The sequence below is a fragment of the Myotis nattereri genome, assembly GCF_964212035.1.
Source record: "Myotis nattereri genome assembly, chromosome: X".
NCBI classification, from domain to species: domain Eukaryota; kingdom Metazoa; phylum Chordata; class Mammalia; order Chiroptera; family Vespertilionidae; genus Myotis; species Myotis nattereri.
In genome coordinates, this window is record NC_138078.1 from 8233050 (window position 1) to 8305138 (window position 72089).

The window sequence follows — 72089 nt, forward strand, 5'->3', positions numbered from 1 at the left end:
ACATATGTAATACCCTTTGTAATACTTTAAGCAATAAAAAAATAAATAAATAAATAAATAAATAATAAAAGTAAAAAAAAAAAACCAGTCCTTTTACCATTCCATGCCTTTTTAGAACTCTAACATCTCTTGTCATCATATCATGAATTACAACAAAATGTCTCCCACTCAAAATTTACTTCTCCCAGTAAAATTTATACCAGCTTCCTTATCAAATAAATTTGTCCAAATATATAAGTATATTGATTATGACATATAACTTTATTTTATGTTCTATATGGTATTATATAGTCACATAAGGCAGTGTGCTTATAAAAAAAATCAAGTCTTTCATCAAAAGGTGGAAATTCACTAATTTTATACAAATACTAGGGGCTCAGTGCACGAATTTGTACACCTTGAAAGGAACTGTGGGCCACGGGGCTGTGGTGGGCACAGGTGCGGGTCTCAGCCCATCCTCCGCGCCCCCGTCTGGCCCCTCCTGCCACAACCCCCAGTCCCCTCTCTGCCAGAAACCCCGCTCTCGCTGCCACTGCTCCCATGCACTGATGGCACTGGCCCCGCTAGCACCCATATCAGCATGGAGCGATTGGGGCCAGCGCCAGCAGTGGGTGCAAGCAGGGCTGGTGCTGTCAGCAGGTGTGAGCAGCAGCTGCTGCCCCAATCATCCCTCAGGAGCAGGGGGAGATGGAGAAGCCCTCAGGGGCCATCAGGCCTGGCAACTGCCACTCACACCCGCTGATGGCGCCAAGCAGCAGGGGGAGGTGGAGAAGCCGTGAGGGGCAATCGGGGCTGGCAGCCACCACTCGCACCTGCTGATGGTGCTGAGTGATCAGGGCTGGTGCTGGGCGCTGGCAGCAGGTACAAGCAGTGGCTCCAGTGCCGGCAGCAGGTGTGAGCGGGGCTGGTACTGGCAGCAGGTGAAAGCGCCGAGTGGGACAGTGGTGCATGAGAGCAAAGAATGTTCAGTAACCACCAGAGGCTGGCCCTAATGACAGTGACTGGTGGCCCCATCTTGGTCTGGCGTTACCTGCTCCACCATCCCACTGCAGCCAACGCCTGCCATGTTCCATGCACACCCGTTGGTGGTCAGTGCACGTTAAAGCAACTGGTTGTTCGGTTGTTCCACTGTTCAGTCTATTTGCATATTAGGGTTTTATATACATAGATGGTACAAGAGGCTATAATGGAGCTGACTGTGAATATCAAGCACAAAATTTGACTATGATCTTGGGAATGGGAACCACTATTTATTGAGCATCATTTAATTCTCACAACTACCTTGTGAGTTAGAGATTATTCCTATTTTATAAATGCTAAGATAGAAATACATAGAGGCTGTGAATCTTGCCCTAGATTTGCATGTCTCACATATGGGGGAGACAGTATTGACAGTTGCACTGTTTTGATCCATTTACCAATGTTTTTACACTACTCAGACCCATGCTCTTTGCTCCTTGCCATGTTGGGATGCATACATGGACACCAAGCAATGAAAACTAGAAAGAAATCATATTCCTATACCACTGGGCAAAAACGACCCTAATGTTCCCACCATGCTGAGTCTTTGGCTGGGGACTGCTGAGGAAGAGTATGGCCTCGGCTAGAAAGTTAAGGTAGATCTTGAAGGCACTTAACAACTGCAGGTTTTCAACTAAACATACTCCTTGTAGCTGAACAACAAAGGCAGATCTGAAAAGTGCATCTCCATGTTGCCATGGTTCCTCTGATGAAATATCTCCTAAAAGAGTGCCATTGATGAAAGATGGAAGAAGAGAATAGGTAAGCTCACAGGAGACTGGTTTCTGACCCCCATGCAACATTAGTTTACTGTGACAGTCTCAACCTCTCTGGGTCTCAGCTTTCTCAGCTAAGAAGGTATGTGTGGTCATGGGGGTGTGGGTCTAATGAAATCTGAGAACTATTTGAATCTAGATAGCAAGAATTCTTATTTAGAAATCCCATGGAACTACAGTGGTATTAAGAGCACGGGCTCTGGGCCAGATTGCCTGAGTTTGCAATCTGAGTTTGCTTCAGTACTAATTGTGTAATCTTGTGAGAATTACAAAATCTCTCTGGACCACGGTTTCCTTATCTTTAAAATGAGATGGCTACTAGTACTTACCTAATAGGGTTAAAAATGGAAAGAGAAGCCTTTTGGCTTTCTGAGCAGCACCATGGCAGTTGGCAAGAACAAGCTCTTACAAAAGGTGGCAAAAAGGGAGCCAAGAAGAAAGTGGTTGATCCATTTTCTAAGAAAGATTGGTATGATGTGAAAGCACCAGCTATGTCCAATATAAGAAATATTGGAAAAACACTGGTTACGAGAACTCAAAGAACCAAAATTGCATCTGATGATCTCAAGGGTAGTGTTTTTGAAGTGAGCCTAGCTGATCTGCAGAATGATGAAGTTGCATTTAGAAAATTCAAGCTAATTACTGAGGATGTTCAGGGCAAAAACTGCCTGACTAATTTCCATAGCATGGATCTTATCCATGACAAAATGTGCTCTATGGTTAAGAAGTGGCAGACCATGATTGAAGCTCATGTTTATGTCAAGACTACCAATGGTTATTTGCTTCGTCTCTTCTGTGTTGATTTTACTAAAAAGCGCAACAATCAGATTCGGAAGACCTCTTATGCTCAGCATCAGCAAGTTTGTCAAATCCGGAAGAAGATGATGGAAATCATGACCCGAGAGGTGCAGACAAATGGCTTGAAAGAAATGGTCAATAAATTGATTCCAGACAGCATTGGAAAGGACATAGAAAAGACTTGCCAATCTATTTATCCGCTCCATGATGTCTTTGTTAGAAAAGTCAAAATGCTGAAGAAGCCCAAGTTTGAATCGGGAAAACTCATGGAGCTTCATGGTGAAGGTAGCAGTTCTGGAAAAGCTACTGGGGATGAGACAGGTGCTAAAGTTGAACGAGCGGATGGATATGAGCCTCCAGCCCAGAATCTGTTTAAAATTCAGACATGTGATGGTAACAAATAAAAAAACCTATTTGTGATTTTTAAAAAATGGAAAGAGAAGATAGCATTTAGAATAGTGCCTGCTACATGGTGAATACTCAGCAAATGCTAGTTAAAACTCCTATCCCCTACCTACACACGTTCCCACGTATTAATACTCCTGAAAGGACCTGGAGCTGAGAGTGAGAATTTAAGGGGCCAGTGGGTCCAGGTTAGGCTCAGCAGCAGTTATATCTAAAGAAAAACATTAGCCCTACTTTTTGTATATCCTTGTTTCTGAGAAAGGGTAAAAAGCATTTTTCTCTAGAGTACAGTTGGCATTGCTTCTGAATTGCCTAGTGACTGGAGCCTCTCCTTCTTTTTATAATCTGCTTGTTTTCACCTCCACAGTGTTTCTTAATTGAAGGTTTTTTAAAATTGTTAATTGAGTTCTGCTCCCCTGACCATTTGAAGTCACTGAATCTCAAACAAAATGCTTCAGGAGTCCATAAACATCATTATCTGTCACAGCCTGCTCAGAGTTATTAACTTCCCTACTTTTATTTATTTATTTTGGATGTTTGACAACTAGGCTTTCTTTGCTATAGCCATAATTAGGTGTCATCCCTAAGTGAGCCTCCCAGCTAGGAAGGCATGGGGAGAGTCTAACTAATCTCTTCTCAAATTCAGGGTTTCCACATTTTCAAACCTTTGGCTAAGGAAAGAGAATGCGTTTCGGAAATTGATTCCAATGGTACAAAACCCAAAGAGCAGTGGATGTTTTTGAATGACTGGAGTGAGGTCTTTCTAATTCCAACAGAAGAATTTAGCTGCTCATTTTGAAAGGTGGCATCCTCACTGTTGGCAAAGGGATACAGAAGTGGAATTAGGACAGGGAATAAGGAGTACATGAGGGAAATGAAATATAATGCATCAAGCCTTGCTCTGATTCTATGAGTTGCCTCTTCGCTATGAGATCAGAAACAGGGGCATGTTCATTGTTTTTAAGAGTCACACTGAAGCCTAGCAGTGTTTTCAGCAAAACAGCACATAATTTGCCTCATGTTTTCATGAGGATGTTTCATCTTGTTTATTAAAAAAGGAAGCACAGTTGAGCTCTTGTCACCACTGGGAACCAGTGAGTTCTCTCTATTCTGCATCTTAAATTACTTTGATATTAAAGAAATGTGACTGTAGACATGAAACAGGAACTGAGCATCCTGTTTACTTCCCTAGAGGCAAAAAACAAATAAAAAACCAGAAAAACAAAAAACACAGGACACCATTGCCAAGGAAGAAATAGAAATCACAGCTGCTGGGTTCCCCATGATTTTTTCCCACTCGTTTTTCAGCCCCCTAATTACTTATCCCTACTTTCTACTTACTTGTGTTTCAACACTTTTTTTCCCCTCTTTCCTATTTGTCCATTTCACCTCCCAGGAAAACGCCAAGGTATGAGTATCTCTCTACTTCTACCATTTGTTCCCTGAGAAGAGTGTGGGCTAATGGTTAAGCACCCACTTACCAGAACACACTATTAACTGTGTAAATTCAGGCCAGTTGCTTCTTTGCCCTATACCTAATTTCTTCATCTGTAAAAGAGATGAAATAGTTCTATATCATAGGGTGGTTGTAAGGACCCCATGAGGGAAAACATATAAAACATCTAAACCAACATATACTCTTTCTATTATTATATCATTTGCCTTCACCCCTTCCCCTGGATTCTGTACTACTTATCTGGCAATTTAAAGAAAAGAAAGAAAAATTGGCTAAGAGAAACAGAATGGTGAATGCTAATAGTAGCTTTCTGACGCGTGGGGGAACATTTAGCTGTTGTTGAGGTATAAGAAGGCCCTCTCTAGAATTTTTGTGTAAGGCTCTAGAACCATTATTTGAGCCTATATAATACATACAGAAAACTAAGGATATAAGCATAGTTGTTTCTAATTTTTCTGACACCTGTGATAAAGGGCCTCGTTTAGCACACATAGTCTTAAAAATGAACTTCAACTAAAAATTGACCTCAGATGTTTTAGCTTCTGTAGGACAGAAGCAGAACTTAAAATATACTAGTATGGCCATGGAGAGAAATAAGAATGGATGAGAGAGAGGGTAGTAAAAAAAATAAAGCAAATCAGTTCATTTCCCTACTGCATCTAAGAGACATTTTGTTACACTGACAGGCCAATGACCAGTGTGAAACTGGTTCCATCCCAACTCATTTGGGCTCCATGGCACTTTAACTTGAGCCTCCGATTAACGTGGAGAAGAGGAAATGCATATTTGAATGGCTAGAATGATGGTGCCACCATTCTGGAAAGCTCCACTTTATGCCAGCCAGTCAAGGCCTTAAAGATACACGTGTATCTTGGTTATTAATTATTATTATTATTAATTCTGTTAATAATAAATTAAGCTTTTAATAGTGGAGGATTTAAAACATACAAAATAGATGCATAACATGAACCCCTACATACCCTTCACCTATCTTCAACAGTTATCAACTTAGGACCAAGCTTGGTTCATTTGTCCCTACCTACTTCTCTATCATATCATTTTATCCATAAGTACTTCAATACATCTCTCTGACACAGAGGTTGGCAAACTCTGGTCTAGGAATCAACCTCCTGTTTTATAAACAAAGCTTATTGCAATGCAACCATGCCCAATTGTTTACCTATTGTCTATTGGCTGCTTCCCACAGAAACCCTATGGTCCACAAGGCCTGAAATATTTACTATTTGCCTTATAAGAAAAAGTTTGCTGACCCTTGCTCTAAAGGATAAGGACTTTTAAAAATGTAACTACAAATAGCATTATTACACCTCCAAAATTGACAATAATTTACTATATAGTAACTTAAAATTGTTTAGGATTTCATACCTTTTAATATAGCTTCTTATTTGTTATCTCACTTGAATCTCAATGTCATTAAGGAAAACCTTAATGTCATTTAAATCCCTGTTATAGTAGGAAGAAAAATGTAAGCATAGAAAGTTTTAAAGTGATTTCATCAAAGACAGGCAACTAATAAGCAATTTGAATAAAATTCTGTCTCTACTATATTGTGGCAGGATAAGGAGAAGCTTGAATTCTACAGTATGTGAACAACAAATTCCCTGTATATTTCTCAGTTGTTCCATTTCAAGAGTATTTGACTTGAAGAACCTGGTTTGGGATCTATATTTCAGACATGGCTTGGAGTTAATTTAGGGTGAGCCTTGTTCAGGCAGTAAAAATAAGAGTTTTTATATGAGAGTTCCCATGGAACCACTCAGAGTTTGAAGTGCTCTAGTGGCATCTGGAGAAAAATCTACTTACTGGTAAACCAGTTTCCTAGAATCTTCCTTAGAGAAGAACATGGTGTATTATTTTATAGGCTGAAAAAAAGGGTGAAATGTGAGGTGTGGAGATGCACTTCAGTTACACAAGTACCCAGAGTCTGGAAGTGCATCCTAGCTTTTTCTGTGTCCCATAAAGCTGTCTGGAAACAAAATAAAAGCCAGACTTTCTCATGAGAAACCTGATGGCACTTTTATTGGTCTACCCGAGAGATGATACTCCACCTTTGGGGAGAAAAATCCAAGAGAGCATATAAAAGTGAGAAATAGCCACAGAAAATCCAATTGTATTTCAGAAGCTATGAGAAAATTAGTTTCCATTTTCACATGACCTGAAAGTCTGCACAATCAAAGGTCGTTTCTGAAGTAGCGTCCAGATTGTTTAAAAGGAAAGCTTGTTTATGTTTATAAACTGGCTTTCTTTAAACTGGTTTCCTAGTTAGGCAATTAATTCCTTGAGGATGGTACCATTACTTGTTAATTTTTGTATTTCCAGAGCCTAAAACTGGGTCTGGCAGATAGTGGCGCTTAAAATACGTAAGTGGTGTTAAATGGTCATTACATAATGTTAACATCATTACTTGCGGTGTGAGCACAGTCATATCTCTAGTAATTAAAAAGGAAGCTTTCCCCTCAAATAACAACATTACAGTGGAGAATCCTGGCAGACACCACCTTAACCAAGTGATCGAAGTAACATCACTACTGATAAACCATGTGGATATCATGCAGCCTGCATTTGGCTAAATAATAGCTCCCAATGATATCCACGTCCTGATCTCTGGGACCTGTGACTATGTTATATGGCAAACCTTATGTGGCAAAAGGGACATCACAGACGCAGTTGAGATTGGGCCCAGTGTACTCCAAGAGTCCACATGAGAGGGAGGCAGAGAGATATTTGACTTTGGAAGAAGAGAGCACAATGTGATGACAATAGCAGAGATTAGAGTGATGCGGTCACTAGCCACGGAATGGTGGGAGCTTCCAGGAGCTGGAAGAAGCAAGGAACAATTTTCCCTGGAGCCTCCAGAAGGAACAAGGCCTGCCAGCACCTTGGTTTTAGCCCTGTAAGACTCATTTCAGACTTCTGGCCTTCAGAATTGTAAGAGAATAAATTTCTGTTGTTGTGAGCCACTAAATTTATGGCAATTTATTACAGAAGCAAGTAATACATTCCCCTTGATATGTGCTGAGAAGAGCACCTCACCTCTATGGTTTTTCCTCCCCCAAATTCAGGTATATGGTGGCTGGGCAAGAAAATTCAGCTCATTTATAATATTTTAAAAATACATATATTTTATGTCAGCCTCTATAACTGTTCTAGACTTGGCCACACTTTCCTTTCTCTCACATCCTGTCTGACCACTTAAGGTTCAACTCTGGTTTATAACACTTTTCTATTACTTCTTTTTTGTTTTATATGTCTTTTGGTGGTTTTCTCGTCTTCCCCTCTCCACCATTCTACTTGCCAGATGTTATCTATTGCTGCATAACAAATTACCATAAAATAGTAGATTAAGACAAAAAAAACCATTTATTAACTCACAGTCTCTGTGGGTCAGCAATTTGGGTATGAATTGACTGGTGGTTCTGTCTCTTGAGGTTACACTCAAGATGTCAACTGGCGCTTCGGGCATCTGAAAGCTTGACTGAGGCTGGAGGATCCATTTCCAAAATGACATACTAGCTGTGGACTGGAGGAGGCCTCAGTTTCTCACCATGTGGACCTGTCCTAGAGTCACGTGAGTGTTTGACTTTCCTCAAAGCAAGTGATCTAAGGGAGAATGCATGGGGGAAGTTGCAATGTCCGTTGTCATCTAATCTTGAAAGTTACACATTGTCACTGCAGTCTCATTGTATTTGTTAGGAGCCAGTCACTCAGTGCAGCTCACATCCAAGGGACGGGAAATTTATGTCCACCTCTTGAAGGAAAGAATATCAAGAGCTCGGGGATATATTTAAAAACCACCATACCAGGTGTTTTCTTAATCTTTGGTCTGACAGAGTTTGTCTTTCACTCTAGGCTATTTCTGGGCATCTATGTTTACTCCTGCAGCTGGGCGAGGCTCAAAATGAAACATGACTCTCTCAGTAGACTCCCCCATCTTTTTCCTAAGTTCCCAAGCCCATGAAAAGTCACAGTGTTAAGAAAAGAGAAGGGGATTTGAAATGATCCCAGCATTATACTAGTAGGATCTGGATAGAGTCATCCGTCTCCTTTGTTCCTGCTGCAGCTCTAAAATTTAACATCTGTGATTCTTCTCAAGCAAGAGATGCTGCAATGTTTTCAGCAGCTTCTCCATGGTGCTGTCACAAATATAATACTGAAATCATGCTCAGTACCCACTGATTCTCACCATATGACCTTCTCCTCAAAGGCTAACATCACGTGATCCTTGGTTAGCCTTTCCTTATACATTTAAACATTTAGCCTTCTGGTTCTCAGGCACTCTTCTTAATTATTTACCTCTCTGCCTTCAGATTTCAGCTCTCATGTCCATTGACTTCTTCGCCTTGTTCATTTAGTGAACTCAATATACCTAACACCAGATTCGTCATTTCCCTCCAGAGTGGCTTGCCTCTTGCCCTTGCTCTTGATTCTGTGTGTCATGAGCCTAAAAAAAGAATTCACCATCTTAGGTTTCTCCATTGCTTATATTCCCCACACTTGTAATGGGATTCTTGCACCAGTATTATGGCAAAAACCGGTATTATGCCACGCTGTCTGGGACAATTCCCAGCCATTATCAGGGATATTAAAAAACCCCAAGTGGCTCTTCATTCCGTTTCATGTTGGTCCAGTTGCTGGTTCCATTCTGAACTTGAGATTCCAGTCTTGTATCTGTTCCCAGTTCCTGCCCTGGTTTCTTAACCTTTTCTGCCAGATCTCCCTAATGTGTACACCAGCACTTCTCAAACTTTAATGTGCATGTAAATTCCTGGGGATACTGTTAAAATGCAGATTATGATTTAGGAGGTGTAGGGAGGGTCTGAGCTTCTGTATTTCTAACAAGCTCTCAGGTGATGCCCAAGCTGCTGACTCAAGGACCATACTTTGGGTAGAAAGGGGTCATAGCAGCAATCTTCTGGATGTGCTTCTTTACTCACTCTCTTCCTCTGTAGAAGGAAAAGCACAAGCACTATCATGTTGTCATGATCTCTGGATCGCATACTGTCTACATCACTGGTCCCCACTGTACAAGAGTGAGGGAATCCCCTGGGGACCTCTTGAAAAATACTGATTCTTGGGTGCCATCCCCGAGGATTCTGATTCAGTAGGTCTGGGATAGGGCCCCCGGGTCTGTATTTTAAAGAAGCACCCCAGGCAATCTTAATGACTTTTTAAAAGTCAGTGTCATACAGGCTAAAAAGTTCAACTCAAACCTTGATGTAGTCTTCCCCAGCTGACTCAATCTCATTTGTTACTCCCCTTCAAACCCTTGTTCAAGGCAGACTGTCTCTCAAACAGACACAGAGCATCCCCTTCTCTTTACTCTGGTTCCACTTACAAATTCTACCCACTCTATAATAATTTGTGATGTCTACATACACTCATTGTCACTCTACCAAGTACACTAACTACTGGAAGCCACAGTGCTGTGCACATAGCTGGTGGGAAGAGACTTTATCTCCACTGTCTTTGGTCCTGTTGAGTCTGCCTATCCTCCCAAAATCTACCAAGTCATTGCCCCTCATAATCAAGTCCCACAGAAAATCCACTTTTTTGAAGAATGGAAAATGTGACTTGCTTGACGGAAATAGAACAAGAAGTGACACCCCTGCCCTGACACATAAGAAAGGATGCTGAGTCACACTCCAATTCTATTCGGAAAATGGAATCCCTGAGGACAGGGACTTTGTATTATATTTGTTCTATGTTATTTTCATAAGTCAAAGGCATCTCATGATCACCATTAAATAAAAAGCTAAGTAAATGTCTAAATATTTTTTGTGATCTGCTGGAAGGTGACACATAATAGTGGGGAGGGAAAGAGCCATTACAGCCAATTAGTTGAAATGACATAAAAATTCTCTAATTAGTTTTTTTCAAACATCCTTGCTCCCAGAAAATATTAGGTGTTGAACCTCAATATATCTTCGCTCCTAAAATACCATTAGAACAACTCTCTAGGACTGTGGAACACATAAGGCTAACACCAGCCCTGACAAATTAATATGTATCAGTATCAGTTTAACTTACATGGGAAGAAACATGAATGGCCTAGTTGGATTTAAGAAGTGAGATTGACTCAACATAGAGGGGTATCCAAAGAAATGACAGAAAGAACACCAGGAGTTGTCTTTGTGAAGTAAAAATATGCTGTCTGGACCAAACTTCTTAACACAAAAACAAGATCCATCACAATCTCACCCAAACCTGCCTCTAGCTGCATTTCACACTGCTCTTTCCCCACCCCCTCTCTTCCAATCTGGACGGCCTTTCTGGACTTATAGCTGTTCCCTGCTCAATGCCATGCTCTTTCCTTTATGCCTGTGCCCTAGGAACATTCTGTTCAAAAGGTTCTGCCAAACACATAACCTTTAAGATCAAATGTCACCTTCTCTGGAGAAAAGGTAGTTGCTTTGTCCTAGAGAGAGGATGGAGTCTAAGTCGTGACTTTGTTTTTTAAGAAGCCCCATTTATTTCTATTTAAATAATACTCAAGGAGCTTTCAGAAGGTTAAAAGGCTCAAAGATATCAGGTTTAATATAATATCATAGCTAGGTGCTTGCTGTTGCTGCCGCTGTTTCAAAACTCGCAGGATGACCCTGGGCAGTTCAATGCCTCGCTAATTCTTCTAGTTCGAGTGGAACTCCTCTGAGTTTTGGCATGATTCATATAAGGCTATCCCTCCAGTAATGACGACAAAAAAAACAATGCCAGAAGCAATCATAGTCATTGAGAGGAAGAAAGGTAAATGATCAGAGAAGAAAGCCACCGCAGCCATTTTGAGAAGCAAAATTGTTAATCCAGTATAGAACAAACAGAATCGTTCGCAGAATCTATGTGAGAACCCTTTTTGTGTTATTTTTGAGACCGAGTCCTCTGACTATGAGCTGAGTAGTTGGGATCATGATGGATCTTATAATAAAATGTATCTTTAGGTTATTTTTCTCAAGCTTTTGCAGTACCTGAAAACTGGTAGATGTTTGATAAATGTATTTCTAGTAAATGTGGGAGTTGCTGATTCACCTGTGTGAGTAGGCCCTTTTGCCTATTGATCCAAGGTCAATTGTTCTTCTGACTTTATTGGGCTTTCCTAAAGTAAGATCACAATAAAATTAAAATTTCTCTCAGTCGCAACAATAATAGTTATAGCAATACCAGCTAATACTAATTGAGCACTTACTATGTGCCAAATATTATGAAGTCTTAACATGAATAATTTTAACTTCACAAATTATTCCCACTTTACAGATAAAGAGCTTGAAGCTTAAGACACCAAATAACTTGCCAAGATAATAAATGAGGAAGCCAGGATTTAATCACAGAGTCCATATACTGCATTAATATATACTGTTATCAACTAATCAACACCACTAGGCTCATGGTTATTGACTCATTACTGGTGATGCTGATCTCCCCTGAGAAGCTCTTCCCCTCCAGGAGTGCAACATCAAACTCTCTACTGCTGACTGAGAGGGGCACAGGTCCTTTGGACTTATGGAAGGAGCACATCGACCATTTCAGTATTGTAACCTCCCACTGGAAATTTCCATGACAACGCAGTTGGAGGCTTTCTTGCTGAGCCCTGGCATGGTGATAAGTGCAAGTTCTTTTATTCCTATGGAACCTGAAAAAAACAAACAAACCTTCAACGGCAACATCTGCTAGTAACTGCTTCCTGTGATGTTCCTGCGATGGAGCTGGTTCCACATAAGTCTTGAAGATACACCCTTGTAATGTATTTATAAATTGTTGGCTAAAGGTCTAAGCTCCAATCTAATAGTACCTCCTCAATAAAGCCTTTCCTGGCACCCTGTCCACTCTGTTATTTTTTCCACACCGTAATTCCTCAGTATTCTGACAGTACATTTCTCACCCAGGACTTCAGAGGAAATTTGCTATAAAACGTGGCAAGCATTCAGTAAATAATTGCATCAAAATGGCAATTCATGTCATTTTTAGGTCCAAGGAGAAAAGGTCCATTTTTCTGGAAAAGGTCTCAGAGTTAAGAATACATCTGGCTCCTGATTTAATTTCTCCCGGTAGAGGGAACGAGGTTGGCCTGGCAAAGCCACAGGAAAGAACATGTGTGTGTGTGTTCTGCTTCTGGTTTTTCCCAGAGGCAGTTACTGAAGGTTTAAGGCATGAGTCCCGTGCCTATTTTTCCTCACTGGTATCCCCGTTCAAAAAGGCAGTGGGAAGGCTGAGTGGGACAGCTCACACATACACACCCTGTGCATCTGTGTGCATTTCATTTAGAGACAGACCTCATTTTAGAGCAACCTTATTTAACATGTCATTCTAATGTATTGGAAAAGATGAGAAAATAGATGTGAGTTCCATCTGGATTCGTGAGAATAGCATCAGAAAGATTCGCAGTGCCGCTGCAAACTGCTAGCAACACATTAAATACCTACCAAAGGTGCTGCATCTTAAGTGAGAAGCCAAAGGTATCTGTTGGCCTTGGAACTGCAGTCTGCTGGTGGAGAGTAGGCGACTGGGCAGTGATTGAAGTGTCCAGCAGGGGGCTGGCATTCTCTGTCTATAAGTAGCCCCGGTTCCTCTTCAGAGCCTCAGCTCAGCAGAGCTGCCGTTTGCTAGTGAAGCCAGTGACGTGCAAGGCATCCTGCCTATAGGATGTGAGGCTTTCTCAGTGCCGTTTTTTTCTACCCACTTTAAACCTTCAGGGTCTAAGTATCAGGAAAGACAGGAAATGCCGTGTGAAAATAGCAGACCAAAAGTTCTTAGTTAACTGCAGCGAGGGAGACTCAGATTGGAATGGAGGTAGAAAGAGTTGATACAGACTGGGTTTAATTCTGAGCCCTTTTTGGACTGAATTTAGAACTGCATTGCATTGTTCATGTGAAGATGAGAGCAGTACCAGCATCAAAATAGTGACAGAGTTTTGATGCCATAGTCTATATGTACTCAGAGCATTTTTATTAAAGAAAATAAAGAGCCTAGCAGAGATTTTGTCCTCATCTGCACCCAACTGCAAAAGCAAAAGTTAAGGAACAGCATCTGAGGACACTTTGTAGGTGGGAGAGAATCTAGAGGATGGCTCTCAATGATTGCTGGCTTCAGAGCATGTCCTGCAACTTCTCTAATCACAGTATGGATCTCCCCATGAATGAGGACTGGTTCCACCCAGGGATCCTCTATGTCATCCCTGCAATTTATGGGGTCATCATTCTGATAGGCCTCATTGGCAACATCACCCTGATCAAGATCTTTTGTACCGTGAAGTCCATGCGAAATGTGCCAAACCTCTTCATCTCCAGTCTGGCTTTGGGAGATCTGCTCCTCCTGGTAACCTGTGCTCCCGTGGATGCCAGCCGGTACCTGGCTGACAGATGGCTGTTTGGCAGGATTGGCTGCAAACTGATCCCCTTTATACAGCTCACCTCGGTGGGGGTGTCTGTCTTCACACTCACGGCTCTCTCCGCAGACAGGTAAGTACAGGACGACAGTTACATTCTCTCTGAGGGTGGTGGATACCTCAGTAAAGGAGCTACCACATTGGGACAGACAGAGCTGTTTGCAGAAAAGGAAGTTTTACTCAAACTCAGATTCCCTTCTGGGCATGTTTTTTTGTTCTGGGGATTACTTCTGGAGTTTTACCTGTTGGTTTAAGAAAGAAAAGGGAATGGATGGCAAAAAAGGGGGGGGGCAAGAAAGAAAAATAATTAGCATAACATGGAGGTGCATTTTCTGGACACAAATTAATTTAGCATGGCTTTTCCCTAACTTCTCCCCCCTACAAAATTAATTGACTACTAATAAAAAAGATCACAACTAATAGGGTTTAAACCCCAGGCAAATGTTTCTTAGAAGCATTTGAAAATCTTTAGAAAAGCCCCACTGCATTTCTAATGCAAAATATTCTTTCAGAAATGACCAACAGGAGAAAATAAGTGGCATTTCCTTGAAATTCATTTTCCTCAGTTGAACTTTTCTCACAGCTGATTTTGTATTTGGCTCTCTGTAAATGAACAGCTTGTGTGCTGTTTTTTCTAACAATCTCTTAAGTGAAATGAAGCATTATTGGATTTTGTTTCTTGAGAAAGCTCCATTCAAGTCAGATTTGGGGGAATTTTAATATCTTTGATGATGTACTTCCATATACATTGTGTTTAGAGTGTTTGGGGCGGGGAGTCAGTGCAATGTTTTATTCTGGGAAATATACATATTTGTGAACTGCATTGCTTGTGTGAACCTACTGCTTAACAATTTCTATTTATTCATTCTTAAAAGTTCATACTCACTCTTTGAATACCTGCTTGAATTAAGCAGTCAGGAAATACCTGCAGGATGCTCACATAAATTGCTGAATGTATCTTATGTATTTCTGAGCTCTAGAAACTGGACACACTAATGAATAGACTCCAGACACATCGTAGACCAGATTGTCAAATTAAGAAAAATTGGTAGAGTGAACCAAAGACTAGAACTTTCTATTTTAAAATCAACTGTATGTTATAGTGTTAAAGATACCTAAGGATTTGAAAGCGTACCAGGAAAGGCATAGAAACAGCTCTTGCAAATTTATGCTCTAAAGAAAATTTCCCACATTTTAATACATGTGGTGCTGGATTCTCATTTCGCAGAGGAACAAATAGTCCTCAGGTGATCTGGCTTTGAGTAATGGACAAATAAGATAATGTTATCAGTATTTGTAGACATGAGTTTATACTTAGCTGCCTGAAGTACACTGCTCAGCACACACGGCATTTTCAAAGATTGAAAACTAACAGCCCAGAAATGAGGTTTGCACATCGCACCGGCTGGACAGGGTCTGTCCATTCCCGCTCCTCACCTCCAGCCTTCTGTGACCCTGAACATTTGCCCACAAGGTACTAATGACCACAGGTAGTTTCAAGTATTGATTCAGGGCAGGCAAACTTTGGAGCAGGCAGAAGGTCTGGGGCTCATTACCAATGGCCGAGGACACCTCACGATGAGGGGAATTTTCTTGATGGGAAGTTGAGATTTTTGTTTCCGAGTTGTGAGTGCAGTGGTACAGATGATGTTTACTGTCTTCTTGGGGTGGGAGTGGGGGGGGGGTAGGGAGGAAAGTGAGGGCATGGGATGTAAAGATGTAGCTGCACAGAATCCCTCCCCAGAGTTTCAAAGCAGACCAAATTCACCATCAGCAAAAGAGCGCTTTCAAAGCTGGGTTGCACACTTTGTCAGCTCTATTGTGTTTTCAGTGAGTCTATAGTTAGTTACTGTGCGTCCTTCCCAAATCCAGAAATTACTATGAGCATTCATATAACTAACTTCTTGTGTTTTGCTAAGGCTTTAAAAGGTTGATGGATCATCTGAATCACAGGTAGTGCATCTAACCTAATTCAACAAGAATAGGGATTGAGCTACTTAAATAATATGAGAGTACTTATCTATTGATTTCATTTTTGTTGTTGTTGTTGTTAATGCTCACCAAGGATATTTTTCCATTGATTTTTGGAGAGAGTGAAAGGGAGGGAGAGAGACAGAGAAAGAAACATTGATGTAAGAGACACACATCGATTGGTTGCTTCCTGAACACAACCTGACCAGGGCTGGAATTGAGCTTGCAACTGAGGTGAGATATGTGCCCTTGACCTAAATCGAACCCAGGACTCTTTGGTCTGAGGGCCAATGTTCTATCCATTGAGCCAAACCCGCTAGGGCTATTGATTTCATTTTTAAAAGATGTCGGAGCTTTATAACAACCTCATGAGGTTAGTAGGGTAAATATATATATCCACACATACACAATATCTATTTTTTCTCAATAAGGTATAATTTACATACAGTAAATTGAACAAGTGTACAGTTCAATATATTTTTACACATGTCTACTAATATATAACAACATAACCACCACCCAGATGAAGATATGGGACAGTCCCAGAACCCTAGGAGTTTCTTTTATGCTCCTTTCCAGGTAATACCCATCCCCATAAAGAGACAATCACTATTCTGAGTTTAATTATCATAGATTATTTTTGCCAGTTCTTTAATCTGATGTAAATGGAATCATACTTCTTATGCTTATCATTATGTTTGTGATAGTCATCAATCTTGGTGCACATAGCAGTGGTTTATTCTTTTTAATCATCATGTAGTATTCCATTGTATGAATATATCTCAATTTATTTATCCATTCTAATGTTGATGGACATTGGGCTGTTTCCAGTTTGGGGTTGATGATAACCTGCTCTAGATATTCGTATTCATGCCTTTTGAGGTACATCAGTGTTTATTTCTCTTGAGTATATGCCTCGGAGTGAAATAGCTAGATCATAAGAGTCATATACTTAGTAAATATTGTCAAAGAGTTTTCTAAAGTGGTAGTCTGTAGTGGATAGATTGGTAAAATGGGTGAACCAGAAGACCCTCCAAACCTTATGATCATCACAGTCATTGGGGAACTTAAAAATGTACAGGTTCTTATCCCCCATCCTAAATCTACTGAATCAGACCTTCTGAGTTGTGAACAGACACAGCAATAATCATCCATCCCTGCTTCCTGTAGGTTGACCAGCAATGTCATTACTTTTATCCCAACCTCCCTTCTGCAGTCCTCCAGATGAACTTGAGTCTTTGTTAATATGAAAAGAGTAACATTTTTCTAGGAAAGTTTATACTGCTGCCACTGTGTCAAAGAGAGACTTCAAAGCAGTCCCAGAAACCAGAATTCTGACTTTTGTATGGCCAACCAATTGCAGATTTGCACTCAGACTCCTTCATATAAGTTCCTGCCTTCTCTCGCCTTCCACACTTTCCTTCCTTTACATACACACTGATGTCCTCATACACGGTGGTTATACTGAATTCTTGGCTCTGCTTCCTAGCTTATGCTGTGTCTCACCCACTCTCCAGAATGTGTTCTCCTTTCCTAAATAGAAGACTCCACTCCCCATCCCATGTAAATTATGGCTTGGAATGGGCATTGATAGCCCTGCACTTTAGGCCTTTTTCTGCCACTATTTCCTGTAAGAGGGAGTCAGACCAAGTCATTTAACTCTCTGACCTTAGTTGAATTATCCATAAAATAGTAGAGTTGAGCTAGATTACTTCAAAGATCCCTCCAAGTTTTAAAATCTTATGAGGTTTTTTAATCTCTCATTTTGCCTATCATTTGGAATCTGGCAAAAGCCTCCTCCTTAAAGCCCTAAGTTGGACAATTCTAGCCCAGATTTCCTAACCCTCTTCTAAATGTGAGACTTATTATCTGAGACATAAATTATCTTGTGACATCTTTCACCTTGCTGTTTTGAAATATTTCACTAATTTGTCTTTTTTTAGCCTCATATATTCATTGCTTTAATTTTTCAAGTAGATTAAGAATGTTGAGGACAGGGATTTCTTATATATCTTGTATATATCTTGTACAGTTTCTTGTACTAAATGGATGGTCAATAAATATTTACCAATTAAAGTTATGGTTCATTAATGCATACTCTTTCTTCTCATTCTTATTATTCTTCTCCATTTTTAGGAATTTATCTGAAAGCATACTCTTAAACATGCATCATGCAGTCACCTGCTTCTTATTTGTTCCTCTCTATTAAGCTCTCATTATTTGGGTAAATGAGAGAAAAGCTATTCTTTGTGAGTCAGTGAGTAGATTCTGGGGATAAATAGATAATTGGATAGATGGAATGATAAGTAGATGGGTGAGAATATGGATGGATGGATGAGTGGATGAGTGGATAAGTGGATGGGCAGGTGGTGGACAGATGGTTGGATAGATAGGTGAATGGTTGGATGGATGGATATATTTTTTACATAACGATCTTTCCAACTAGATACCCAACTCTGTACTAGGTGCCTTAGTATTGTATAATGGAATTTAAGATCTTAATTGGACCCTCAGCAGGAAAAGGGTAAGTAGAGTTTGTGTTTTCTTTTCCAGTAAGTGTAAAGGTTAAAGCTGGATGTAAGGTTGGCAGCATATAATGCCCAAGTTATGTTGTGCCTGCTTCAGTATTATTATGCAGTGTTATTTCTGCTAGAATGGAGCTGGCAGAATGAATCCTAAGAACATACAGATGTAGCAGTTCCATTGGGATGTGGTCCTTATTCAATTCCATGGAAGACTGTTCATAAGCTCCCCCTTTGCTGTGATTTGGAATGTGTAAAGGAATAGGAAAATGTTACATTTATGCAGACTTCTTGAAGTACAGATTCTTTGAATTTTTTGAATTTATTGCCAAGGATTTATGAGGTAATGTAGTTTTCAGCCTTTCCTGACACCTAGAACTGGATGGTCCAACATGCTAGCCACTAACTACATGTGGTTATTTTTTTTTAATATATTTTTATTGATTTCAGAGGAATGGAGAGGGAGAAAGAGAGAGAAACATCAATGATGAGAGAGAATTGTTGACCAGCTGCCTCCTGCACGCCCCCTATTGGGGATTGAGCCTGAAACCCAGGCATGTGACCTTGACCAGAATCGAACCTGGGACCCTTCAATCCACAGGCTGATGCTCTATTCACTGAGCTAAACCACCTAGGACTGTAGTTATTTAAATTTCACTTAAATAAAACTAAAAAGCCAGTTCTCTAGTCACACAAAGCACATGTTAAGTGCTCAGTAGCAATATGTGACTCTATTGGACAGTGCAGATACAGAGCATTTCCATCACTGCAGAAAGTTCTATTGGACACTACAGAAGAGAGTTTGCTATATGCCTTTGGGTCCAAATCTCTTAAGATCCATGTTAGCTACTCTCACTCATGAGGATATCAGGAATTCCTCAAATAAGCAAATATCAAATGCCTCCCAGATGCACAGGCTCTTCCAGTCTTTAAAAATATTTTCTATTGGAAGATACCCAAAAACAGAGAAGAAACCAGGCAGCCCAATACAATCACCAGCCACAAGCTTGGAGAATTTAGGCATCCCATTAATGAGGTTTGGAGACTTTTTGAATAATACATGTGGAGTTCACTTTCTGGGTCTGCATTATGAACTTCTGTCTGATCCTTCCATTCTCTTTGGCCAGGTCCTCTTCCACCTCCCAGTCTGTCTTTCTATCTTCCTATACTAAGACTCACCAGAACAAACACTGCTCTAGCTAAAGTCTGCTTCTCATTGTCTCACATATGTGCCACCTGACTTCTTCCCTCTCTGACTTCCTTTTCCCCTCCCTGATAGCCAGGCTCTGTCGTAAATGTTTCCTTCCATGTCCCGCGTGGTTCAGGGTTCAATATCTGCAAGAGTTGCCGCACATAAATGAAACAGAAAAGACAAGAGATAATTTGGAAATATTGGGGGACCAGGCGGGTAAGTCCGACTCAAGAGGAAGGACTTCCACCCCGTGCTCAGTCCGCACCGACCTTTTATAGTCTGAGGTAAACAATGCAGTGGTTACCATAGTTACAGTTCTTGTGAGTTTCGCCTGTTTTGATCATGTTTACACTCCCTGCACTTCCCTCAGCCCATTAGCTTCCCAGGTAAGATCTGGGGAGTGTTATAAGGTCAAGCCTAATTATGCTAAGAGGACTGAGCCCTCTAAGCTGGGACTTGTTTGTGACTTTGCCAGCAGGTCAGTCCGAGGCTCAACCCTATATCAGTTTCCCACAAGGCTCTATTTCCTCCATCTATCCAAATTCTAGCAATCCTTCAAGGCTTACTCCAAATCCCTTCCCTTCTATGAAGCATTCCCTGATCTTTTCTTTAACTGATTTCCCCCCATCCCAAGATGTTTTTGCCTGTTCATTAAATACCAAACTACCCTATCTTGTATTACTAGGTCCCTTTTATAGATGTGTTTTCTACTTCCTTAATCATATGGGAAGTTCCATGGGATCTCTGTCTTCTATGACACCCAGGCCCACTTTACATCTAGTAAGAGGATAATAAATACAGCTTGGTTTATGCTTGAGCAGTAACTAAATGATAAAGTCCAATGGCTACAAATAAAGTTCAAACCCTTGAAAATGTTGTTCTGAGACTCAATTTCCAATTGGGGGCGGGGGGGCTTCCCAACATCTCAAAACACCAGCTGGTTGCCTGGCTGATGTGATTCAGTGGTTGAGCCTATGAACCAAAAGGTCATGACACAGGCTCAATCCCCAGTGGTGGTCATGCAGGAGGCAGCCAATCAATAATTCTCTCTCATCATTGATGTTTCTATCTCTCTTTCCCTCTCCCTTCCTCTCTGAAATCAATAAAAATATATATTTTTAAAACCACCAGCTGGTTATCTGAGAATTCAACTTAATTCTGACACAATCTGGCCAGAGATAGCATCAGATACTATAGGTTGAAGGCTCAGTCCTATAAGGCTGTAACACCCACCCATCCCCTCCCCCTGACATCAGACACCAGTCACAAGTCCAGGTTGTTACCTATACTTCTGAGCAACTGGCTATAAATCAAAGGGTCCCCTAATCCTCACTCCTTGGGTTCGATTCATGTGCTAGAATGGCTCACGGAACTCAGAGAAACATTTTACTTACTAGATTACCAGTTTATTATAAAAGGATATAACTCAGAAACAGTCAGATGGGAGAGAAGACAATTTAAGTTCTTGTCCCTCTGTTGAAGAGATTATATGCGCTACCGATTCATACTTTCTCTATATTATGATTTTTCTGAAGCATATGTTGCCTCTCTGGAAGGAAAGTCAACTCCTGTCTCCCCATAGTGATGGATCTGTCACAGCTGCTGGCAGACTCTGAGAGTGTTCAGAGGGCAGGTGCAATGGAAGTGGGGTTTCCCAGAAAGGCTCTTTTAATTGGAGCCTTTTCAATTTTTCTGTGGAGAGAAGGGCAGCAAAGAACTTTGACCTTGTTTCTCACACATTATCTTATAAAGTGTTAGACTTTTATGTGATTAATTATCATTTCTGGTAACTTAATATGTATAGAAGAAAACAAACCAAAAAAAAATACAAACTTGATCATGAGACATAGACCATAGCCTGAAAAGGGTCCCTGGTGAGGTTTTTTTGAACTGTGCTTGTCAATAGCATCCTTCGAAAAGAGACTAAATTTGCATATTTGCACTTGTAAATCTTCCTTGTATGTGGGGTTTGAAGAAATTCTCTCTTAATACATGTTTTGGAAAATAAGAGAAAAAAATTCTCCATTCCTCTTTTTCTACCTCCCAAGATATTTTATTACAGTCATCTTTTAAAATGATTTGATTTTCCTCAAAACTACTAAGAAGCTGCTGGTTCACTTTACACATTAAAGGTCACCTTGTTTAGGAAGTCTTTATTGGCTACTCAATCCAAAGGAATGATCAACACTATTTTATCAGCCAATTTCTTTTTTAGGTTGATTGAAGTGCAATTTTCATTCAGTAAATTTTTGGGTCTTCATTTCTATGAATTTTGATAAACTTATTCAGTCATAAATCCACTACCACCACAATCAGAACATTTTCATTGTCCCCCGAATTCTTTCATGTCCTTGGTTGTCTATCCCCTTCCTCCACCCCCAGCTTCTAATAATTTCTAGAATATCCTATCTAATAAAATAGTAATATGCAAATTAACCATCACTCCATCACTCTATCACAAAGATGGTAGCGCCCATAGCCACAAGATGGCAGCGCCCAGTCCCCTCAGCCCCACTGCTAAAGTGTCCAGGCTTGTTGGCCGGGCAGGTGGCGGGGGAGGCAGAGAGGGGGGCCAAGGGGCATAGCCAGTGATCGGAGGGGGCTGGGGGTCTCCTGCCCAGGCCAGAGGCCTCAGGCCTGAGCAGGCGTGGAGCTGGTGATCAGAGGGGGCAGGGGTGGAGCCGGCTCCAAGGGGAGCAGGAAGTGGGCTTAAGCCATTAGTAGAACATCCCCTGAGGGCTCCCAGTATGTGAGAGGGGGCAGGCTGGGTTGAGGGACCCCCCCCCCCAGTGCACGAATTTTGTGTACCAGGCCCCTAGTTATATGAATAACATCATACAGTATGTAGTTATTTGAGTTTGGCTTCTTTCAACTCATGTTGTTGCATATATAAGTAGTTCTTTTTTAAAATTTCTTTATATATATATATATATATATATATATATATATATATATATATATTTTATTGATTTTTTACAGAGAGGAAGGGAGAGAGATAGAGAGCCAGAAACATCGATGAGAGAGAAACATCGATCAGCTGCCTCCTGCACATCTCCTACTGGGGATGTGCCCACAACCCAGGTACATGCCCTTGACCAGAATCGAACCTGGGACCTTTCAGTCTGCAGGCCGATGCTCTATCCACTGAGCCAAACCGGTTTCAGCTTAAATTTCTTTATTGATTAAGTTATTACATATGTGTCCTTATCCCCACATTACCCCCCATGCCCTCCACTCATGCCCTCATGCCCCTGTTGTCTATATCCATTGGTTAGGCCTATATGCATTTATATAAGTCCTTTGGTTGATCTCTCCCCCTTACCCCACCCTCCCCTACCTTCCCTCTGAGGTTTGACGGTCTGATCGATGCTTCTCTGTCTCTGGATCTGTTTTTGTTCATCAGATTATGTTGTTCATTATATTCCATAAATGAGTGAGATCATGTGATATTTGTCTTTCTCTGACTGGCTTATTTCACTTAGCATAATGCTCTCCAGTTCCATCCATGCTGTTGCAAATGGTAAGAGTTCCTTCCTTTTTACAGCAGCATAGTATTCCATCATGTAGATGTACCACAGTTTTCTAATCCATTCATCTACTGATGGGCACTTAGGCTGTTTCCAGATCTTAGCTCTGGTGAATTGTGCTGCTATGAACATAGGGGTGCATATATCCTTTCTGATTGGTGTTTCTGGTTTCTTGGGATATATTCCTAGAAGTGGGATCACTGGGTGGAATGGGAGTTCCATTTTTAGTTTTTTGAGGAAACTCCATACTGTTCTCCACAGTGGCTGCACCAGTCTGCATTCCCACCAACAGTGCACGAGGGTTTCTTTTTCTCCACATCCTCACCAGCACTTGTAGTTTGTTGATTTGTTGATGATAGCCATTCTGACAGGTGTGAGATGGTACCACATTGTCGTTTTGATTTGTGTCTCTCGGATGATTAGTGACTTTGAGCATGTTTCCATATGTCTCTTGGCCTTCTGTCTTCTTTCGAAAAGTATCTATTTAGGTCTGTATCCCATTTTTTGATTGGGTTGTTTATCTTCCTTTTCTTAAGTTGTATGAGTTCCTTGTAAATGTTGGAGATTTAACCCTTATTGGTGATAACATTGGCAAATATGTTCTCCCATGCAGTGGGCTTTCTTGTTGTTTTGTTAATGGTTTCTTTTGCTCTGCAAAAGCTTTTTATTTTGATGTAGTTCCATTTGTTTATTTTCTCTTTAGTTTCCCTTGCCCTAGGAGCATTATCATTTACTAATGACAGTATCAGTGAAGAAATTGCTTCGCCATATGTCTGAGATTTTGCTGCCTGTGGATTCCTCTAGTATTTTTATGGTTTCTCGTCTTATGTTTAAGTCCTTTATCCATTTTGAGTTTATTTTTGTGTATGGTGTAAGTTGGTGGTCTAGTTTAATTTTTTTTTCATGTATCTGTCGAATTTTCCCAGCACCATTTATTGAAGAGGCTGTCTTGACTCCATTGTATGTTCATGCCTCCTTTGTCGAAAGTAGTTCTTTTTTTAATATGGGGTAGTATTCCATTGAATGGCTACACCACAGTTTGTTTGTCTATTCTTCAGGTAATGGATGTTAGGGTTTGTTTCAGTTTTGGATGATTATAAATAAAGCTGTCATAAGCATTCACATACAATTTTATATGGATATTTATCTTTATTTCTCTAGGTAAATATCCAGTATTATTTTCTTGATAATTATTTTATTTTGTTCATTTGTTTGTTCACTTGTTTACTGTCTGTTTTCCACCACTAAAATACAAGCTCTCCCCAAATAGGAGGGTATGTCTTTCATTATCACTTATCTGGCACTAGAACAGTTTCTAACCTGTAATAGGTGCTTGGTTAGTGTTCATGGAATACATGAATGTGTTACCAGTGATGTGAGTTCTTGGTTCTTGAGTTTGGCAAAGAAAGGATTCAGAGCCACAAATTCTAGCACAAGGAAGTTTATTTAGCATGCAAAGCAAAAGAAGAGAATAATCCAGTGGGTTGTCCAGAGAGCTGCCTTGGTCTTTTAGAAGGAAAGTCACAAGGCAGAAGAAGTGAGCCAGCTGGGCTGCGTGGACTCAGGAAACAAAAGAAGGACCCCTGGAGACAGGTTCAGGGGGTTAGTCCAGGACCAGTTGCCACGGTCTGCTGTTTCCCTGGTTGCAAGTCTTGTGGAGACCTTTAGAGCTTACGAGAAAGAAAACAAAGATACATGCCTGAAGAAAGAAGGCATGGATGTGCTCCAGAGAGTGTGTGTACTGGGTCCTTTGTCTTAGAGTTCTTATCTGTTTTCTAAAGGCAAAAATTTTAGGGGAGGATCTCAATAGAGTAATCATCAGCTTCCCAGGTGTTTCTTTTAATATGTTGATTCACCAAAATGAGCATATAGGGTGAGGTTTGTGATCTCTACTAATTGGTCAGTGCTAGGGTAAGGGGTTATTGGTCATTGCATCTGGTCCTGATGCCAACATGACGTTGCTTCATCTGGTTTTGCTGCTTTTCTGGGCCTGGAGCTGAAACACAACTAAAGCCTTCATGTTATTTCTAGTTTGACCAAAACTCTGTCTCTGTGGTCAATAAACCTGAGGCTTTGTTCCTAAGATTATTTGATGCTGATCAGAACATTATTGTCCTGCAGCCTTTATACGTAAGCAAGTTGTCATGCAAGGAAGAAGGAGGCAAGCGAGTCAGGGTGCTGGATGAGGCCAATCTGAATCAGCTGTCTGTCTGAGTTTCATCATCACTTGCCAAGGAATTTTCCTAGCTTCTTACTATTCTGCCTCAAATGGATGGATACATGAAAGAAGGAATAAAGAAATGAATGAATTCTGGTAGGCCTTATTGTGCAAACCTGTAATATTGGGTTAAGGTCTGTAAATCATATTTATTTCCTTTGATAGTTAACAGAGTGACTACAGTAAGAACATCGATTTCAGCTTTTTAAAAAATATATATTTATTGATTTCAAAGAGGAAGGGAGAAAGAGAGAGAGATGGAAACATCAATGATGAGAATCATTGACCGGCTGCCTCCTGCACGCCCCATACTGGGATCAAGCCTGCATCCCACGCATGTGCCCTTGGCTGGAATCAAACTTGGGGCCCTTCAGTCCGCAGGCTGATGCTCTGTCCACTGAGCCAAGTCGGCTAGGGCTGATTTCAACTCTTGATGATAAGACCTTATCCAGGTTTCATGGGGACAGTCTGGGGAGTGCTTTTTTTGGAAACAGCCTAAGTGCCCATCAGCAGATGAGTGAATTAAAAAACGATGGTACATCTGCACAATGGAATACTATGCAGCTGGAAAAAAAGAAAGAACTTTTACCATTTACAACAGCATGGATGGACCTAGAGAGCATTATGCTAAGCGAAATAAGCCAGTCAGAGAAAGATAAGTATCACATGATCTCACTCATTTGTGGAATCTAATAAACTGATGAACAAAAATAGACCCAGAGACATAGAAACATAGAACAGACTGTTAAACCTCAGAAAGAAGGCAGAGGAGGTTGGAGCGGGGAAGAGATCAACCAATGAAGTCATATGCATATATGTATAACCCAAGGACACAGACAGTGGGTGGTGAAGGCTTGGAGAGAGAGGGGTGGGAGAGGACAATGGGGGTAAAAAGGGACATATGTAATACTTTCAACAATAAAGATTTATTTTTTTAAAAAAGAAGACAAAAAATAAATAAAAAGAAATTATTTTCAGAAAAAAATAAAATTATGAATGCAAAGTTAGGTAGAGAAGTGAATGTATTAAAATAGTTAGAAATCATATATTGGATTTATAAATCACAATAAATTACAAATTTAAATAATTTGATAAATTCCACAAACATCGCAAAATCCAGAAAAATAACATGATATCTATTAACTGCCTAATATATATCTATCATACTTCTTTTTATAAAACATTTTTGGTTTCATACTTACTTGTATCCTCTTAAAATGACAATGGTTTGGAAATATCCTTTTTTATAAAGAAATTAGAAAGATAAGCCAGTTTTTATCATGCTTGATTAAGATTAGCTTTCTACTAATGACAGGTTAGAAAAGTTTCTTTCAGTTTCATAACTCATTATTAGTAATGTCATATACTAATAAATGTTTAGGATTATTATCAAATGTTTAGGATTATTTTAGAAAGTCATTATCTAGTTTCTTTCTTTTTTGTTTTTTAGTATGTTTTTATGTTAATCCTCACCCAAGGATATTTTTTCCATTGATTTTTAGAGAAAGTGACAGGGAGGAAGGGAAGGGGGGAAGAGAGAGAGAAAGGAAGAGAGATAAAGAGAGAAACATCAATGTGCCCTTGACTGGGAATCGAACCTGAGACCCTTCGGTGCATGGGCCGACATTCTAATCACTGAGCCATGCCTGCCAGGGCTCAAGTTTCTTTCTTTTATGAGCTGTAAAATTTCACAGCATTTCAAGTTTTCTTGTGCCTTGAGTAATCTTAAAAACTCATTTAATTGATGATGCCCTTAACCTATTTGCCATGAATGTCACCACATTGAGTTTTAATTTATCTTTATCAGTGTTGGTATTTTTGCAGGTATACAAAACATAAGTGTCTTTACACAAATGTATTTGTAATTTGAATACAGGTTCTTGGCCTGTAACACAGACATAATAAACTCAATTTTGCTGATATATTTGGATTTAAATCTACCATCTTTTTATTTGGTTTTTATTGTTATCACCTATTTCATATCTCTTTTTCCCCTCCCTTCTTTTAAATTAATTAAATATATTAATTATTTTATTTCCCATCCCTTCCAGAGATTGTTAATTATACAAGTTCTTATTAGTATTCTTTTAGGAGCTTCCCTGGAGTTTACAACATGTATCCTTGATTAATTGGAATTTACTATAAATTGGAATGCTCCTAATTCCAAGACAATCCTATATAATAAAAGGGTAATATGCAAATTGACCCTAATGGCAGAATGACCAGAACAACCGCTCAACCACTCACTATGAGGCACACTGACCATCTCTTGGTCCCTTTCCCTGGCTGGCAGGCTCTGATCGCCTGATAGTGAATGGGGAAGCAGGGGTGGGTGGTGGGGGACATGAGTGGCGCCAGGCCAAGTCACCCCACACACAAAGGGCAACCCGCGGTGGGGATGGGGCCGGCGAGCAGGCAGGAAAGGCCAATCTCTCGGTCCCTTCCCCTGGCCATCAGGCTCCGATTGCCTAATGGTGAATAGGGAACCAGAATGGGTCGGGGAGGGGGGAAAGATGGCCCTGATCACAGGCCAAGCCTAAGGACCATACCCACACACGAATTTCATGTGTGGGGCCTCTAGTGTAAGGATAATGGGACACTTTAATTTCATTTTCATTCTCTTCTGCTCTTTTTTTGGTTATTGTTATTCTATATTTTAATTCTCTCTATATTTTAAAACCCACAGGATACAATCTTTATTGTTTTTATATACTTTATATTTACATATTTACATTTAGATTTAGACTCATTCCTGTATTTACCTTTTCTGTTGTTTTCCATTCCTTTCTGCTTCTCAGGCTCCATCTGAGATCATATTCTGCCCAAAGAATGCCCTTTAGTATTTCATTTAGTGTACATCTAAGGGAGATACATTTTCTGTTTTTGTCTGAAAATGTCTTTATTTCGTGTAATTAAGGGGAAGATATTTTCACTGAGCATAGAATTCTAAGCTGGCATTCTTATCTTTCACACTTTGAAGTATTGTCCTCTGACTTCCACTGTGAAGTCAGATGTCAGTTTTATTGTTGCTCCTTTAAAATTACTGATTTTTTTCTCTTTGACTGACTTTAAATTTTTTCTATTTTATTTTGGCTTTCAGCAGCATCACTATAATGCATTTAGGTATGGTTTTCTTTATATTTCCTGCTTGAGATTAATGTTTTGTTTTGTTTTAATCTGTGGCTTGAAGATTTAGTCAATTTTGGAAAATTCTCAACCATACAACTTCAAATATTGTTTCTGCCCCATTCTTTTTTTCTTCTCCTTCTTTATTCTGTCTACATATAAATAGGTTAACTTTCAGCTTTTCAGGCTTTCCCCCCATGTGGTTGTTTTGCTTTATTGAGGCAGGAAATTTCATACTAAGGTCAGGCCTCTGTTACAGAAAACTATTTTAAGCACAATTTCACTTCACCATTTCACTGTAGCCCACAAATTTCCTGCTCCCTTTTCTGTATTTTCCATTCTTTTTCCTTACTGTATTCAGTCTGGCCATTTTCAGATCTCTAATCCTCTCTTTAGCTGTGTCTACTCTGCTTCTGAAGCTTCCATTTACTTCTTATTTTCAGTTATAGTATACTGCAATTCTAGAATTTCCATTTGATTCCATCTTGTCTTCTAATTTCTCTTTTTTCAATAATTTCTTTTCTTTACTGATTAAGGTATTACATATGTGTCCTTATTGCCCCATTGTCCCCCCAACCCCCATAATTTCTTGAATTGGTTCTAATATACTATAAAATTCCTCTCTGGTATGGAGAGGCATTGATTGAACTGTCAGGCCTTGGAGGGAAGGTAGGGGAGGGTGGGGGTAAGGGGGAGAGATCAACCAAAGGACTTATATGCAAGCATATAGGCCTAACCAATGGACACGGACAACGGGGGGTGAGGGCATGAGCGGGGCGGGGGGGGGGGCGTAACATGAGGATAAGGACACATATGTAATATATTAATCAATAAAACATATATTAAAAAAATTCCTCTCTGGTAACCTTAATATGGAACCTCTCTAAGTCTGTTTCTATTATGTATTTTCTTCCCTTGTTTTTTGGTCATTTAGTTTTGTCTCTTGGTATCAGAGACAATTTTTGTTTGACTACCTGATTTTGAATACAAAGAACTGTAAATAATTTGAGGCTCTGTATAATATTATCTTCCAGAAAAGATTAGCTTTTGCTTTTTTCAGGCAGTTGGGAGGTGACCGTATATCTAAACCAATCAGAGATGGAGCAGATTGGAGGCTTGGGTCTTTGTGAGAATGGGTCTATTTCTGCACCCTTACTACCAGGATGTGCCTCTTTGTGCATTTCAACTGAAAGCTGGATTGTTTACCTGGATTCCTCTCCTTGGTGGGCTCTGACCTCCATTTATTGTCCTACTTTTTCCTAAAACTGCTAGAAGCTGTGCTCAGCTCTTAGTTTCTATGCTGCTGCTTGAAATTTGGGAAATGCCTTGAGGGGAAAATGATGCTAAATAACAACTTCACCTCTGTGCACTTCCCTTTGCTCCAGGATTTTGGCCCCTCAAATCCTTACTGCCTTGGTATTTCTCTGATGTTTTCAAAGAGGTTTTCGAGCTTTTCATTTCAGGAGAGTTGATCGGCAACAGGCTAGTTTGCCACTATCAGAACTGGAAAATCCTATACCACCTCTCTTATAGACCTGACCTGCTGCCCTCGGAGCTATCCACATCACAGCTCCTTTAAAGAGGACAATACTACCTGGTCAGACCTGTGGGATCAGCATTCAAAGCCTCAAATTATCTCAGCAATTTAGATTCAGAGAATTGAGCTCTGGCTAACCTCAAAGTGAGTAAGTCAGGAATCTCAACTGAGGCCTGTAGCAGCGGACACTGCCAAGTGTTATAGGTACATCAACGCTCTGGGATCTTTCAACTAGGCCAGGTCTCTTAGCCTCAATAAGCAGGAGCTAGAGCTGACACTTAGTTATGCAGTTATTGATAGCAGCTGAAATTTCATGGGAAGGGAAGAGCTAAAATGCTTCTAAGGTACCCTTCTTTAAACTTCACTTCTTTATGACTCTTTTTGTATTGTATTGTAAATTGGTCTGAACCAATTGACCCGCGGTGACAGTTAAAAGTTACATGGGCAAGCAATAGAGGGAAATGAGAAATGCAACACATAAAAAAATGTACTTTCTGTTTAAGAAGAATTTGCTGTGATAATAATATGTCCACGTGACTCACTTATTTCTTTATGCTGTCTGTATATAAGTAGAATAACTACAGGCAACTTTAAGCTTTTCAAGGTTTCTTTTTTCCCTTTGGTGGTGGTTTTATTGTCAGGCAATTTCATACCACGGTCAGGCCTCTGTTATGAGAAATACTTTAAACACAATTTAAGAACAATATAAAATAAAAACAAAATTACAGTAGTTTCTCCATGAGAACATATGGGAAAATGCTTATTTCTTTTTAAATAAATGGTGATCAAATAGATTTTAAGATTTTCATTATCTTTTCTTTTCTGCTTCCACTTTAAATGATTGGAAACATCACAGAAGAGCAGGACAATCAGAAGTTAGTATCTTTTCTTTACTAGACTGTCAACAGAGGAGAAATGGAAGGTTCGAAGATGGCTTAAGTGTAGCAAATATTTAGTTTTCAGCATTATTTACTTGTTCTTTTAAAAGACCTGAGGATCTGAAGTGATAGAGTCAAATATAACTGAGGTGAGGATCCAGGGACCTAGGTTCTAGTCTTGGTTCTCAGCTAACCAGCTGTGGGACCTCTATGGGCACCAGTTTCCCTTTTTTTTAAGTGAAAGAAATGGGACTTGATGACTTCTAAGTTTTGTATTCCATAGTTATATATAAAGTAGGTTTATCATTAAACATGTACTCATATGTTTGTACCATGCTAACAACCATTCATATACTGGCCTAGCATCATTTATTCTAAGAGTACTTCACAAAGGGGAACATACACATGTAAGCATCATTTTATGGTTCTTTAAGGGATATACCTGGGTATATCTCACCTCCACAATCAGATTTTAAACCCTTAATGGCCAGGGCCTTTTATATTTATACTGTCAAGCAAAGCCTGAGATACTAAATTAGAACTGTACTTTAATGTGCTGATAAATTGGCTAAGGATCCTGAACAAATTAGTGTTTAGTACTGGAAGTCCAGTGGCAGATGTCAGTGGCCTAGTATCTTCATTATCACAAATTAATAAGACTAACAGGTGGAACTGTGTGAAATGGCAGATGGGCTTTCCTCCACTTAAAGGAGGAATCAACAGCTTTGGTGTGGACAGGCAGAGGATAACAGAAATGTTAGCCATGTTCACACAGCCAGTGCACATAGGTCTGAGGCTAATAAACTTTTTCTTTAAAAGGACATATAGGAAATATTTTTGATTTTATAGTCCTTAAGGTCTCTATTGCAGCCACTTATCTCTACCATTATAGGGTGAAAGCAGCCATAGACTTTATATAAGCAAATGGGAATGGCTGTGTTCCAGTAAAACCTTATTTATGGGCACTGAAATGTGAAAATTTCATATAATTTCTACATGGCACAAAATATTATTATTCTTTTGATTCCCCCCTCCCCCAACCATTTAAAGTAAAAATGATCCTTAGCTAATAGGTCATATGAAAACAAGCAGAGGGCCAGGTCTGGCCAGTGGGCCTTAGGTTGCTGTCCCTGATGTAGAGACGTGTGCTGAGATGGTCATTCAGCAGCGAGAGTTTCCTGTTTTAATTAAGTGGGACCTAGGGAAATCCATGAGCCCTGTCCAGTTAGCCTAGAGCAAGCATGTCAAACTTGAGGCCCGCAGGCCACATACGGCCCAGGGGCCACATGCGGCCCACAACGAATATTTTTGCAGCCCAGCCAATATAACAGTATGTAAGAAACATCTTCATAAAAATGTCATAACTTAATTTTTACAATATCCTGTTATACATTATTATTAATAACGAACTACAACGTTCACTAATGACTGATGACTATCATCGTGTTGCATTCATGTCCCTTACGTGCCTTATGTGCAGATGCACCATTTCTCTCCACTAATACCAGCAGCGAATACTTTAGAGCCGATGACCACATCATTAGTCTTGGGCTTACTTATTTGGTGTGCGCAACAGGAAATAATTCCCTTTCGGAGAGAAAGAAAAATAGGTTTATTTGTGTGACGCTTATTCATTTGTGCAGTTATTCAGTGTCTGGTAAGTTAATGTTCAAGAAAAATGTTAATTTTTATTAAAATGTTCTATTATTTTATGTTAATGATGACTCATTTATTTCAGCCCTTTGTATTCAGCATGTCTCTATAGAAATAAACCCACGTTTCTATGAAAATTGAAGCTTTGGGGGGTTTTTTGCAGCCACATACACATAAACCTTGTTTATTTGGCTCATGTTAGCCTTTGAGTTTGACATGCTTGGCCTAGAGAGACTTCCTAGGGGATATGATCAATACAAATCATTCAGCTGTATGATCCTTTAGGATATGAGGCACTGTCATATCATGCACATTAACTTTAGGATCATCCAAAAATTGAGAGTCAAGTCCTCATCTTTAAGCAATATGTTCTTCCAGAATTCCCTGGGTCCTCTGTGATACTAACAGTTGTTTAGATGGAAAAAAAATGAGAGAGTTTTAAATTAAGGCTTAGCCGGATTCCAGCTCCCATGGGTGGTGGGCATGGGAACAGATCCTTCCTGTTGCTCTTGGGCAATAAAGATATAAACAGACACTGCACTTTTCATTACCTCCTCCCCATGTCTCACCATCACACATAATGCTGCCTCTTCTCAGGTCTTTTCATCGTAGGTTCATGTAAGCAATTTACCTTCAAATTGTTAAAATGGGTAATTGTGCTCAGGAAGAATCATTTCCTCAGGACCCCCAAGAATTATTCTGGCTTGAAATGGTTAGAGAAATAGAAAGTGTTTAGGCCATAGAACATCTCTTAGGAAAAGGCCAAATACTGATGTCCAGAGTGATTTGGGGTAAGTAGGCATGAGAGCAGTATTTGGCTAGGAGGGTGGCAGGGGAGGAATGGGTTATCTTGAGCATCTTGAGCCCTTTTCCTTATCTGAAAGTAAGACACTACAGGCCAAATTGGGTGCACAGTTCTAGATTCCTAGTTTTATTATATGTTTGTTCAATAAAGGAAATAGGCATAAAATGAATAAGCCATAGACCCAACTTTTAAGAAACTCAGAGTTCTGTGACCCAGGATGCAGGAACCTTTTTAATTTCCTGGAATGTTGCTGAGTGTCCAGGGCTTATGCTTCTTGACCTCTTTTGTACCTAGTACAGGACCATACAAAAGTAGGTGCTTAAGGCATGCTTTTGGTTGTTAGATGTGCTAGTTTTTGAGGGGTTGGGGTGATTTGCTCCATTTAGGCATAATGTGTTGTTTGGAGCTAATCCTAGGAAGAATCTGTAAACGCACGGACGTTGCCCTCTAGTGACCACCGGGGCTCTTTGGAGCTGAATGGACATGGTGCCTAGAGAGGCCGGCTGGCATCTGCAGAGCACTGCCTGCCGCCGCCTGCTGGCTAGAAGGTCATGGGCATCTGTGTGAGATGGAAATGTTTAGACTACAGATCCTATAAAAAAGATACAAAACATTAAAAAGACACAAAAGACAAAGGAAAGTTGGAAAGAAACATATCAAAACATCACATGTAAGACATGGATGATTTGCCTCTTTTGTTTTTAGAATTTTCTACTGTCTACATTTTTACACTGAGCTGTTAGCACCTTTTTTTGAACTACAAGATATTTTTAATAAATATTAGTTTTGTTTAAATTAACTCCATATTATGCTTCAGTTGTTTTAAACTAAAAAAAGACAAAAAACAACAACAAAACCAACCAAACAAACAAACAAAAACTCACTAAAGTCCTAGCCGGTTTTGCTCAGTGGATAGAGCATCAATCAGCCTGCAGACTAAAGGGTCCCAGGTTCGAGTCCAATCAGGGGCACATGCCCGGTTGCAGGCTCAATCCCAAGTAGGGGGTGTGCAGGAGGCAGCCGATCAACGATTCTCTCGTCATGTTGATGTTTCTACCTCTCTTTCTTCCTCTCCTTTTCTCTCTGAAATAAATAAAAATATATTTTAAAAAACGCTAAAATACTGACATATACTAGTAAATGTAGTAAGTCTGAGCGTAGTTTCCTTATATTATGTCAGTTGTCTACCATTTCTATGCATTTCTTCTGATTTTTTTCAATTATAGTTTGCATTCAGTATTATTTTGTATTAGTTTCAGGTGTATGCATAGTGGTTAGACAATCATACACTTTACAAAATGTTCTCCCTGATATTTCCAGTATTCACCTGACATCATACATAGTTATTACCACAATATTTACTATATTCCCTGTGCTGTACTTTATATCCCCATGACTATTTTGTAACTACCCATCTGTACTTCTCAATCCCTTCATCTTTTTCACCCAGCCTCCCAACTCCCTTCTCTTTGGCAACCATAAGTCTGTTCTCTGTATCTGTGAGTCTGTTTCTGTTTTGTTTGTTTATATTGTTCTTTAGATTTCACATAGCACTTTTATACTAAATTTTTCAACTGGAAAAAAAAAAGTCAAAGTAATTAACTGCCTTCCTTGTGGATGCCTTTGCTGACTCAAAGCAAACTTTTTTAGTTGGTTCTTAAGATACCCTCAGAGTTGCATGGTGACAAAATTACAAAGTATTCCTTCCTTCTTCTCTCTCTCTCTCTCTCTCTCTCTCTCTCTCTCTCTCTCTCAATTTTATTCTGGTAAGATATACATAACATAAAATTTATCATTTTAATCATTTTTAAGTTTATAGTTCAGTGGCATTTAAGTACATTCATATTGTTGCACAGTAATCAACCAACATCCTTCTCAAAATACTTTCATCTTCTCAATCTGAACAATAACCCTTCCTTCCTTCCTTCCTTCCTTCCTTCCTTCCTTCCTTCCTTCCTTCCTTCCTTCCTTTCTTTCTTTCTTTCACCAGTTTTTGGAGGTGACAATCAATAGATCACTATTTATAATGAGGCATTTAATTTGAAGGGATTCAATTTGAAGGGGTATCTGATTTGAGCCTTATTCTTCTAATTATCAACTGTGTGACTTTGGGCCAATCACCCTGCAAGCCTTAGTTTTCTGCTCTGTAAAATGGGAATAAGGGTATTTACATTTAATATATCATAATGCTGTTGTAATTTTTGTAATGATGAAATGAAATAATGTGTTACATTCTTTTTTGCATTTTGAAAATCATTTTAATTTCTTAGAATATAATGGCATTAACCACTTTTTTCCCACTTATTTATTTTTATTTATTGTTTAAAGTATTACATATGTCTCCTTTTTCCCCGATTGCCACCCCCCCCAGGCCACTCCCACTCCCGAGGGCAAGCCCCCACTGCCCCAGTGTCTGTGTCCATTGGTTATGCTAATATGCATGCATATAAGTCCTTTGGTTGAGATCTAACACCCGCCTCCCCTGCCATTTGTCTCTGTATCTATTTTTGTTCATCAGTTTATATTGATCATTATATTCCACATACGAGTGAGATCATGTGATATTTATCTTTCTCTGACTGGCTTATTTCACTTAGCATAATGCTCTCCAGTTCCATCCATGCTGTTGCAAATGGTAAAAGTTCCTTCTTTTTTTTTTTTTAATTTATTGCTTAAAGTATTACAAAGGGTATTACATATGTGTCCATTTTATCCCCCCGCCCTAGACAGTCCCCTAGCCTCCCCTATCCCCAATGTCTTATGTCCACTGGTTATGCTTATATGCATGAATACAAGTCCTTTAGTTGATCTCTTACCCCCCTACCTCCTGCCCCCCAACCCTCCCTGGCCTTCCCGCTGCAGTTTGACAATCTGTTTGAGGCAGCTCTGCCTCTGTATCTATTATTGTTCAAAAGTTTATAATGGTCTCTATTATCCATGAATGAGTGAGATCATGTGGTATTTTCCCTTCAATGACTGGCTTATTTCACTTAGCATAATGCTCTCCAGTTCCATCCATGACGTTGCAAATGGTAAGAGTTCCTTCCTTTTTAGAGCAGCATAGTATTCCATTGTGTAGATGTACCACAGTTTTCTAATCCATTCATCTACTGATGGGCACTTAGGCTGTTTCCAGATCTTAGCTATGGTGAATTGTGCTGCTATGAACATAGGGGTGCATATATCCTTTCTGATTGCTGTTTCTGGTTTCTTGGGATATATTCCTAGAAGTGGGATCACAGGGTCAAATGGGAGTTCCATTTGTAGTTTTTTGAGGAAACTCCATACTGTCTTCCATAGTGACTGCACCAGTCTGCATTCCCACCAGCAGTGCACAAGTGTTCCTTTTTCTCCACATCCTCTCCAGCACTTGTCGTTTGTTGATTTGTTGATGATAGCCAGTCTGACAGGTGTGAGATGGTACCTCATTGTTGTTTTGATTTGCATCTCTCGGATGATTAGTGACTTTGAGCATGTTTTCATATGTCTCTTGGCTTTCTGAATGTCCTCTTTTGAAAGGTGTCTATTTAGGTCCTTTGCCCATTTTTTGATTGGATTGTTTACCTTCCTTTTGTTGAGTTGTATGAGTTCCCTATAAATTTTGGAGATTAGGCCCTTATCAGATATGACATTGGCAAATATGTTTTCCCACACAGTGGGTTTTCTCGTTGTTTTGTTGATGGTTTCTTTTGCTGTGCAGAAGCTTTTTATTTTGATGTAGTCCCATTTGTTCATTTTCTCTTTAGTTTCAAGTGCCCTAGGAGCTGTATCAGTGAAGAAATTGCTTCAGCATATGTCTGAGATTTTGTTGCCTTTGAATTCTTCTAGAATTTTTATGGTTTCCTGTCGTACATTTAAGTCCTTTATCCATTTTGAGTTTATTTTTGTGTATGGTGTAAGTTGGTGGTCTAGTTTCATTTTCTTGCATATATCTGTCCAATTTTCCCAACACCATTTATTGAAGAGACTATCTTGGCTCCATTGTATGTTCTTGCCTCCTTTGTCAAATATTAATTGAGCATATTGGTTCGGGCCGATTTCTGGGCTCTCTATTCTATTCCATTGATCTATATGCCTATTCTTGTGCCAGTACCAGGCAGTTTTGAGAACAGTGGCTTTGTAATACAACTTGATATCTGGTATTGAGATCCCACCTACTTTGGTCTTTTTCAGGATTGCTGTAGCTATCCGGGGTCTTTTTTTATTCCAGATGAATTTTTGGAGAGTTCGTTCTAGATCTCTGAAGTATGCCGTTGGTATTTTAATGGGAAGTGCGTTGAATTTATAGATTGCTTTGGGTAGTATGGACATTTTAATGATGTTGATTCTACCAATCCATGAACACGGTATGTTCTTCCATCTGTTTATGTCTTCCTCTATATCTTTTTTCAACGTCCTATAGTTTTCTGAGTAGAGGTCTTTTACCTCTTTAGTTAAGTTTATTCCTAGGTAGCTTAATTTTTTTGGTGCGATGGTAAACGGGATTGTTTTTATAATCTCTCTTTCTGAAAGTTCACTATTGGTGTATAGAAATGCCTCAGATTTCTTGGGGTTAATTTTGTATCCTGCTACATTGCCAAATTCATGTATTAAGTCTAGTAGCTTTTTGATGGAGTCTCTAGGGTTTTGTATGTATAATATCATGTCGTCTGCAAATAAGGACAGTTTTACTTCCTCTTTTCCAATTTGGATGCCTTCTATTTCTTCTTCTTGCAGAATTGCAATGGCTAACACTTCCAGTACTATGTTGAACAGGAGTGGTGAGAGGGGGCATCCCTGTCTTGTTCCTGTTCTTAGGGGAAATGGTGTTAGTTTTTGTCCATTGAGTATGATGTTGGCTGTGGGCCTGTCATATATGGCTTTTATTATGTTGAGGTATGATCCTTCTACTCCCACCTTGCTGAGAGCTTTTATCAAAAATGGGTGTTGAATTTTGTCAAATGCTTTTTCTGCATCAATTGATATGACCATGTGGTTTTTTTCTTTCAATTTGTTTATGTGATGTATCACGTTTATTGATTTGCGGATATTGTACCATCCTTGCATCCCTGGGATAAATCCTACTTGGTCATGGTGTATGATCTTTCTGATGTACTGCTGGATCCGATTTGCTAAGATTTTGTTGAGGATTTTGGCATCTATGTTCATGAGGGATATTGGCCTGTAATTCTCTTTCATTGTGTTGTCTTTACCTGGTTTTGGTATTAGGCTGATGCTGGCTTCATAGAATGAGCTTGGAAGTGTTCCTTCCTCTTGAATTTTTTGTAGTAGTCTGAGGAGGATAGGTTTTAGTTCTTCCTTGAATGTTTGGTAAAACTCCCCTGTGAAGCCGTCTGGTCCTGGGCTTTTGTTTGCTGGAAGCTTTTTGATGACTGCTTCAATTTCTTCCATAGTTATTGGCCTGTTGAGATTTTTAGATTCTTCCTGATTGAGTTTTGGAATGTTGTATTTTTCTAGGAATTTGTCCATTTCCTCCAGGTTGTCTAGTTTGTTGGAGTAGAGCTGTCCATAGTATTTTTTAACAATCATTTGTATTTCTGTGGGGTCTGTTGTTATTTCGCCTCTATCGTTTCTGATTTTGTTTATTTGGGTCCTCTCTCTTTGCTTCTTGGTGAGTCTGGCTAGAGGTTTGTCAATCTTGTTTATCCTTTCAAAGAACCAGCTCTTGGTTTCATTGATTTTCTGTATTGTTTTTTTGGTCTCTATGTCATTTATTTCTGCTCTAATCTTTATTATCTCCTTCCTTCTGCTCACTCTGGGGTTTTCTTGTTGCTCTCTTTCTAATTCTTTGAGTTGTAGAGTTAGCTGATTTACTACCATTTTTTCTTGTTTTTTGAGATAGGCCTGTAGAGCTATAAACTTCCCTCTCAGGACTGCTTTCATTGTGTCCCATAGGTTTTGGATTGTTGTGTTTTCATTGTCATTCGTTTCCAGGATGTTTCGAATTTCTTCTTTGACTTCATTGGTAACCCAATCAATATTTAATAACATGCTATTCAGCTTCCAAGTGTTTGAGTATTTTGGGTTGTTTTTATTGTAGTTTATTTCTAATATTATGCCATCATGGTCTGCGAAGACGCTTTTTATGATTTCAATCTTCTTGAATTTGTGGATACTTTGCTTGTGACCCAATATATGGTCTATTTTTGAATATGTCTTATGAGCATTTGAGTAGAATGTATATTCCCTGGCTTTGGGGTGAAGTGTTCTGAAGATGTCTATTAAGTCCATCTGATCTAGTGAGTCATTTAGGATTGCTGTATCTTTGCTGATTGTTTGTCTAGAGGGCTTATCCAGTGTTGTCAGTGGTGTATTAAAGTCCCCTACTATGATTGTATTGTTGTCGATCTCTCCTTTGATATCTTCCAGGAGTTTTTTTTATGAATTTGGGTGCTCCTGCATTGGGTGCATATATGTTTACCAGAGTTATATCTTCTTGTTGTATTGATCCCTTTAGTATTATGAAGTGGCCTTCCTTATCTCTTGTTATGGCCTTCACTTTGAGGTCTATTTTGTCCGATATAAGTATTGCTACCCCAGCTTTCTTTTCCTTTCCATTTGCATGAAAGATATTTTTCCATCCTTTCACTTTCAGTCTGTGTGAGTCCCTTCTAATGAGGTGGGTTTCTTGTAGACAGCAGATGTATGGGTCATGTTTTTTTATCCATTCAGTCACTCGATGTCTTTTGTTTGGAGCATTTAGTCCGTTTACGTTTAAAGTTATTATTGAAAGGTACTTGTTTGTAGCCATTTCTGTTTTTGTGTGGCTGTTTTCTTTCTGAGTTTTTTTTTTTAATATATTTTATTGATTTTTTACAGAGAGGAAGGGAGAGAGATAGAGAGTTAGAAACATCGATGAGAGAGAAACATCGATCAGCCGCCTTCTGCACATCTCCTACTGGGGATGTGCCCGCAACCCAGGTACATGCCCTTGACCGGAATCGAACCTGGGACCTTTCAGTCCACAGGCCAACGCTCTATCCACTGAGCCAAACCGGTTTCGGCCTGAGCTTTTTATTTCTTATTTTTATACCAGTCCCTTTGGCATTCCTTGCATTGCTGGCTTGGTGGTGATAAACTCCCTTAGCCTTTTTTTGTCTGTGAAGCTTCTTATTTCCCCTTCAAGTTTGAATGATAACCTTGCTGGATAGAGTATTCTTGGATTCAGTCCTTTGCTTTGCATCACTTTGTAAATTTCTGTCTATTCTTTTCTGGCCTGATGTGTTTCTGTTGAGAAATCATTTGACAATCTAATGGGAGATTCCTTGTATGTAACTTTCTGTCTCTCTCTTGTAGCCTGTAAGATTCTCTCTTTGTCCTGAACGTTTGCCATGGTAATTATGATGTGTCTTGGTGTGGGTCTTTTCAGGTTCATCTTGTTTGGGACTCTCTGGGCTTGTGTGACTTTTTTCTTCCCCACCTCAGGGAAGTTTTCTGATATTATTTCTTCTAATAGGTTTTCTAATCCTTGTTCATCCTTCTGTTGTTCTGGTACCCCTATTATTCGTATGTTGTTTCGTTTCATGTTGTCCCAAAGCTCCCTTAGGCTCTCCTCCTGTCTTTTAATTTTTTTCTCCAATTGCAGTTCAGTTTGGGTGTGTTTTGCTTCCTTGTCTTCTAATTCACTAATTCGGTCCTCCGCTTCTCCTAGTCTACTGTTGATACTTTCAATGGAGTTTTTCATTGCAGCTATATCACTCTTCATTTCTTCTTGGGTCTTACTTAAGTTGTTGATTTTTTCATCTGTTTCTTCTAGCTTCTTGCAGAGGTTGTCGATTTTTTCCTCCATCTGGTTTATGCACTCTAGGATCCTTATTCTGAATTCTTTTTCTGTCATGTTGCATGCCTCTGTATTACTTAGCTGCTTTTCTGGAGAGTCCTCCTTCTCTTTCCTTTGGGGGTTTCTTTGTCTACCCATGTTTGATCTCACTGACATATCTAGACGTTGAGTCGTTCAGTGGTTGCTCCCTTGGTGGCAGTGAATCCTTGGTCTGTGGTTGCTCTTCGGGCGGTTGCGGTAGCACCTGCTCTTCAGTTGGCAGCAGCTCCTCTGGTGGGTGCTGTTCACAGCTGTGGTGGCTCTTCTGGCTGGTGGGGCGAGGTTTCACGTACAGCTGCTGTTCCTCAGCAGAGGGTGTTGGTGCTCAGGAGGTTGCTGTTGCTTGGATCTGCTGCGTTGATTTAAAGGCACAAAATACAACACAACAAGGCACCACGTACCAGGCACTATACACAAATATATTCACGATATTAATAACCCCAAATAAAGGTGACCACCTGAATTAAGAGAATTAGGGGATAAGGAAGAAGGAAGAGAAAAAGATAAAAGAGAAAAAAGAAAAGAAAAGTAGGGACCAAAAAAAGGAGTGTAAAAATGAAATTGGGAAAAAGGAGGGGGGAAAATAAAAGCGAGAAAAGAAAAGAAAAAAAAAAAGAGCGAAAAGAGAGAGTGAAGTGGAAGAGCGGAAGAGACTTTTTTATATGAGGAGAATACTCCTATGGAACAGCCATTAATCCCAACAAATTCCAGCAACAGCTCCCTGGGGATGAATGCAAGCTAGAAACAACCAATAATATAACGATGAAAATAGAATGGAGAACACTAATCCCAAAATAAAATAAAGAGAAAATAAAATGGCACTTTAAAAAAAATGGTAAAATGGTAGCAGTAATAATACTGGTTAAAAATAAGAAGGTAGTAATTAAAAGGGTAAAATCAGGTGATGGAAAAAAGAAGAAAGAAAAAAAAGGGAAAAAAAAGAAAAAAGAGAAAAAAAATTGATTTCTTAGTTAAAAGGTGAAAAAAGAAAAAAATAGAAAAAAAAATTGCAGTAGTGAAGGTCCTTCGGTTCTTCTATTCTTCAGTGTAGCTCGCCTTAGACCTGCCAGGTATCCAGGAGAGTGTTGAGTTTCCCTGCGATACACTGTTCTTCTGTGTTGTAAACCACAGTCCTTATTTTAAAGCAAGCCGCATTTGTTTCCCAGACTGCCTTATTTTGTGTTTAGCAAAGAGTCAGTTTGTGGGTCAGCCTCTGGGTGGCAGTGTTCTGGGGTTGGCCTCTGAGGCTATAGGGCCTCTCTGTCCAGTGGAGGTTCACTGCCCAGAGCTGGCTGCGTAATAGTTAGTTACCGGCGCTGTGTTGTTGCTGGGATTGAAAATCCCTCTATAGGCCAGACCCTGTTAACTCCCAGGGACTGATCAGGTTATTTTAATCCTTGATCTCCTACAGGGTGGAATCTGGGTGTGGCTGTGGTCCTTGCCTGGGGGCTGGGGGGAGGAGTCTCACTCTCTGGAGAGAATGTCTGCCCCAGACCTGGGCTCGGGGGTGTCTCAGCACTCAATTCGCTGCCACCTCTCCCGGCCCCCCTTCTCTCCTCAGTCTCTCCCCAGATTCCACTCCTCCGCACACTCTCCCTCTCTTCAGCACAGGTGAGTGTATCCGAAATGTCCCATGAACAGGATTCAGTAAAAACAAACAAACAAACGCCGGCCGCGGAAACGGGGAAGGCTTGGTTTCTGTAAGCTTCTTCTCTTACCGGGACTGCATGGTCTGGTCAGCTCTTCAGGCTGCCCCCTTTAGGCTCAGTCCTCTGTGATCACAGAACCCAGCTCTCAATTTTCCTGGCGGCGCCAGGAATCCCGCGGTTCTCCTTTCCCCTGTCAGGGGCTGTGCCTGTCCCAAGGGACGCGGCTGCCACGCGGTCTCCCTCCGACTCTCTGGGTTCAGAGGTCTGGCAAACTTTCCTGCCCAAATCCCTGGGTTTTTTACCTTTCCAGGGGAGTTCTGCTCTTCCCGGCTGCAAACCGTCTCACCAGCTGAGCAATTTCGCCAATTCGGGGTGGATGTTACTAGTTTCAGCTGCTCACTCCATTTGCTCCGGGACAGGACCTGGGACGCGTCTGCCTATACCGCCGCCATCTTGCTCCTCCAGTTCCTTCTTTTTTATAATGGCGTAGTATTCCATTGTGTAGATGTACCACAGTGTTTTAATCGACTCATCTGCTGATGGGCACTTACGTTGTTTCCAAATCTTAGCTATTGTAAATTGTACTGCTATGAACATAGGGGAGTATATATCCTTTCTGATTGGTGTCTCTGGTTTCTTGGGATATATTCCTAGAAGTGGGAGCACTGGGTGGAATGGGAGTTCCATTTTTAGTTTTTTGAGGGAACTCCATACTGTTCTCCACAGTGGCTGCACCAGTCTGCATTCCCACCAGCAGTGCATGAGGGTTCCTTTTTCTCCACATCCTCGCCAGCACTTGTCATTTATTGATTTGTTGATGATAGCCATTCTGACAGGTGTGAGATGGTACCTCATTGTTGTTTTGATTTGCATCTCTCGGATGATTAGTGACTTTGAGCACGTTTTCATATGTCTCTTGGCCTTCTGTATGTCCTCTTTCAAAAAGTGTCTATTTAGGTCCTTTGCCCATTTTTTTATTGGATTGTTTATCTTCCTTTTGTTAAGTTGTATGAGTTCTCTGTAAATTTTGGAGATTAAACTCTTATTTGAAATAGCATTGGTAAATATGTTCTCCCATGCAGTGGGCTTTCTTTGTGTGTTACATTCTTTATGAAATGTTAGAATTCCTGGTCAAAGAGTGGGTACACCATTACCATAATTGTTATTTATGTTCATAAGGGAATTGAAAGGCTACTGTTGAAATCTTGACCACTTGACATTCTAGTGGACAGTCATTCCTTTTCAAGAAAAGCAATAATAACCTTTTATTTAAACAGTGTTTCCTAGATTTTGAAAAACTTTTGAAACACCTCATTTAGCTTGTCTTCATAGCAAGTAAGGTTAATATCATTAGTTCTGATTCACAGATGAAGAAAATTAAGGCATTAAAGTCTTGTGGTTTAACTTTGGACAACAGGAGCCAGGCCACCTCTGTTCAAACCCTAGCTCTGCCACTTGGTAGCTGTGTGACCTTGGGAAAGTTATTCAACCTCTTTGTGCCTGTTTCTTCATCTATAAGAACAGGATGACAACAGTCGTACCGACTTCATAGTATTGTTCTAAAGGATTAAAAAAATTATTTCTTGAGAAGTGTTGAGGGAGCTGTACTAGGCACTTAGTTAAGTGCTATATAAGTTTTTGTTAAATATAAAATAAAAAGAAATCAAGACAGCATGCTTATGCAAAAATAGCTAATTATGGAAATAGGAGCAGAATGCATGGCTCTCAGTCTCCATTCAGTCAGTGATACCTCCCCAACACTGTCAGGATGAACCTCCTGCACTAGAGGACCCAATAAGCTACAAAGTTGAGTGATGATTTCACCATGCATTAAGCCTCTCACAAAAGGTTATTTAAATACAGTGCTGTTACGTTTTTATAATTACACACAGTGATTCATATGCCATAATGGCATTTTTGAGCTTTAATGATTCTTATTTTTTTAAAAAAAAATGCATTTAATTGAGATAATTCAGAAATTCTATTTTTATCCCCAATCATTTGAAATACATTTAAAAAATAAAATTATCTCTGATATTTCATTTTCTATAGATATGTTTGGTTAACTGACTGGACTGGGAGAAGAATTTACATAGTTGGTGCTGTTGGTGGGCTGTTCATATCCCTTGCACATCGGGGGTCACTAATGGACCTGGGCTTCCTGTGTTTTTCTTACCTGAGTTCATACCTGGCCAAGGGAAGTTTGGGGCCAAAGCAATGGGAGTTGATAGGTAAACAGCCCGGCCTCCTCACCCCCTGATGGCACAGTTCTGGAATGTGCTTACCACAGTCTCTCAGAGGGGTGCCCAACAGGCCTGTGTTCAAGTTATGCAGATTGGTAACCCTTATTGCCTTCTATTTTCTTGCTGTGCTTTCTGGGATTCCCTCCCCCCAAAAAACTACTTGCACCCAAATCTTGTCTCAGGGTCTGTTTGGGGTTGAATGACAATTTATAAAGACAGTTTATGACTCAGAGGCTATTATACCTTCCACCCCAAAGCATGAGTGATTTTTCCCCATTCTGTGTATCTTTTATGCTATGCAATAGAGTAAATGCAGGCCATGTCTAACTACAATTTGGAAATGAGATTTGTAAACCTTCTTCAAACTTTTTGGCTCATAAGTTTCTATAAAAGTCCAGCAAGTTATAAATATATGTTCTTCCCTTCATAACATTTTTGAGGAATGGCCTAGGAACAACTTGTGCCAGGTTGTTTGCACATCTACTGAAATTTAACTGGGTGACTGCTCTCCTTTGTCATTTTAAATATACCCACTGGCAACTGTAATATTTCACCCTGATTAGATCCTTCCTGATGGCTCCCTTACAAGATTAACACTGAGCTTTAGAATTAGATCATCCTGCTGAAACTCATTTTGGGCCCAAGGTTCAATAGTTGCCATCTTCTGCCAAAGCACCATCAGATGTCCAACAATTGCTTGCATCTCTCTTCCCATTTTATACCTCAGCTTCTATATCCCTCATATCCCAAGACCAGCACCTGCATTTCTGATACCTTCCCCATGTCAATGGCTCTTTTCTTAGCCTCGGTACAGCCTCTGGTTTCTAGCCCTTGCAAGAAGCCATTTTTCACTTTGGCTCTAAGGTCTCACTCATGGCCTCATTAGGCCCTGAGGCCTCTGAATATATGAAAGAGTCCAGACCTCACTCTAGGCCTGAGGCCACATTTGAACTTCAGTGTGCATATATGGGGATGAAAGAGACAGGAGATTTAGTATAACATACTCCAGGAAGAACAGGAATTCTGTGTTTGCCTAGAAACACACTACTTTCACCATGGTCAATGCAGGTGAAAAACAAGCATCCTGATTATTTATTTGGTTTTCTTTCTTAATCCCAATATCAGTGAAGGGGAGCACAATTTGCCACCCCAAAATGTATCTCTTTGGCACATTGCAATTAGAGGTAGGACTTTACATACGGTGATCACATTGACTTCGATCCATACTAAAGAGCAAATGGCTGACATGCACTCAACTTCCCAAAGTAGGGTTGCTCTCACAGAGCAAATGGGTGCCTACAGGGAGAGAACACAATGGAAGGGAAATTGCAATTTACAAGAAGGTGAATTTTATTCTTGTGCTTTTTCTAAAAAGCATGTGTGTGTGTGTGTGTTTCTTTTGTTTTGCTCAACTATGGAAAATAAGGAGCAAACACTCTGACCTTTTACTCCTAAGTATTTATTTCAGTGTGTATTTCCTAAGAACAAGGACACTCTTCTACATAATCCCAATGCCATTATCATACCTAACGAAATTAACAATAATTCCTTAATGCCATCTAATAGGCAACTATAATCAAATTTCCCCCATTGTCCCAGAAAATGTCTTTTATAGCTTTTTAAAAAAAATCTAGGATCAAATCAAAGCACATGCATTGCATTTGGTTGTTATATCTCTTTTTTCCCCAGTAACATTGGATAAGTTTAAGGTATACAACATAATGATTTGATATAAGTATATATTGGCAAAAGGATTGCTTGTTATATTTTTTAAATCTTTTTAAGATAAAACAATAGCTCCCTAGAATTCTTCTAAAATAATGATGTTGACTGCCCTGGCCTGGTGGCTCAATTGGTGGGAGCATCGTCCCGTAGCCTAGGTTGTGGGTTCCATCCCCGGTCAGGATGCCTATGGAGGCAACCAATTGATGTTTCTTTCTCTCTCTCTCTCTCTCTCTCTCTCTCTCTCTCTCTCTCTCTCTCTCTCTCTCTCTCCTCTAAAACTCAATGAAAACATATCCTCAGGTGATGTTTAAATTTTTTTAAATGATGTTGACTTGCTTTGATGAATACAAGTGAGTTGTTTTGTAGAATGTGCCAGGATTGGATTTGTCTGTTTCCTCATTAGTTAAATTAAAGTTTAAAAAAATTGGGGACAACAAGTGTCCATCAGTAGATGAGTGGATAAAAAAGATGTGGTACATTTACACAATGGAATACTACTCTACCATAAAAAAAGAAAATTTTACCCTTTGTGACAACATGGATAGACCTGGAGAACATTATGCTAAGTGAAATAAGCCAGTCAGAGAAAGACAAGTACCATGTGATTTCACTCATATGTGGAATTTAATGAACAAACTGAACTACCAAACAAAATAGAGACAGACTCATAGAGAGCAGGCAGACAGCTCTGTTGCGGGGCAGGGGGAGTGGGGTGTTGGGGGGTGTGGAGAGTGATGGCGGGAGGGAGAGGAACGGAGGGAGGTAGAAGAGGGCACAGAGAAGATAAATGGTGATGGAAAAATAAATTTAAAAATAAATAAAATAAAAATTTTAAAGTTGGAAGCAAGAATACTGTATAGGCAATGTTATGTTCTTCCTATTGCATTGCATCAGGAGGTACAAGATCTTAGATTGTCCCACTATTGATGATGCTCAATTTGATCAGGGCCATTTTATGAATTTCATGGGTCATTGGCACTTTACCTTTATGAGAACCTTTCTTCATAAAAATATTAAGAATTATATTTTATAATTGTATTGGCATAGGGATTAATATAATTCATTGTTCTCCTTATTTTTCAAAATATATTTTTATTTATTTCAGAGAGGAAAGGAGAGGGAGAGAGAGGTAGAAACATCAATGATGAGAGAGAATCATTGATTAATTGCCTCCTGCACACCCCCGTCTGGGGATTGAGCCCGCAACTTGAAGATGTGCCCTTGACCGGAATTGAACCTGGGACCCTTTAGTCTGCAGGCTGATGCTCTATCCACTGAGCAAAACCAGCTAGTGCTCTTCTGGTTTTAAAATAAATTAAAACATTTTCCTGAGCTCCTAAAGATGTCATGGGCCCCAGACTTTAAGCCTACTCTGGCTAATGGAGAAGTTCACCCTGGGTTTGACCATTTGATTAAAAGAGATGACCTCCAGATTTCCCCATCATAAAGGTACATTTTCCCCTTTGCAATTAGATAGTAATCTACAGGGAGACTCTTTGAGATTATGTGAATATTGTGTTTCCTAAAATCTCTCCCTTGCTGGTTTCATGATTTTTGCCTGAGTCAGTTATTAATTATACTGAAGGTTCAGGGATAAAAATATTGAGGTGCAAAGAGTATGTGATTTGTTCAAGACCATAAAGCTAGTTGGTAGTATCACCATTAAGAATCAGATCTGTGTGGTCCCAAGTTCATATTAGAGCCCATAGGAAACTGGAGTATTTTAAAAAGGAGTAACACAATAAACAACATTGGAGTTATTTGATCTGGAGTGAAGAACAGAAAAGGATGACTGTAATATTTTACATGCTTAAAGATAATGATTTCATGGGTACCCAAGATCATCAAGTTCTCCATTTGGAGAGTAATGGCACAAAGGGAGATAAGATTACATTGCTCTAGCCCGGCCAGCATGGCTCAGTAGCTGTGTCGACCTGTGAACTAGGAGGTTGCTCTTCAATTCCCAGTCAGGGCACATGCCTGGGTTGTGGGCTCAATCCCTAATGTGGGGCATACAGGAGGCAGCAGATCAGTGATTTTCTCTCACCATTGATATTTCTATCTCTCTCTCTCCCTCTCCCTTCCTCTCCAAAACCAATAAAAATATATTTTTTGAAAAGATTCCATTGCTCTGGATTATAGTCATTTTATAAGCCAGCTAATAATTGCTTCACATTTCTTCAGAAACATTATGGGTGTTATCCTCAGGAGAAAATAAAGCCAATGTTTAATAGTTTCATCAATTGTTATATTATTATTAGGTATTAAAATTCTAATTTAAAGGTTGACAATTGTCATTTACCCTAGAGATTCATTTAGTTCATTTGGTTTTCTCTTCACCTCCGTCTTCTCTAGGTAGTGTGCATTAGAATTGTAATGGACATTTAAAAAGGATTCTTGTTCTACAATTCCTACGGACTTCAGAAGGTGATTATGGACAAATAAGGGCTGAAATACTGGATCCTTAAAAATAGACAAACTGCCCATATTTGAATAAAAGACAAACCTTTCCCTGGACAAAGGTTTCCTTCCAACTGTGGGTGTGGGAGCCAGCTACTGCTACTTGCCAAGAATAGCTTTCACACATTAATCTTGTTGCAAAGAACATTTTTGACCTTTTCAATGTTTGCATTTAAAAAATGAAGCACAGATGTTTTCAAAAGTGGGAAACAATTGTCATGAGCCCCAAATTATCACAGGAGTGAATTTGTCACTCTATGGAAGAATGATGCTTACTAAATATGTAAAAGTGGATCTGTTCTCTCTCATTTGTGAGGAGTTGAAATAAGAGATGCATCTGCAAGTCACATATTATTGATCAATTAGTATTTGCTGCACATCTACTTTGAAATAAGTGGTATGCAGGACAAGGGACCTGGAGTATTTTTAGAATTATAGACAGAAGAGAAGAGGAGAAGATATAAGTTTCTGACTTCAGGAAAGTTATGAGAAAGTCAAGTAAAAAAAAGTCAAGTAGATCCATGGAAATCTAGAAAACAATTCAAGATAGTGCATAGTAAGCATAAAATGAGAAGAGTCAATAATCCTGTCATAAAATTAAACAGGTTAGGAGAAAGAATAGGAATGATTGAGGTGCAGATTGGCTGGCAAAAGCTTTATCAAGTTGATACTTATAAGCTGGAATTTGGAAGGGTAGAATTCAGATGAATGGAAACTCTGAGATTGGGCATGAAGAAAAGAGGGAGACAGGAACGGAATGGAGAATTTAGAAACAGGACATAGACTGGTTAAAAGAAATTAAACCAGGGCCCACTTAAGCTTTCAAGCTATAGTCATGTTCTTCTTAGACAGTTCCTACCCAGTGACTGAACCAGATAATAACTGATGTCACACTCTTTTTGGGTGGCCAAAAGCGTGTGACCTCAGCTAAGCAAGGTGGTGATACAAAGGGCCTGGCAATTCTATCCAAGATAGGACTCCTTCATTGGACAATCGTTGTTCCTGAGCTTCCCACTGAACTGGTGTTGGGTAACCAACAGTTTCAATTTACTGGGACTCAGAGATTTTCCAGGATGTAGGACTTTCAGTGCTAAAACTGGGAAATTTTCAAGCAAGCTAAGATGGTTAGTCACCTTGACTGGTGTAGACCTTGTCAGGTCTGTATCAGAGTCTGACAGCTCCCTCTGCCCAATCCTGTTTCCTTCCCTTTTTCCTTTCACAGGTATTACTCCCCAATAAACTCTTTGTCCTCCTGACTTCATCCTAGTGTCAAGTCAAAGACACCTGATCTAAGACAGGGACACATGTGGTACAGGAACCAGGAAGGACTAAATACTACAAGAGAAGATGAGGCTGGAAGTAGGAGGTCTGGGGAAAGATTACTTTGATAATTATAGGGATGCTCCTGTGTGTAATGTTTTCAGCAGACTATTCATTCTATATACTTTGAAAAAGAAAAAAATATATATGTAATTACTCAATGACTTAAGGTTCCCTACACTGCATTTGAATACTCAAAATGAAGGCTTTGTTAAAAAAAAAGTGAACCTTCTTGTCCCTGTGTCCTTTAAACATGCTTTGTTATTAATTCTTATAATTTAAGAAGAAAAATGAAACTTTATCTTTCCTTAGAATTAATCTTAAAAATCAAGAGAGAATGTGGGCAGAACATTACTGCTGGAGAAAGGGGAAGGCATCTTTCAGGGCCTGGACTAGAATAAGGTGAGTGAGGTACTTGGCGTGCAACATTAAAGTAGCCACTCACTGTCAGGGTTGTGTACCAAGTGGGCACTTGCATGAACCTGAGAGTGAGCACCTCCTTAGATATTGCACCCAAGTGCCTCATTTGCCTCACCCTAGTCCTGGCCCTAGTATCCATAATAATACTGTGCAACTTACACAGAACATTTCCTCTTTCCTGCCCCAGGTACAAAGCCATCGTCCGGCCAATGGATATCCAGGCCTCTCATGCCCTGATGAAGATCTGCCTCAAAGCCGCATTGATCTGGATCATCTCGATGCTTCTGGCCATTCCAGAAGCTGTGTTTTCTGATCTACATCCTTTCCATGAGGAAAGCACCAATCAGACCTTCATCAGCTGTGCCCCATACCCACACTCTAATGAGCTACATCCCAAAATCCACTCCATGGCTTCCTTTCTGATCTTCTACATCATCCCACTGTCGATTATTTCTGTCTACTACTACTTCATTGCCAAAAATCTGATCCAGAGTGCTTACAATTTGCCTGTGGAAGGGAATATACATGTCAAGAAGCAGGTAGGTGCTTAGGATTGATTAATTTCCTACTTGGAGGTTTGATCCCTTGCATTTCTTTTGGACTCCACTGACAAGTACAGTATTGTCATGGTCATGTCACCTGATTCTGCCATTAGAGAAGATGGGTGATCAAGTTTCCAGATGGTAAATGGAAACTCCTAGCCACAGAAGCCCCAGGAATTCAGGTGCCCTTTATAATCTTGTTGTCTTATTAAAGACCTAAGCTAAGGAAGTGTTGAAAACCCGCAGGATTTGGAGTATGGGTTTCTTTTTGAGAAATATCTGAAAAAGTGTTGTTTTATCACTTAAAAAATAAAATATTGAGGCTCACAGGAATGTGACTTATTTAAATTCCAATCACATTGTTTGGATAGGAAGAAGATTTCTATGTGGGGGAAAAGCAGAGGGGGCAGGAAGATGGGGCTCATTGAATAAAAAGAAGTAGTTTGATTAAGACAGGCTCACACTGATGTAGGTTCAAATCCAGGTTTTATGACTTATCTGAGCCTCAATTCCTTTATGCATGGCATAGGGTAATAACCTCTGTATTGTAAGGCTGTTGGAGGATTGCAAAAGAGAGCATATGTACACCTTAGACTGCCCAGAATTCAGGATGCCCTCTATATATCTTAGACTCTCTTGCCCATCCATGTAAACCCCTATAATTTCATCCTTGAGGTAAGAATTGTAGAAACCAGGGGCTCTCACTTTCTCTTCTATGCCAGTTCTTGCCTCCCACTCCAAATGTAGATTATGTATTAATGATGGAGAAACTTAAAGACGCCCCATTCATTTCAATGTATAGCTGACTCAGTTGGAGGCTTCACCCTTTATAGTTTCTTTCTGGGGGAGGGGGAGGCCTTAATTGTAGGAGGAGGGTGAGTTCTTAGTGAAACTGTCTCCCTACTTGAAAGACCTCTCAATAGCGAACGTATATTGTATCCCAAATTCTTTAATGAGAAAGATGCTTCCCCTTGCAGTAGCAGAGGGAGTAGGGAGCCAAAGGAGATGCTCAGCCCATTTTACCTAAGACCCTTTCTGTATAGTATAGTCCAGAAATGAAATAATAATAATAATAATAATAATAATAATAATAATAATATAGCTAATTGTCTTGGTTTGGCCATTGAGGAAGAACAAAGCTAATTGCTTCTTTGAGCATCAGAGGAATTAGAAGGTTTTAACTGTGGAGAAAGACATGAAGTCATATGACTGATAAACTGTACCAATGCCCTCTTGAGAAGAAGCAGAGCATTTACTAGAATTTCAGTATGCAATCCATTCAAGCATACAATCAACTTTAGTTAAAAATCTGTTCTTAGTGGCATGGTCTAACTGTATTCTACTTCATGGATTTCTGCTTCCTGGCATTTTAATTTCTGTGTTTCTGACTTTTTTTTCTTTTTCTTTTTCTGTCTGTTTCTGTTGCTTTTCTCTCATTTATCTGATTCTCTCTTGTCCCCTTTCTCCCATTAAACTCTTTTTCTATGGCTTTATGAGCTTGTCTCTTTCCCTAATTCTTTTTCCCTGTCTTTTTTTTTTCTCTGAATCTTTGTTTCTCTGAAATCCTCCCACACTGTTCCTTGGTCCCTCTGTCCTCTCTGTGTGTGACTCTCTCCTCAGATTGAATCCCGGAAGCGCCTTGCCAAGACAGTGCTAGTGTTTGTGGGCCTCTTTGCCTTCTGCTGGCTCCCCAACCATGTCATCTACCTGTACCGCTCCTACCACTACTCCAAGGTGGACACCTCCATGCTTCACTTTGTCACCAGTATCTGCGCCCGCCTCCTGGCCTTCACCAACTCCTGTGTCAACCCTTTTGCCCTCTACCTGCTGAGCAAGAGTTTTAGGAAGCAGTTCAACACCCAGCTCCTCTGTTGCCAGCCTGGCCTATTAACCCGGTCTCACAGCACCGGCAGAAGTACCACCTGCATGACCTCCCTCAAGAGTACCAACCCCTCTGCAGCCACCTTCAGTCTTATCAATGGAAACATCTGTCATGAGGGGTATGTCTAGACTGACCATTGACCCTGCCCGGCTGTGGCCCCTTGGTTTTGCTCTATGGCTGGTAAAGAACCCTCACATCTGTTGTTATCTCTGTACCCTCTAAAGACCCTTTGTAAGGCTGAGGAGTGATACAGGCAGGTTGGGGAGAGGCCTAAATGGATCTCTGTTATGTTTGAAAGGCCCATCAAGGCATACCTTTTCCATTTTAATTTGTGAATACTTCTGATATAGAGCAAACTACCTTTTTTAAGAAAAGATACCAAATAGAAAATTATTATTTTAAGCATCAAACCCTGATATACAGGTGTGGCCAATTAAGTCATAGAAACTATATGAAGAACCAAATTTATATAGTAGAGAAATTATACATTGAATGTCCACTCCATGGAAGACTTCACTTTGTCATTTCTTTAAGCAGGAGCTAGTGCTTTAAAACTATGATTTGAGTCATATTTCAGGAATATTTATAATCACAAAGCAAGAAAAAATTTTTTGAAACTAATATGAAAAGTTGGCCGTATGAAAGAGTTCCATATATGAAGGACAGTCCCCAAATTGATAACACTAGAAACTGGTTCGAGACAAATCTAAGTGTTGGACATCACTGAGGACATAGGAGAAATACCTAAGGCAAAAACACAACCAAACACATAGACACATACGTAAAGATCCATGTGTGACTGTGGAGTAATATCTCACATTCCGAATTCTAAGTTGATGGAAGTTCTTCTCGTGGTTACCCAATTATACTCAGTTCCACTATAGAAGAGAAATCCTTTTGGGGTAGGAGGAATTGATCATGCTATCAATTCACCAAACATTATAAGTGCATAAACTATAGTGTTTATTTTTGGTATATAGGATTTTCAGTCAAATGTACGTACCTAGATTATATCGAAGCGGTAGCTTCATAGGAGGAAAAAGGATCATATGTGAGTGAAAGTAGAAACATGTTTACATTTAACAAGTGATTCACCTGTAGTCTGCGGGAAGAAATTAATACAAATTCAGTAATATTTATTTCTACCTGAATATGTACAACAAAGTTACAGAGGACTTCTCTTTAAGAACTGATTAAAAACAGCTACATTAGATATATTGTTTCTACTTAAGAGTATTCACAAAACAGCCCATGTGCATAAAAATAGTGGCTTTAAGTATTTCTCTTTTTCTAAGTGAGTAAAATGATTTGACCATCTTACTCTAGAAACCCGAATCAAGTTTTTTGTTGTTGTTTTGTTTTGTTTTGTTTTGTTGTTTTTATTCAAGGACAGGCCATTTTGACAGATTGCAAACATGCTAATGATAAATCCAAATTCTGCAAATATGCCCTAATGTATATCCCTTGCATCCCAAGATCATTTTAGTTCTAGTTTTCTCCATCCAGGTGAGATAGAACAATCAGAACTCTTTTGCACATGACACATATTAAAAGATGTTTGTCTCTTGATACAAGGAAGCCCTCACTGTCTGTGGATCTTTAGAAGTTAGGACCAAGACAGTTGCAAAGATGTGTGTTTAGAGTTATATTAGCTGGAGTAAAACTGCTTCACTTCTGTTTGCTGCATGAACTTTTATGCTGGACATGCCTGCTTTTCTGGTAGTCCACAATTACACTGAACAATTTCAAAATCAAGACAGGTAGTGTAGCTGAAAGAACCAAGATTTTTAGCTTGACATTCCAATTTTGTCTCTAGCTAAATGACCTTAGCTATCAATATCCCTTCTCTAGACTCATTTTTTCATCCCTAGAATGAGAGGATAGTGTTAAGTTCCCTTCTATGGCTAAAAGCCTCTGAGTCTCATCATTATTTCTAGTTCTGTGTCTAAAGCATTTATGGAACCCACATGCTCACAGTTTCCCCACTTCTGCTACCCTTGCAACAACTTCTCTTGGCAAATCCTTGAACTGCCACTCCACATTCATGGTCACGTTCATGAAATGAAAGGAGACTCGCTGTTTTATAACTTTCAGGGACTCCTTGGAATGATTTGTATGAATGATGCCCCATTAGCTTGTTATGTTTTAGAATTAGAGCTGAATGAGACATAAGAAAACAAATTGCTCAATGTCCTCATTATACAAAGGGTACTCTTCCTATTCACCCTTCTATATCCATGTGCTTGCTATCTTGAACCACTGCTCTACAATTTTACCCTTGACTTTCTTCAAACTTTTGAGTGTAACTGACTTCATTCCTAGGTAGTTGTTAAGGAGGTATATGTAGCATTCTGGGTACCTAGCATAACTTGTTCAAGCATCTTTGATCTACCTGCTTCCAAAGACATTTGGAAGTATGACTTATCTTAATGTCTCCCTTAGTTGCTTACTCTCATGGCATGGATTGTGTCTGTTCTCCTCCCCAGCTTTAGGCCTAACAGTGAGGAGAATGAAGTCTACGTTTAGCTGTGTGTCTTTAGGCAATCTTGTAACCTCTTTGAGACTTAAAGGGTTGGAGGAGGCCTTTGCCAGCCAGTGACCTAAGACTGGTAAAACTATTGTATGAATCAACTGCTGGATTGACTCAAAGCTAATTGGGGTGGACTTAATCAGACTCTTCTCTAGGAAAGTCAAATTTTTATTTCACTTCAAGAACTTAAATTAACAGTGAGATAGACCCACACTCTCATGTAATATCACCTCTCTTCTAGGGTGGAGTGTGGCAGAGGCTTGGAACTAAGACATTTCACGCCTGGCTTCCAAAGATAATCACATTTAGCGCTTATGTCGTTGGCAAGGAAAAAAATCAATTTTTTTCTGTGGAAAACCATCTGTGTTTATTCAATTGACAGACACTACCTTTCAATCTATCTTAAATTGAGCCTCCCTAAGGCAGGCAGCTCAATAGTGATAGATTAAGCAATAAACAAAGCAGTCTTCCCACCAATGGCTGCTGCTGGCAAGGAAGGTGCAGCGGCTGGCAGGAGTGATGTTCCTCAGCAAGATGATCCTCCCAGCTTGGTGAAGACAGGCTCCTCCCTGTTGATTTGATGATTCCCCACAAATGGGGATGACTAAACCCTGTTGTTCTGGCTGTGCTCACTCCCCCACTGAACCTGGCCTTCTGCCTCATTAACAAGTCCTGGATTTCCCGCTTTGCCCTATAAACAATTTGGTGTTATCTTGAAGAATGGAGAACACGGAGGTAAATAAAAAATTTAGAGGCTGTTCACATGAGCCAAGCTCAGCTTATTATGAAAGTGCACATTGAACAAAAATAAATGAACTTGTCCACAGGGCACGGGCACACTACTTAAGTTTTTTGTTTATGCCAAAAGTAGCAGTCAGTTATTGGTTTCAAAGTCGATTCATGCACCAAATGGCTTCCGTAATAGAGATTAGCTTTGTTTGGGGACTACATGTTGAATGACATCCTCAATCTGTGGATTAAAAAATGGCTAAGTCACCTTTCCCAGAAGTTAGATAGAGATGATCGCCCTAAGAACCTGACTATATGAGAATAGAAAGAATAGTATGCACTTGTGTTGTGATGAGTTGGGAGGGATGCAAACTTTCTTGTCATTTGGGCCCTTCACATCCATACCAGGAGTTAGCCACGGTAGCTTAGAATTAACCCTGGGTTCCTGGGAGGAATGGAACAGATTTTGCACATTTGTCTAATTTTTGGCTAAATGGATTAACAGCTGACAATGGAATTATTTACTCTCCTGGGACCAAGCTTTGTATGAGCTATTCAATGAAACCAAGCCCTAAGAAGCTCTACTTTATTTTGTATCTGGATGGTCCTTCCTCTCAGCCCTCACCTGGATGTGTATTCCTCTGGGTATATTCCAGTTGAACATATCTAGAGCAATCAACAAATAGCACACCAAGAACAGACTTTTTTCTCTTGTGAAACTTCATGTTAAAAATGCAGTTACTGAAATTTATCTAAATTTTTAAAAAAGTTTATCAATCCCGGGTTAAAATATTACGTGTCCACAATTAATTCAGGAAATACTTTGCATTTAACTAGTGTTTATGGCCTATACAGCACTTTTATACTCATTGCCTCATGTAATCCAAGCCTGCCCTGCTGACCAAAGAGCTGCTTTACATCATTGACCATGGAAATTTGCAAGTGATATTTACTAGTGACCATCTACTATTAGATTAAAAGGCCTATCAAACTATAAGGCTGAAACATGTGAAACTGCATTTGAACTACATTTGACCTACAAAAAGGTGATTTCATGTGATTCAACTTAATCTGATTGCATTTATTCTCATGGCTCCTTCTGTGATAGTGAAGAACAGAACTAATCATTGCTTTTCCCAGTTACAGGATAGTCTGTCATCCCCAAAGCAAGTCTGTTTAACTTGGCACAAAAGAGTGAACAGTGTCATTGCTGGTTGCCCCAAGAGAGGCATATTAGTTGGAACAGCCTTCTGCGTCACAATGAAGTAGAAGGCTAAGATAAGAAGGGTAGAGTCCGTGGGAGCAAAAACACAAGCTTCAAAACATATGGTATTTGTTTGAAACCGGAATGGAGTTCTGTGGCTCTAGAGATGCTGGAAGAAAGGGGCTCAGTTTCACCAAGCACCAATGACAAGCCAAATGCAATACTAAGCACATTGCTATTCATCCTCACAAGCACCTTGAAGAGTATTCAGAGGATGAAGCTGAGGCTCAGGGAGGTTACTTCATGATCTCAAGGTTACATGGCACAGTTGAATGGCAGAGCATTAATGTGGACCTTAAGCCCATTCCGTTACTCAGCATTGCTTCCCAAATCCAGCCCATGTGAGAAGTTAAGTTTACAATACCTAACAGTCCTGTTTCCTACTCTAGATTTTGTCATAAGGTTTGAATTAGTGATAAAATCAACGAATATATACAAAGGGCATCAAAGATGTTTCTAAGCACTCACTGAAGGCAGAGGCTGAAATGAGGCACGAAGTAGGTGGACAAAGAAATTCCTTAGCTCAGTTGCCTCCAGAGACAGAATTTAGTGGCAACCAGAAGCCCTGAGAAAAAGTTCCCCCAGTTATGACTAACCCAGGAGTAAAAAATCTTGTGCAGAGAGAGGACCCAAGTGAGAACAGTCAATCCTTTGAATCAGTATTAGTTGGAGAAAAGAGATCAGGAAGAGGTGGAGACATTCACTCCCCTATTCACCCCCGCCTCCCCAAATAGTAAGATATGACAGTGAATGATTTCCCAGAGCCCAGAGACCCAAGCTACCTGAATGGCTTCTAACAGAAAAATCTCTCCTGGTCTAAGGGACCAAGTCATGAGCTCAGGTTTGAGTGCCTAGCCCAAAGTGCCCCATGAAAAACCCAGACACCATCATCTCTCTGCCCTCTCTATATTCATGCTCGATAAGATTATTTTCCTTTTTATTTTTTAATTCCCAGAGCTATATAATGACATGGAAGGACACACATCATTTTATGGTCTTTTACAAGGATCATTTTAATAGACAGTAAAACTTCACACATTCAACACCTCATTAATTCCCAGACAAGCTTGAAAATTTTGGTATCACTCAGGATTTCAGTGCTCAAGGTACATTATATAATCTGGGCATGTTGTGAATCCAAGTATTTTCATTACTTTGCTTCATTTTTAGATATTGATATTGACATATCAATATTGATAATGTACAACATTAAGAAGATAAAACTAATTTTCTGTAAAAAAAAATTTTTTCTGTAACCTCACTTAACTGATTCAAGCATGACCTTTCTTGCACCCAAGTCAGCAGGGTTATAGGTAATAAAATTTGTTTAAATTATCAATTCATTGAGTTGTAAAAATACATGGCATGAAGTTGTTTAATGTCATGTTCTGTTTTAAATATTAGACCCATATTTTGTAAATTATCATTGTACTTGTTACTATTAACTATAAATATTTATTGCGTTAAAAATGTGCTCTGTGTTAAATAACTCAGAACAAGTTCCAGGTGTGGTACTTAGTATAAATAATGTCATGGCTTGGCTTTGCCTAGACAACTTACACTAATGAATAATTTATAAGAAATTCACAATGTTAATATGAATGATTCAGATCCTTTTAAATGTGCAAACTTAACTCTGTGACCATCTAAAATTCTATCTGTGAAGTGTGCTCATAAATTGTATTCTTAGTTTTCAAGAAATGTTTCCAGTGCTTCTATCACATTGTACATGGTTTGTCGACATGAAGTCAAATCCAGTGTAGTAAGCTGAATATTCAAGTCATAGTAAATGAGAAATGTGTTTTATATTTTAATATAATAAAGCATAATTTATGAAATGGACAGATGCATGAATTCAGTGTTCAATAAAGATATATCTGTTGCATAAATGTAGTCTGTGGTCATTTGCCCTACAGTTCCTTCGTTCTGGAACCATCTACATCAGAATCACCTAGGCTGCTTATTGCAAAATACAGATTTCCCAATTCCTTATTGACTTGGAACATCTGGAGGGTGTGGCCTGAACATTTGCATTTTAAAACAAGCACCTCAGGTGATTCCTTAGGACACTAGTTTTGTTTAATTAAACTTTAAAAATATATATTTAACTTTTGAATAAGTAAGCCATTTTCATGGTTCAAAATTGAAAGCACAGAAAGGTATTCAGTGACAAGTTATCAATTCTGTCTTTTAGGTATCCTATATAATAAAGCAGTGATATGCACATTGACAGTCACACCCTCGCACAAGATGGCTGACCCCATGTGGTAACAAGATGGCCACCACAAGATGGCCAGCAGGGGAGGGCAGTTGGGGGTGACCAGGCCTGTAGGAGAGGGCAGTTGTGGAGGACCAGGCCTGCAGGAGAGGGCAGTTAGGGGTGATCAGGCCTGCAGAGGAGGGCAATTGGGGGCAACCAGGCCAGCAAGGGAGGGCAGTTATGGGTGACCACGCTGGCAGGGGAGGGCAGTTGGGGGCAACCAGGCCGGCAGGGGAGGGCAGTTGGGGGAGACCAGGCTAGCAGGGAGGGCAGTTGGGGGTAATCGGGCTGGCAGGGGAGCAGTTAGGCATCAATCAGGCTGGCAGGGGAGTGGTTAGGGGGTGATCAGGCTGGCAGGTAGAAGCGGTTAGGGGCAATCAGGCAGGCAGGCAGGCGAGCAGTTGGGAGCCAGCAGTCCCGGATTATGAAAAGAATGTCTGACTGCTGGCAGTTGTACATTCCCTGAGGGGTCCCAGATTGGAGAGGTACAGGCTGGGCTGAGGGACACCCCCCCCCCAGTGCATGAAATTCATGCACCAGGCCTCTAGTATATTAATATTTACCTTACTTGTCATTCTGAATAGAATTGTCAAACAATTTCCATTTATAGTACACAGAATCACTCACCAACAATGAAAATGCATTCTGTGCCAACACTAATTTTCCAACTGGAAATGCATTCCCTTCTACAATGATGTGGGCTGGTGAGCATCTTGGGAAGGTTTATAAAGTGCAAGCATTTGAATAGAGGTAAGTTTCTGTAAGAGGCAGCTGTCCAATTTCAAACCCAAACTGTTTTCTCACCCTGACTAGCAGCACCGGCTAATGTTGACATAATTCACCATTATTTAAAAAGTATGTCTTCTCTAGACATGAATGAAACATGGCTTCCAGACCTATAATCATAGACAGGTGAGCCTTCTGAGACCTCCTTAATGTATATCCGTTACTGTAGATGGTCAAACTTCATCTAAGGTGTCTTAGTCTGTTGAGACTACTATAACAAAAATACCATCAACTGGGTAGTTTATAAACAAAAATATTTATTTCTCACATTTATGGATGCTGGGAAGTCCAAGATTAAGATACAGGCAGATTTGGTATCTGGTAAGAGACCACTTCCTGGTTCAGAGATGACACCTTCTCATTGTGTCTCACAGAGTAGAAGGGGCAAGGAAACTTTTTGGGACTGTTTTTATAAGGACATTAACCCCATTCATGAGGACCCCACCCTCATGAACTAATCATCTCCCAAAAGCCCCACCACCTAATATCATCACCTTGAGAGCTAGGATTTCAACATATGAATAAGGGAGGGGGCACAAACATTCAGTCCATGGCATAAGGGTTCATTTTAATTAGGGAATATGCTGGCTGGTAAATGACATGCAAAGCCCAGCCAGTGTGGCTCAGTGGTTTAGCATTGACCCAGAAACCATGGTTTGATTGCTGGTTGGGGCACATGCCCACATTGTGCAGTTGATCTCCAGTGGTGGGCATGCAGAAGGCAGTGGATCAATGATGTATCTTTCTCATCAATGTTCCTATCTCTCTCTCTCTCTCTCTCTAAAAATCAATAAAAACGTATTTTTTAAAAGACAGGCAGGCACAGAAGATGGTGGCATAGGTAAATGTCTGTACTCATCACCTCCCACAACCACATCAAAATTACAACTAAAATACAGAACAACCACCATCCAGAGCTGCTGGAAAGCTGGCTGAATGGAAGTCCTACAACTAGAGAAGTAAAGAAGAAAGCATGCAGAGACTGGTAGGAGATGTACCGCTTTTTTTTTAATTGGGAAGGAGATTGTCTTTGCAGAGCCCATCCAGAGGAGGAAGAGGTCCCAGTCCCACACCAGACCCCCAGCCCAGGGTCCCAGAGCTGAGAAAAGAAATTTCCATAACTATGGGCTGGAAAAATTAGTGTAGATTAGAGCTCAGTGAAACAGAGGCTGCTGGAGACCCAGCTGTTTCTCTTAAAAGGCCAGCACCACAAACTGAACCTACAAGGTCTTGCTTCCTCTAAGCTCCAGCACAAGGTCGAGGCTATTGGGGACACATTTGTCTGGCATCAGGGAAGAAACTTGGGAGCAGCTTTCTCCCAGACTGAGGTGCTCCCAGGGATCATTGTTCCTGTGCTGGAACCTCCCTGGTTGCAGAGCTGATTGGCAGTTATTTCTGTGCTCTGCCCTGGGGATTCCCTGAGACCCTGCCTCATCCTATTTGCAACCCTACCCAAGCTGTTTGCATTGGCTTTTACATATGAACGACCTGTCCTTGAAAATCTCAAACAAGCTGCAACTGGGTCAGAGAACCCCAAACCTATCAATAAAAGGCCCAAGACCCAGAACGAGCACCAGCCTGCCTTGTTTCACAGTTGGGCCTCATCTGGGCACTTCCAAACCCAACACAAAGAGGAGGAATCTGCAGATATCTCTGTAGTTCCTGCTGGGTGGCTCCAGGCAGTGGCTGACTTTGCACCTCCCTAAAGACCCAAGAGTCAGTGTACTCAGTGGTCAGTGTCAGGCCATACCAGGTTACAACTCTATACATCAGCGGTTCTCAACCTGTGGGTCGCGACCCCTTTGGGAGTCAAACAACCCTTTCACAGGGGTCGCCTAAGACCATCAGAAAACACATATATAATTACATATTGTTTTTGTGATTAATCACTATGCTTTAATTATGTTCAATTTGTAACAATGAAAATACATCCTGCATATCAGATATTTACATGACGATTCATAACAGTAGCAAAATTACAGTTATGAAGTAGCAACAAAAATAATTTTATGGTTGGGGGTCACCACAATATAAGGAACTGTATTAAAGGGTCGCGGCATTAGGAAGGTTGAGAACCACTGCTATACATCCATAAGTGACACATTCAAGGGGCAGAATCAGTGAGCACCAAAGTCCCACTGAAGCAAATCCTGCTCCATAAGGGTGTCTCCTGCATAGCAACTCTCCCACTGTAGTCACAGCTGGTTCTCACAGCCAATTGGCCTGAAGGTCCATTTCTCGCAGTGATACCAACAGCAATCAAGGCTCAACTACAGCAAGACTGTGCTCACAGCCCACAAAGGGGTGTGCCTACAGTTCCCAGCTCAGGTGACTGGGAAGGCTGAGCCACTGGGGCCTATAGGACACCTACTAAACAAGGCCACTCTATCAACTGAAGGAGACATAGCAGCTCTACCCAGTACATAGAAAAAAACACAGGGAAGCAGCCAAAATGCATAGAAAAAAATTAAAGAAATGGAAGAAAGCAAATTATTTGATATAGAGTTCAAAACACAGTTATAACGTTACTTAAGAATCTTCTAGAAACCTCCAAGGGACTTAGTGAGGTTTTCAAGGATCTTAGTGAGAATGCCAAAAAAAAAAAAATGGAAAAAGACCAGTCAGAAAATAACCATACACTGACTGAAATAAAGAATAATATACAGGGATCTTGAGTGGCTGTTATAGGAAGCATATATATCCAGGGACCCTGCAACCACGGCACCCAGGGACTAGCTGCGAACCCGGGAACACCGAATCTCAAGCAGCGCAAATACATGAACTCAGGCGAGCCCTGCTCCTGCTCATGGAAATCAGAGAGAGAACTACATAACCAAACACCTGGAGAAGAGAGATCATGGGGAGACAAAGAAACAGCCCGCATATAAAAGATAAACAGGCATCACCAGAAAAGGAAGTAAACGAAATGGAGGCAATGGAGGCAAGCAACCTGTCAGAGAAAGAATTCAGAGAAATAGCCATAAGGTGGATGGAAAGAATGGAAGACAAATTCAACAATATGTGTAAGAACCAAGAGGAAATGAAGAAGAACCAAGAAGAAATGAAAAATGACATCACTGCTATAAAGAACACAATAGAAAGCATCAACAGTAGACTAGAAGAAGCAGAGGACCACAGCAGTGAGCTAGAAGACAAGGTAGGAAAAAATACCCAAGCAGAGCAGCTTCTAGAAAAAAAAAATTAAAAAGCAGGAGGAGAGCCTAAGATAACTTTGGGACAACACGAAACAAAACAACATCTGCATAATAGGGGTGCCAGAAGGAGAGGAAACTGAGCAAGGAATAAAAAACCTGTTTGAAAAAATAATGACAGAAAACTTCCCTGATATAGGGAAGAAAAAACTCACACAAATCCAAGAGGCTCACAGAGTCCCAAACAAAATAAACCCAAAAAGACCGATGCAAAGGCACATTATAATTAAATTGGCAAACACCAATGACAAAGCAAGAATCTTAAAAGCAGCCAGAGAGAGACAGAAAGTTACCTACAAAGGATCCCCCATCAGACTAGCAACTGATTTCTCAACAGAAACACACCAGGCAAGAAGGGAATGGAATGAAATACACAAAGTCATGCAAAGGAAGGGTCTGAATCCAAGAATACTGTACCCAGCAAGGTTATCAATCAAAATGGAGGGTGAAATCAGGAGCTTCACAGACAAAAAAGGACTATGTGAGTTTATTACCACCAAACCAGCAATGCAAGAAATGCTAAAGGGTCTGCTGTAAAAAAAAAAAAAAATAGGAAACGAAGAAGGAACACAGGGGTAAAGAATAAAAATGGCAACAAACAAGTATCTATCAATAATAACTTTAAATGCAAATAGATTAAATGCCCCAATCAAAAGACATAGGGTAACTGACTGGATAAGAAAACATGACCCATATATCTGCTGTCTACAGAAAACCCACCTCAGAAAAAAAGACGCACACAGACTGATGGTGAAGGGATGGGAAAAGGTTTTTCAGGCGAATGGAAATGAAAAAAAAGCTGGGGTAGCAATATTTATATCTGACAAATTAGATCTCAAAGTGAAGGACATAAAAAGAGATAAGGAAGGCCACTTCATAATACTAATGGGAGCAATCCAACAAGAAGAAATAACTCTGGTAAACATATACGCACCGAATATAGGAGCATCCAAATACATAAGAAAACTTCTAGAGGAGATCAAGGGAGAGATTGACAGCAATACAGTCATAGTAGGGGACTTTAATACCCCACTATCACCATTGGAAAAATCCTCTAAACAAAAAATCAGCAAAGAAACATCAATCCTAAATGACTCACTAGATCAGATGGAATTAATTGACATCTTCAGAACATTTCACCCCAAAGCCACAGAATATACATTCTTCTCAAGTGCACATGGGTCATTTTCAAAGATAGACCATATATTGGGTCACAGGCAAAGTCTCTTCAAATTCAAGAAGATAGAAATCATATCAAGCATCTTCTCAGATCACAATGGCATAAAACTGGAAATCAACTACAATAAAAACAATCCAAAAAAAATCAAACACATGGAGACTAAAAAGCATGCTATTAAACAATGACTGGGTTACCAGAGAGTTCAAAGAAGAAATAAAAACCATCATGGCAACAAAAAACAATGAAAATACGACAATCCAAAACTTATGGGACACAGTGAAAGCAGTCTTGAGTGGGAAGTTCATACCTCTACAAGCCTACTGCAAAAAAACAGAAACAATGATAATAAATTCCCTAACCCTACAACTCAAAGAGTTAGAAAGAGAGCAAAAAGAAAATCCCAGTGTAAGCAGAAGGAAATAAATAATAAAGATCAGAGCAGAGATAAACGACATAGAGACCAAAAAAAACAATACAAAAGATCAACAAAACCAAGAGCTGATTCTTTGAAAGGATAAAAAAGATTGATGAACCTCTAGCCAGGCTCACCAAGAAAAAAAGAGAGAGGACCCAAATAAACAAAATCAGAAATGAAAGAGGAGAATTAACAACAGACCCCACAGAAATACAAAGGATTGTTAATAAATACTATGAACAACTCGGAAAAACCAAGATGGTGGCATAGGTAAACACCAGAGATTGCTGCCTCACACAACCACTTCAAAAATACAACTAAAAGACAGAACGGACATCACCCAGAACCACAGGAACGCTGGCTGAGTGGGAATTCCACAACTAGAAGGAAAGAGAAAAGCATACCGAGACTCAGAGGAGGCGCAGTGCAGAAGTGAAATACTAAGGTGCGGAGGTGCACACGGAGTGGGCTGGTGGCTGAGGGCTCGATTCTCTGTTTCAATCAGGAGGGAGTCTCAGGCTCTGAGCTCCAGTTCCAGGCGAGTCTCTAGGGACCCAGACTCAAACGGGAGAAGCAGGACTGTCTGGCATCGGTTGGAACTCGAGGGCAGCTTTCTCTCCGAGGTTTGCAGCAGTTGCTGGGACACTGAGAGGCAGAGCCTCTGGGGACGGGACTGCGAGCAGCCATAGCTGCTCCCTCCACCCGCCCTGTTGATCCCCTGGGACCCGCTCTGCCCAAGCCCTACACAGAGGCATTTGCGGGATAGCCTCAGGCAAAGACTAGATTAGCACCTCCCTAGAGAACAGAAGTTCTCCCACTGCAGACACAGCTGATTCTCACAGCCAGTTGGCCTGGAGGTCAAATCCCTCCCAGTGTTACCTACAACAATCAAGGCTTAGCTACAACAAGACTACACACAAAGACCACAAGGGGGTGCACCAAGAGTGTCTACCTCAGGTAATTGGGACACTTAGCACAGAAAGCCACTCTATCAACACAGCGAAGCATAAAAAATGCAGAGACAAAGAAACAGGACACAAATGACAGAAATGGAGGAAAGGAGGCTGCTGGATATAGAATTCAAAACCACACTTTTGAGGTCTTTCAAGCTTCTTCTAGAGACTGCCGATAAACTTAATGAGATGTACAAGAAATCTAATGAGACCCTCGATGTTGTGATAAAGGACCAACTAGAAATTAAGCATACACTGACTGAAATAAAGAATTTTATACAGACTCCCAACAGCAGGCCAGAGGAGCGCAAGAATCAAGTCAAAGACTTGAAATACGAAGAAGCAAAAAACACCCAACCAGAAAAGCAAAATGAAAAAAGAATCCGAAAATACGAAGATAGTGTAACGAGCCTCTGGGACAGCTTCAAGCGTACCAACATCCGAATTATCGGGGTGCCAGAAAAAGAGAGAGAGCAAGATATTGAAAACCTATTTGAAGAAATAATGACAGAAAACTTCCCCTACCTGGTGAAAGAAATAGACTTACAAGTCCAGGAAGCGCAGAGAACCCCAAACAAAAGGAATCCAAAGAGGACCACACCAAGACACATCATAATTAAAATGCCAAGAGCAAAAGACAAAGAGAGAATCTTAAAAGCAGCAAGAGAAAGAAACTCAGTTACCTACAAGGGAATACCCATACGACTGTCAGCTGATTTCTCAACAGAAACTTTGCAGGCCAGAAGGGAGTGGCAAGAAATATTCAAAGTGATGAATACCAAGAACCTACAACCAAGATTACTTTATCCAGCAAAGCCATCGTTCAGAATTGAAGGTCAGATAAAGAGCTTCACAGATAAGGAAAAGCTAAAGGAGTTCATCACCACCAAGCCAGCATTATATGAAATGCTGAAAGGTATCCTTTAAGAAGGGGAAGAAGAAGAAAAAGGTAAAGATACAAGTTATGAACAACAAATATGCATCTATCAACAAGTGAATCTAAGAATCAAGTGAATAAATAATCTGATGAACAGAATGAACTGGTGATTATAATAGAATCAGGGACATACAAAGGGAATGGACTGACTATTCTTGGGGGGGGGGGAAGGGGTGTAGGAGATGCGGGAAGAGACTGGACAAAAATCGTGCACCTATGGATGAGGACAGTGGGTGGGGAGTGAGGGCAGAGGATGGGGTGGGAACTGGGAAGAGGGGAGTTATGGGGGGGAAAAGAGGAACTAATGTAATAATCTGAACAATCAAGATTTAAATAAAAAAATAAATAAAAAATAAATAAAATTTACCCCTAAGAAAAAGAGAAAAAAGGAAGAAAAAAGAAAACAAAATCCAAGCAAGCATACCAGATATTCAGCCACCAGGAACGACAGAATGCCAAACTTTGTTTGCTGAGACGGCCCCTGTGAGGCTGAGACAGCCCCCCATGAGTCTGAGACAGCCCCCATGAGGCTGAGGTGGCCCCCCTGAGGCTGAGACAGCCCCCTTGTGGCTGAGATGGCCCCCGTGAGGCTGAGGCGGCCTCCGTGAGGCTGAGGCAGCCTCCGTGAGGCTGAGACGGCCCCGGTGAGGTTGAAACGGCCCCTGTGAGGCTGGGACATCCCTTGGGAAGCTGAGAAAAATACCACATGGCCTCACTCATTTATGGATAATAAGGACCATTATGGACTGATGAACAGGAATGGATACAGAGGCAGAGCAGCATTGAGCAGACTGTCAAACTACAGTGGGAAGCCTGGAGAGGGTTGGGGGGGGGGGGGAGTAGGAGATCAACCAAAGGACTTGTATGCATACATATAAAAATAACCAATGGACACAAGACACTGGGGGGTGGGGGAGGCCAGGGGAATGTCAAGGGGGGGGGGGGGGAGAGACATGATACTCCTTGTAATACATTAAGAAATAAAACAAAATTAAATTTAAAAAAAGAAAGATAAATATCATATGATCTCACTCATTTGTGGAATATAATGAACAACATAAACTGATGAACAAAAATAGAGCCAGAGGGAAAATATATATATATATATATATATATATATATATATATATATAAAATATATATATATAAACATATATATATATGAATATAATAGAAGTAATCCCATTATTTGCAGATTTTAATATTTCCTACAACTTTTGTGATATCTTACTATGTTAGTACAGTTTGGGTAATATTAATATACTTAAAATCCTTTTATTCTGGAAATAATGTTTATTGCATGTACTATTATTATATATAAAATCATTTTTCTTGAATTGGTGTTTATTGCATGTAACATTCTCATATATATAATATCATTTTTCTTGAGATATTAATGTTTATTGCATATAACATTATCATATTTATGATCATTTTTCTTGAAATATTAAGGTTTATTGCATGTAACATTATTATATTTAAAATCGTTTTTCTAGAAATTAAAAAAGAAAAACTGGAAAAAAATTAAGAACATGGAGAGAATCTGGGAAGAATGTCTCAAAACTCTGCTTGGCCCTCTTTGAGGAGTCTTGCAGAAGGCAGGAGGCACCAAGAGACCAGCAAAGTTTGAACATAATCTTTAAAAATGGAAAAGGAGGTAGCTTCCAAGACCAACAGACCTGGACCTTGATAAACCCTTTGAAAAGATTACTGCATGCATAACTTCTAAGCTTTTAGTAGAGGAAATGGTATCATTTCCTTCAATAATAGGATCACCAAACTGGAGGATCAGTGGCATGTTATTCTCTGGATTGAAACATGAACCTAATGAAGACTCTCATAGCCTTAAGTTCAAGAGGGAAAAATGTCATCCAGATGGTAACCTGGTTAAATGGTGTTCTGGAATGAACATTTTCTCCCAAACCCTAACCCCAGTGGAGCTGGATGGAGCCTTTTGGGAGGTGATTAGATTTAGATAATGAAGTCAGGAGTGTGGGGCCCTCATGATGAGATTAGTGCCCTTATGAGAAGGGGAAGAGACATCAGAGCTCCCTCTCTCCACCACGTAAGGACAGAGAAGGCTCTCACCAGAACCCAACCAGAGTGGCACCCTGATCTTGGACTTCTAGTCTCCAGAATTGTGAGAAAGCAAAATTTCTGTTTTAGAAAAAAAAAAAAAAGAATGGGGGAAGGACCCAGCCAGAACAATGGGGTCTTATAGCGTCCTGCCCCTGCTGTCCACCAATGGATGTATGGAACAGTTGTGGCTCTATCTGGCTCACACTGACTTCATTCTGTAGTCACAGGGGGTGAGGGCATTGATCTGAGGGGTGTAGCCTCAGGTCCTCCGAGAGTGGAATCCCGGTACCAGTCAGGTGAAAAAGGTGATAAATTTTTAGGGAAGAATGAGGAAATTACCAATAATCAAACAGAGGAGGCGCCACAAAGTTCTGCCCCCTCCTCTTGATCTGGGAGGTCCAGGCACAGTTGTCAGGTTGAGGAGACCCCTCATTTCCACCTGTAGGATTTCAGGGAGAGGAGAGCCTTGGTCTAGTGGGTGTGGGCCCCAATTCTTCAGAATGAGGAGAACCAGTGACATGAAGGAACTCCACCAGCAGAGAGGTTCACATATTCCCTATGCTCTGTGATTAAGAGAGCACTCAGCTCACGGGCTCCTCATTTCTGCCTGGAGAGTCTTAGTAGTCGAGGGCCTGAGTAGAAAGAGGCCAACCCAGCTATGCAGAGGGAGGAGTTTGAGCCCTAACTGGCTTTCAGGTGGGGACTCATAATACTAAAGAGAAGACCTCTCGGCTAAAGAGTAGGTGGCTCAGAGTTCGGCCCCTGCTATCAGGCGTGGGAGGCTGATGCAGGAGGAGTCCTGTCTTTTCCTTCTAGGGACTCAGAGAGGGTGTGAGATCGGTGAACTCCAGTCAGTGGAGAGAGGACTCCCAGGCTTGGATTGTTACCTTTGAGATTCCGTAGAACCGCCCCGCTGACAGCCCTTGAGATACCTAGCAACCTTAACCGGATGTGACTCTGCCTTGACCGGATGTGGCTCGCTGACTTCCGCCTTGACCGGATGTGGCTCGCTGACTTCCGCCTTGGAAATTTCCCGAAGCTCAGGAACTTGCTCTGACAGACATAACATCCCTGGTTGGTGGAGCGTGGTATTCAAGGACTGGTCAGTATCAAGATAAGGACCCTGAATGTGAACTGAAGTGACCATCCTGCCCGTCACCAAGGAGCTCCACAAAACCCTGCCATACCGTTAGTAGTGGGAGGCCCCAGCGCAATTATTGCGCTTACTTCTGTGGGGACGGCATCATGGAGGGGAGGGCTTTAATCTAACTGGGGCGGCTACAGTTCTTCTGAAGAAGGAAACCAGGACTCCAGGTGAGGAGACCCTGAGTGCTAAGGAGGGTCCCTCTCCTCCAAAAAAAGGGGTGACCAAGACTGGGAGTAACAGGCAGGGGTCGCCAAATGTAGTGTTCCCGTACCCTTCTCTAGTGACTAAAAGAAGTGACTTCCGGTTTGAGGCTGACGAACCCAGACGAATAGAAGGAGGAGTCCCACGCTTTGATACATGTCAGTGAGGTCCCAAACAGCCCCGCCACTGCTGCTAGAACTTGCAGACCCTATACAGCCTCGGCAGTTAGCCCTTGGCGGTCCTGTGCAGTCTTAGCCAGGATCTGACTTTCTCACCCAGAAGGTGAGGATCTTGGTCTGTGGGGCACAAACTCCAGTCAGTTGGCAGTAGACTTCTAGGACTAAAGTATGAAGGGGGAGACTCCGAATATGAGCTGACACATAACCACCGAGGGCTCCCCTCTTTCCAGCTCTGAGAAATCCCAGCAGAGCTGTGGGACTGACTTGTGCTTGTAAGTTTCCAGCCTGAGGTGCACTCTAACACCTCCATAAGGTCCTCAGGAGACAGGCTGGCCAGGAGAACAGGAGCCCTGTGGGGTCCTATAAAACAGTGACATAGAGGATACCTACAGAGGGGCATTCTTTCTTTTTTTAAAAAAACAAACACACGTTTTTATTGATTTCAGAGAGGAAGGGAGAGGGAGAGAGATGGAAACATCAATGATGAGAGAATCATTGATTGGCTTCTTCCTGCATGCCCCCTACTGGAGATCAGCCTGCAACCAGGCATGTGCCCTTGACCAGAATCAACCAGGGGACCCTTCAGTCCACAGGCCAAAGCTCTATCCGCCAAGCCTAACAAGCTAGGGCCATTCTTCTTCTTCTTTTTTTTTTAGTGGTCTTTTGCTGTTTTTATACTTAATTTTCTGTAAATTATACACATCACGTAGGTAATTCTCTGTTGCTCTTTTCAATTCTTAGATGACTCCATCATTTGCCCAGTTTTCCCAAATGTCATCTTGAGTTCCCCTCTCCCCCTAATGATCTCAAAGTCCTACCCATCTGGAGAAATGCCACTGCCACTCCTCTTTGCTGGTCAAAAATTGTCCCTTGCCTGAA

The 72089-nt window shown here is 40.4% G+C and overlaps 1 protein-coding gene and 1 pseudogene across 2 annotated transcripts; both read left to right on the forward strand.

Annotated features, from left to right (window-relative positions):
- The first annotated feature begins 2156 nt into the window (after nt 1–2156).
- On the forward strand, nt 2157–2998 carry LOC308511317 (small ribosomal subunit protein eS1-like; annotated as a pseudogene). Its single transcript has one exon. The product of its transcript is annotated as a small ribosomal subunit protein eS1-like (transcript).
- Nucleotides 2999–12953: 9955 nt separating this feature from the next.
- On the forward strand, nt 12954–53705 carry GRPR (gastrin releasing peptide receptor). Its single transcript, XM_081081849.1, has 3 exons — nt 12954–13922; nt 51102–51453; nt 53077–53705. Exons 1-3 carry the CDS (start codon nt 13528–13530, stop codon nt 53464–53466), a joined length of 1137 nt encoding a protein of 378 aa, XP_080937975.1. The 5' UTR covers nt 12954–13527; the 3' UTR covers nt 53467–53705.
- The last annotated feature ends 18384 nt before the right edge of the window (nt 53706–72089 follow it).

Bases quoted from the DNA above. Each gene is read 5' to 3' on its own strand.
- GRPR (XM_081081849.1), top strand. From the start codon at position 13,528: ATGGCTCTCAATGATTGCTGGCTTCAGAGCATGTCCTGCAACTTCTCT. The intron at 13,923-51,101 runs GTAAGTACAGGA...TTCCTGCCCCAG, and splicing joins ACGGCTCTCTCCGCAGACAG to GTACAAAGCCATCGTCCGGC. The intron at 51,454-53,076 runs GTAGGTGCTTAG...CTCTCTCCTCAG, and splicing joins ATATACATGTCAAGAAGCAG to ATTGAATCCCGGAAGCGCCT.